General features: G+C 35.8%; 1 long non-coding RNA gene across 1 annotated transcript; it reads left to right on the forward strand.

Annotated features, from left to right (window-relative positions):
- Nucleotides 1-29904: 29904 nt before the first annotated feature.
- On the forward strand, nucleotides 29905-32979 carry LOC141555589 (uncharacterized). The gene is made up of 2 exons (XR_012486261.1): nucleotides 29905-30047; nucleotides 31867-32979. It is a non-coding gene; the product is annotated as an uncharacterized LOC141555589 (long non-coding RNA).
- Nucleotides 32980-72089: the final 39110 nt, after the last annotated feature.

Consider the following 72089-nt stretch of genomic DNA (forward strand, 5'->3'; position numbering starts at 1 on the left):
AATGTTTTTTGTACCTCATATTCTTCATCTACAAAATGGTGGTGATAGTAGTAGCTACCTCACAGGATTGACAGGAAGGCTAAATGAGATAATACTTGTAGAGTGCTTAGCACTGTGCCTGGCACATAGTAGGTGCTTAATAAATGCTAATTTTCTTCCCTTTATTCCTTCCTATTTGACATGTACTCCATAAAACCCTCAAACTTTTTTTTTAACAAGTAAACTGTATAGCCATGCAACTCTCTCTTCCATTTTGTTCTTGCTAAGGTGATTCTTTAAAAAGATTTTACATTTATCCTTATTTAATTTCCACTTAGATTTGGCCCAGTATTCGAGCCTGTCAAACTCCTTTTGAATCTCAGTGCTCTCACCCACGGTATTATCTATCCCTCCCAGGTTGGTGTCATCTGCCAATTTGATAAGCAAAACCATCTGTTCTGCCCCAGACTTGCTGATGATCTTGAACAGGTCCCTTTTTTTCTGTCTCTGTCAAGGACCTCTGTAAAACAATTCTTTCCTATTCTAGATAATGAATTTGATGTTGGTAATTTATTTCACTCATGTCTCAAACTTCTCTAGCTCATTTTACAGATGAGACAAATAAGGTAAAATGACATAGCCAGGATCACATAAATGTCTGAAATCAGATTTGAACTCAGGAAGGAGGTTTTTTTTTTTTTTTTTTTTTTTTTTTTTTTTTCCTGTTTCCAAGTCTAGTACTATATTCATTGCCAATTCAAAGGTTTCTCTTAACCTCCAGTCCTGCATCCTAGAACGTTCTACAAGGATCCAAATCTTCATCCTGGATCTTTCCATCATTCCGAACCGATATTAAGTTGAGAGATTATCTAATGTGACCTTGTCATTTTACAGATGAGAAAACTGAGCTCCAGAGAGAAGATGTGACTTGCTTGAGGGTCAGAGTTAATTGGTAGCCAATTCCAACATTTCTGATTCCCACTGATAAACACTTCCTCTACACCTGGCTGTGTATGTAAAATTGTAGGGATACTATCCAAAAGGAGTGCACTTCATGACAAAGCAGCAGAGCCTGGCAGCTTTCAAAATCTCTCCTACAATGACACCTCTAGCAGGTTCTTTTTAAATATTCATAGCTGCACTATCCCTTTATCATCAGACTTTATTTATGCTTGATTTTTTTTGTCAGACAGATTTTCCATCTATCTTGGTTCCAGTTTGTTTTTATGAAAAAAAAAATCAAATTCAAAAATGCCCATTTCTCAAATTTCCACGTGTGGCTCTGTTTTTTTAAAGCTTCAGTGTCAGAGCAGCTGCCAGGAACTGCCTGCTCGCCCAATGTGGTGCAGCTGTGAACGACCTCCTTTGGGCCAGGGCATATCGTTTCCTGAATGGTTTTGGAAGGATTGGGGGATGTATTATGTTCTTTGTGTTAGTGAGAAAGCATCCAGATACTGCTGGGCTGGGATAGCTAGGGGGAGCAAACAGAATCACTTGGACACAATGGGTTCTAAGGACCTCCCATCTCTAAGTGTATCATTCAATGAGCTAGACTTGTTCCATTTGTACGTCCAGGCAACCCTGAGGCACAAGTGTGAGGAATTCAGGGATGGGGGAAAAAATGTTCTCCTTATTTTGACTTGTCAAGGCTTTTATGTAATAGCTTCAATCTAGAAACAATAGAGTAAAAATAAAGACTCCTTGATGCAGTTCCAGAAGACTTGGATTCTAGTTCCATTTCTACTTCCTACTAGCTGTGTGACTTCAAAAAAGTCATTTCAAATTTTTGGACCTCATTTTCCTTTCTTGTGGGATGAGGATGCTTTTACCTACCATGGCTACCTCTCAGGACTGGGGTGAAATATATATAAATATAAAATATAATATGCATGGGAGTATTATACAAATGTTAAAAATGACACAATATAATTTCTTGGTTGACATTTAACTTTTCCTCTGTATATTAGGCCTTCTATCTTGTCATAGCCTATAATCCCAAAGCATATTGGGAATATATCATTTTTATCGACTTGGTCCTCAAATCTGGGACTTTTACCTTGTTACAAGCAATAGGAGACTTTTTTTTCAAAGGAATAGATGATTCAATAAATTGTAATCTTTACCTCAGGAATTATTAGAAAAGTGAACCCCAATGGTTTCCCCATTATCTCCAGGATCACCCACAAAATACTTTGTTTGGACCTTGAAGATCCTCACCATCTCCCTCCCCTGAAGCTTTCCAGGCTTATACTTCACTTCCCTGCATATCCTATATGATTCAGTGATACTGAACTTCTTGCAGCTCCTCAAACATGACATTGTGTTGCCTGTGTGCTCTTTCATTGGTTCTTTTCTATACCTAAAATGTTCTTTGTTCTCATTTCCATTCTGAGGTTGATTTAAGACTCAGATCAAAGCCTGCAGAAGGCCTTTCCTAGTCTCCTTTATTACTACTATCTCCCACTGAAATAATTTCCCACATATTGTTTCTCATGTTAGAAAGTCAGTCCTTGGAGGGAAGGGGACACATTTTTGCCTCCCTCACTTTTTCTTTTTTGTATCCCTGTTTTGTATCCCAGTCAAGTATTTGCCCAGGGCAAACATGTAATCAAGGTTTGTTGACTGACTATTCTCAGGAAATGGATTTGTCCTCAGAAACTCTTTCCATTAGGTGATGGCCTGAGTTGGTTTTGAGGAGGTGGCTTTCTTTATTGACTTCCATATATTTGAAGAGACTATCTTACACATTTAAATATAAGATGACCTCTAAGGTTCCTTCTAGCGGTAAAGACCTTGCAATATGAAATTAAAAGATATTTTTAAAACAAATCAGTTGAGTACCTTCTTATTGGGATTTTTAAATCAACAAAAAAACTTCAGTTTCTTGAGTTTTAACTGTAGGAGCCCTGTGAAGTCAATTTATGTAACCCCCAGAGACCTTGCAAGTTTCTCCTGGATCTAAGTAAAAATGACAGCAACAAGGGGATTTGGGCAGTTTTACGATTACAATTATTTTGAGCTGGTAGGAACCTTAGAGGATGGTTAATCCAATCCCCTCAATTTTTGGATGAAGAAACTAAAACTCAGGGAGATAATGTGCAGTTAGTAGATAGAGCACTCAACTTGGAATCAGGAAGACTCATTTTACTGAATTCAAATCCAGCTTTAGATATTTACTAGCTGCATGACCCTGACAAGTCACCTTATCCTATTTGACTCAGTTTCCCCATCTGTGAAATGAGTTGAAGAATAAATGGCAAACCACTCTAGTATCTCTGCCAAGAAAATGCTAAATGGGGTCACACAGAGTTGGACTCAACTGAAAAATGACTTAATAACAATAACAACGACAAGGTCACAACATAGCAAATAAACTGGATCTTCTGATTTGAGATCCAAACAATTTCTATTTTGCCCTGCTATCTCTTCACCCAGATCCAAAAGCAATCCACTTTAATGAGGTGCTTTGGGGTTCCAAGTGAAAAACATCTCTTCCTTCTCCAGTTCTCCTATCCTGGCCCTCCCCTTTTCCTTATTAGATTTTACCTTCTACTGTACCTGTTTGTGTACACATATCTTCGACTAAATTATAAACTCCTTGAGGACAAGGACTGCAATTTTTTGCCATCTTTCTATATTCAATGGAATTTAATTGAACCAACTATCTGGAAATTCTTTCAAGATCACTTCCTGCTTCAACCACCTTCCTTATCATCTACTTGGTCCTCATTATTATTCATTTGGACTGTTTTAGCAATTTCTTTTTCCATTCTACTTTCTCCTCACATCAGTTATCAAGTGACTGGCAAAATAATCCATCAAATTCCTAGTTCTGAGTATGCCATTTCTCTGTTCAGAAATCTTCATTAGCTCCCTATTACCTACTAAACCCACAAATTTAAGGTCTAAGAACTTTCTTCTGTATTTGTGCCCAATGAAAGCTGAGACAGCAAACTGGCACATAAGATAAATTGCTGGTCTTGGACTCAGGAAGATCTGAATTATTATTTTTTTTTCCTGAGGTAACTGGGCTTAAGTGACTTGCCCAGGGTCACACAACTAGGAAGCGTTAAGTATCTGAGACCAGATTTGAACTCAGGTCCTCCAGACTTCACAGCTGGTGTTCTATCCACTGCACCCCCTAGCTGTCCCCTGAATTAAAATTCTTCTTCATATAGTTACTAACTATGTACTCCTGGGTTATTTTGCCTCTCTCAGCCTCAGTTTCCTTATCTGTAAAATGGGAATAATAATATTTGTTTCACACAAGTTGTAAAGGTCAAATGATATTATGTCAAATGTTTTGCAAATCTAAATGTGCCATATCCACTCATCATGTCAGCTGCTGTTATTACTGTTACAATGGAAGATAAAAGTGACAGGTGGCTTATCCTCTTAAAGTTATTTTTTATTTTGGACTTTTCCTCTTACTTCTAGCTAATCACTTATTAAGTCTAATCAAAACTATGTCTGTAATATTTATCACATCTATCCCCTTTTCTCTCTTCCCACTACCACCACCTTTATTATCACCAACTTGGTCTTTATCATTACTCTTTTGGACCATTTTAATATTCCCTATCAGGCTCCACTTTCTCTTCACTGCAAAGTAGCTTTTAAGCAACTGGCAAAGCAATCCATCAAATTCAGAGTTCTAGTTGTGTCACACCCCTGCTCCTAAGTCTTCAATAGTTCCCTATTACCCATTAAATTAATTTCACACTCCTTTGTCTAACATTCAAGACTCTCTAAGATTTGAGACTGCACTACATTTTTCAAATAGTCCTTCCCTATTCACTCTATGCTAACATTGCTTTTTACTCTAAATATACCATTCAAAGAATGTTTAAAATAAACAAATAACATTGAAAAAAACAGAACTAGAAGGAACCTTAGAGCTCATCTTTTATTTGAATGTTCTTATAAGGGTCAAATTCAGGAGGAATAATAAGGAGGAAGTCTAGTCTCCTAAAGAAGCAGATTATTTACAAAAAACAAAATGCTGGTTTCAAGTCCCCTTTTTAGGAGTCTTAGGCCATCCAAATCATTTTATTTAAGCCCTTCTAATTTCTAAGGCAGTGCCAAAGTTATTGCTAATTAAATGTTTAGCGATTGTGATAGAAGCATATTAGTTTTAGTTCAAATTTATGATGCAGAAGAGTTATGTTTTCTATGGGCTGTATATATACTTTAGAGTACCCTGGAGCCCCTTGGATGATCAATGCACATGATATATTTATATCCACTTTATAGAAGTTTCATAAGGGAAGCAGTCTGGCATATTGGACTGTGAGTCAGGAGACATGAACTCTCTTTTTTACTTACTTCCTATTTTGATTAAATCACAGGTGACTGGACCAAACTACAAGATGTAGCATGACATAATTTTAAAAAGGTCAAAACACCTGGGTTCTAATCCTTGTTCTGTTTTAGCCATTTATATGAATAAGAGCAATGTGATTTAGCCTATTCAGTTTAGGATTAGGATTTTGATTCCTCACCTTCAAAATGAGAGTGTGTAATTAGATTAGATAATTTCTAGGGCCCCTTCTAATTGAATCTATGCTTAAGGAAAGAAAACACAGGGCATAAGTCCAGCAAGTTAATAAAAATTTATTAAGTTCCTACTATGTGCTAGGTAAAATGCTAAGTGTTAGGGATAACAAAAAGAAAAAATCTTAAGGCATTCATGTGGAGAAGATATCATGGAAACAACTATGTACTAGTAAGCTATATAAAGGATAAATTAGAAGCAGTCAGTGGAAAGAAGGAACAGAATTAAGGGGATCAAGAAAAACATCCTGTTAAAGATGGGATTTATTTGGTATTTGAAGGAAGCTAATGAAGGTAGGAGGCCAAGTTGGGGGATGGAGGTCAGCCAGAGAAAATAGAATCAGAAGATGAAATGTATTAGCAAAGAGGCCAGTGTCATTAGATCAAAAAGTACATGGCAGGAATACAGCCCTAGTAATGGTATTGGTAGATCAAAGAATATGCTCAGGTGGGACTGGTTCAGTTACCCCACCAACAATTCATTAATGTATCTATTTTCCCTTATTTCCTCCAGTGTTTGCTGCTTCTGATAAATGTGAGGTGATACCAAAGAATTGTTTTAATTTTCCTTTCTCTAATCATTAGCTTTTATTTCCTTCCTCTCCTATTTTCCTATTGAGCAAGATAGATTTTTATACCCAACTGAGTGTGTATTTATAAACAAAACAATTGGGTAATTGAATGTTTTTTTTTTTTTTTTCTAGTGGGTTTCTAAACTAGGAGAAGTCACTTCATTTTACTGAGTTCAAATTCCTGTTGCTTTGTGGAACCTGGTCAAAAAAGTAACAGGGGCTATAGGGTTTGGAGATTGTGTTTTCTTCATTTAGCAAATGAAGAGATTAGAGTGGGTGCCTTTCCATACTGAATTCTAGGATCCCCAGAAATCCAAGGTCCTATCCAAATCAGAACTCAATGCTCATTTTATAGGGTGTTTATAATCTCCACATACTTTTATCTTCCAATAAGACTAGTTTATTTCCTTTTATTCATACATAATATGTCATCCCCTATCTCTGAACCTTTGTATGCACTATTTCTCATTCCTGGAATGAACTCTCTTCTCATCTCTGACTCTTAGACTGTATCTTCCTTCAAACCTCTACTTAGGTATCACTGCCTACATGAGACTTATAATGATTCTTTCTTCCATATTCCTTTTTGTATATGTGATAGTGATGAAGGTTGGGTGTGTACTTAGTAGGCACAGGTTTGTAGTCTACTCTCTATAAACTTAGAGAAAACTAGATTGACTAGGTTGTCACATAATTAATTAATCAGCAAGGGAATATAATATCTAATTTAGCTCCCAGGAAGCACTGTACTTAAGCTACTAGCCAAATGATTTTAATCAGAATGTATGAGGTATCTTCATGGACTTCCACAAAATTTGTGCTAATTGCATTGCCCTACCGAGGATGCTCTGTTTACTCTTACTATACCTCCTCTTCCCAAAGCCTTAGTTTGCATATATCTTTACTGACCTGACCAGGTGCCATTCATTTTCTCCCTTTGTTCCTTGTCCTTTCTTATCAACACAATGATTTGGGCTTGTCTGCAACATGAGGTCCTTGTGGTCTACATCTACTAGATTTGTCCCAGTTTTTCCTTCACTAGCTTGGACTATCTGCTTGGTGGCAATAGCAAATCTACCAGTGGCTCTCTAGTACAATGAAAGATTTCCATTTTTTCATACCATAAAATTCCATGGGGCTTTGGGACCCAGCATCAAGCCCTCATAAAACCCAAACAACCTAAAATATAATACATTTTTAAAACATAATACAACAAAACATAAAATAACAACCAAAAAACACAACAAAAGAAATAATAGAAAAGATAGTAGAGGGAGAATGCCAGATTGTGCAAATACAAAATCTTGTTTCATTCATTGACCTCTATGCAGCTCTATGTGCACAGTCTCCTTTTCAATATCTTTCTGGCTTAACTTTATCTGTAAAAATCATTGATGTCCCTTTGGGCAGAGATGAAATGTACTGCAGACATTCACTATGTTTTGTATTTATTTACCTGGGTACTCTAAACAAATTCATCTATATTTTCCTCACCTCCATCCCAAAAGAATGGAATCTCTTTCAGGAAAAGTCTCATTTTTGTTTGTGTAATTTGCCTAATATAATTCCTGGAACATAGTAAGCACTTAATAAAAGTTTGTTGAATAGTTCCAGTGAATCACAAGGGAGTGGGGAATGGGATATATATTCCATTCAACAAGAAACAAGAATTGGATTATTAGGAGACATGAATTCTAATCTAAGAGGTATGGGGCCTCCAAGCACAAGGTTTCAGGGGATCAGAGCTAGCCTGTTGCCTTCTTGAGAGGACTCTGGCTCACATAATTTGGAGTATAACAAACTGCTATCATTGATATTTTGCGCTCCCTTACCCCCCTCCTCACCTATGGTGTTCCCCTGCTCTTTGAACTCTTCCTGAGAGCTAATGTGATGTGGAAAGTTTGAGGGACTTGGGTTTGAATGCTTCTTTCTATGTGACCTTGAAAAAGTCAACTCATTTTATCTGATCTCAGTTTCTTCATTTCTATGAAGGGATTGTATGTGATGGGCTATATGATTCCCTCCTAATCTAGAAACCTATAATCCCATAGCTGAATATTTTGCTCTTGGAATCAGTTCAATGATATTCTATATATCATATAACTAGATATATCATATATCATATATCATATATAGATATATCATAATGATATATTTCTAGATTGGGTTCTGTAAATGTGATGCAAGGCTTTTGTTTTGGAGCAAGCCCCTTTTCTTTCAGGTATTTTTTGTTTTTTGTTTTGTTTTGATTATTTGCCTCCAACTATTAAAGGTCACTCAACCTGAGATTAAGGTACCTCTCCCTCCATCTCCCTCCTATGTACTTATTAGTTTGGGAATCTAATCTGCTCCATGCAGAGATGGTGAACTCCTACATCCTTTCTCCAACATTATCACTGTACCACTTTTATCCCATTTACAGTTGAGATTTAGAGATCAGGCATTCACTTTGTTATTAACTACTTATTTAGCCTCAGGGTAGTCATTGAAACCTTCAGAGTTTAATTCCTTACCAATAAAATGAAGGAATTAGCTAGTGTTTGACAAACCCAAAGACCCCAGCTTTTGGGATAAGAACTCAATGTTTGACAAAAATTGCTGGGAAAATTGGAAATTAGTATGACAGAAAGTAGGCATTGACCAATGCATAACACCATATACCAAGATAAGATCAAAATGGGTCCATGATCTAGGCATAAAGAATGAGATTATAAATAAATTTGAGGAACATAGGATAGTTTACCTCTCAGACCTGTGGAAGAGGAAGGAATTTATGACCAAAGAAGAACTAGAGATCATTATTGATCACAAAATGGAAAATTTTGATTATATAAAATTGAAGTTTTTGTACAAACAAAACTAATACAGATAAGATTAGAAGAGAAGCAATAAACTGGGAAAACATTTTTACAGTCAAAAGTTCTGATAAAGGCCTAATTTCCAAAATATATAGAGAATTGACTCTAATTTATAAGAAATCAAGCCATTCTCCAATTGATAAATGGTCAAAAGATATGAACAGACAATTCTAAGACGAAGAAATTGAAACTATTTCTAGCCATATGAAAAGATGCTCCAAGTCATTATTAATCAGAGAAATGAAAATTAAGACAACTGTGAGATACCACTACACACCTGTCAGATTGGCTAGAATGACAGGGAAAGATAATGCAGAATGTTGGAGGGGATGTGGGGAAATAGGGACACTGATTCATTGTTGGTGGAATTGTGAATGCATCCAGCCATTCTGGAGAGTGATTTGGAACTATGCTCAAAAAGTTATCAAACTGTGCATACCCTTTGATCCAACAGTGTTACTATCTCAAACAGATCTTAAAGAAGGGAAAGGGACCTGTGTGTGCAAGAATGTTTGTGGCAGCCCTCTTTGTAGTGGCTAGAAACTGGAAACTGAGTGGATGCCCATCAATTGGAGAATGGCTGAATAAATTGTGGTATGTGAATATTATGGAATATTATTGTTCTATAAGAAATGACCAACAGGATGATTTCAGAAAGGCCTGGAGAGACTTACATGAATTGATGCTGAGTGAAATGAGCAGGACCAGGAGATCATTATACGCTTCAACAACAATACTATATGATGATCAATTCTGATGGATGTGGCCATTTTCAACAATGAGATGAACCAAATCAGTTCCAATAGAGCAGTAATGAACTGAACCAGTTACACCCAGTGAAAGAACTCTGGGAGATGACTATGAACCACTACATAGCACTTCCAATCCCTCTATTTTTGTCTGCCTGCATTTTTTATTTCCTTCACAGGCTAATTGTACACTATTTCAAAGTTTGATTCTTTTTGTACAGCAAAATAACTACTTGGACATGTATACATATATTATATCTAATTTATACTTTAATATATGTAACATGTATTGGTCAACCTGCTGTGGGGGAGGGGGGTGGAGGGAAGGAGGGGAAAATTTGGAACAAAAGGCTTGGCAATTGTCAGTGCTATAAAATTACCTGTGCATATATCTTGTAAATAAAAAGCTATTAAAAATGAAGAGATTAGATTAAATAATCTCTAAACTCTTCTAGCTCAAATATTCTATGAAATTCTATCAACTTTATATTCCAAGAGCACAGCTAGACACATAGGAAGTCTTTGTTATCTATTATCTTTCTGCCTACCTATCTAGCTAGCTAGCTAGCTAGTTATGATCTATCATTTGTCTGATTCGTCTATCTTCTCTGTCAATATCTTATCTATCCATCTATCTATCTAATCTTGTCTTAGTTTTCTGTCTCTCTATGTCTATCAGTAGTCTATTTTGTCTATCCATCTCATGTATTTATATGTCAATATTTTGTCTATCTATTTATTATCTATCTCTTCTCTGTTTCTCTTTATCTACCAATAGCTTGTTATTTTCTCTGTCAATACCTTACCCATCCATCTATCTATCTAATCTTCTCTATCTTGTCTGTCCATCTTACCTATCTGTCAATACTCAGTCTTTGTAAGCTTGTCTGCCTTTCCTATCTATAACTTTTTTTGTCCTGTCTGTCTATGACGGTCAATATCTTGTCTATCTAATCTTGTCTATTTTTATGACTATGCTTAGCTTGTTTATATTGTCTGTCTTATCAATCTGTCTACTCTGTCTATGTAATCTTGTCTAGCTATTCTGTATCTTATCTCTCTTGTCCGTCTATATCTTATCTTTCTTAACTATGGAAATTTCTCTGTTTATAACTTCTTTCAGTCTACCTATATCTTATTTATCTTTTTTATCATTCTATATGTAGTCTTATCTATCTCTTCTCTGAAACTTCTTTATCTCTGGATTTTTGGTTACTATTTTATTTCAAAAAAAAAAGGTGGCTCAAGAAACAAATTCGATTTATCAAATTTTGTCTAGATTGATAAATTCACACAAAAGATATTTTTAATGGACAGATTTATAAAGACTCAAAAAGAGACTTTCCTTAGTCCAGGTAACTTAACAGAATCAAAATTCTCTTTGTCTTTGGAAAGCTAATAATTGTGAAATCCTTGTACCACCTAAAATTCTGGATTTAAGTCCTGGATCTGCTGCTTCCTAATCATAATCTTGAAAAAGTCACTTCACATTTGACCATAACTTCTCTCTATAAAAAATGAAGGAGTGAGATGGACAAAGTATTCTCCAGAGTCAGTTGCCAATCATAAAATCCTATGACTGGGAGACCTCCCAAACAGAGAATCTAAGAGTAACTAAACTGGTTTTAAAACATGATTGTTGTTGTTGTTCTTGGAACCCTGTAACTCTTCCTTCTGCTTGTTCTTTAGGCTGCCTGCTGTGCAGTAAATAGTCCTGCTGACTTTCTCCCCATCTCCTTTAGGGAGGGGCTGTCAGGCTCTCCGCTCTTTGGCTGTTATTTATGTTCTGCGATATTTGTGGTTATTAGTTTGGGAATCTAATCTGCTCCATGCAGTAGAAGTGGGGGAGAGATAGTGAACTCCCACAATCTGCTTCATGGAGTATAAAACAGCAACCTCTGAAGGGTTGAGTCAGACAAGACTTTAGGAGATAATATCCATTCATTAATTTCATTTATTCATTCATTTTGAAAGTGTTGTTAACTATCTACTGTGTACCATACATATCCTATGCTAGGTTTTCCTTCTGTGAGGTGGGGGAATGGGGATGAAATAATAAATGAGAATTTTAATATCTCTCAAATAGCATTGTATAAACATATATGAATATGTAATCATGTTGTAGTATATGAATATGAACTCATTATTTTAAGTAGCTGAATTCAGGTGAAAGCTATGCAAGGCACTAGGAGAATAATTTCTAATAAAAGAAATAGTCTCTGCCCCCAGAGAACTTATAGTTCTTTATAAGTGGTATGGAAATAAGACACAATGGAGATAATGATAATATACAACATTATATACATACTATGTGTACTACAGAGCTGTAGCCAAATTGTTATATGATAATATTCAAGAGAAAGATCATTCACTTCAAAAGGAACCAACAAAAATGCTTCATTGAGAGGGTGGTTTTGGGTTGAATATCTTTATCTCTCTCTCTCTCTCTCTCTCTCTGTGTGTGTGTGTGTGTGTGTGTGTGTGTGTGTGTGTGTGTGTATGTTTTAAAGACAGAGTACAATCCAAATGGGGTGGTGGGAAATGGCATTCTAGTTGTAAGATAAAACATTAGCAAAGAAACATAGTAGAAAGCACAATTCTACCAAATGCAGATATTTTATTTTAAAAAATTCCACTTACAACTATCTTTATTTACTTAATATTCTTGAGGGAGTTATTTTGCAGCATGGAACATGATTAGAATGATGTGTCATGGCTTCCTCTGGCTGAGAAAGGCTTTTACATTCCAAAAAGTAATAGAATCACTAAGTTCCTTACAAAAAGAATAAGATGAGTTCATTTATAAATCCATCTACTCTATGGCTGGAGAGGAGCCTTGGGAAAACAATCCTGTCCATCTTTCCTTTTCTGACATGCTCCAGAAGGATGAGTTTCTATTCATTTTTATGTGTTGCTGTGAGGGAATGACCCATCTCTTCTCTTGGTAGAAATTATGCCCGTTATTTTTTCTATAAACAAAATAATTCCAACATTATGAAACTGGAGAAATGAGTTCTAAGGGATGGCACCTTGGGGACAACTGAGGAATGATTTTTAAAGAGAACCTGGGAAAGTGGTTAGGGCAAGGAAATGTTTGATCATTTATTAAGTTCAGAAACTATCCATCATCTTTGTTTTGCAAATGAGCTGCAAAATATAACTGAAATGGAATAGTAACATTGTGGATAGTCCCAAGACACACAGATTTTTCAGAGTTTCAGGCACATTAAGTATGTAGAAAAATGGGTAATCACTCTCTAGGATACAGGACCACCAAGGAAGATCTTAGATTTAGAACGGAAAGATGTAGAAATAATCTCTTCCAAATACCCTCAAATATATATTTCTCTTAAAATTAATTTTTATATCTTTTTATATTATTTAATTTCTGAACATAGCTTTTCCCTTTCCCCAGTATAGAATCATCCTTTGTAAATAAATAAATATACGAAACAGCAGCAACAACAACTCTAATACAATAGAACTTACAAACATATCAAGTGGGTATGATATTACATAAAGTTCCAAGCCTTGAGTTTCCCACCTTTTCAAAGAAGGGAGGAAAATATATTTTCTGATTTTGGGGGAGACCAAGCTCAGTCATTATTCACCTTTCCTCCCCTCTTTTTTTTCTTTCTTCCTATTCACATTGTAAGAGTCATTGCATATATAGTTTTCCTACTTTGACTTATTTTGTTCTTTATCACCTCATGTAACTTTTTAAATATTTCTTTATGTCCAACATATTTATAAGTTTTATAGCACAGGAATATTCCAGAATTCAGATATTTGCATAAAGAGCAATATGATTTAGTAACTTGTCCTAAGAAGTATACTTTTGTCATTTAACTTTGACTTTAGATAGGTATTGGTATATTGCAATGAGTACAAGTCTTAGACTCAGAAGATATGGCTCTTAATCTAGTTATTTGGCATGGGAAATTTAATTAACATCTTTTTAAAAAAATATATGCAGATAATTTTCAATATTCACCCTTGCAAAACCTTGTGTTACAAATTTTTCTCTCTATCTTCTCCCTACCTTCTCCCCTAGAAGTAAGCAATCCAATATATATTAAACATGTGCAATTCTTTTACACTCATTTCCACAATTATCATGTTGCACAAGAAAAATCAGATCAAAAAGGAAAAAAAAAATAAGAAAGAAAAAAAAAAGGCAAGCAAACAACAAAAAAGGTTAAAATACTATATTGTGATCCATACTCAATCCCAATAGTTCTCTCTCTGGGTGCAGGTGGTTCTCTCCATCACAAATCTATTGTAATTGGCATGGTTAACTTCGCTGTTGAAAAGAGCATGTTGGAGAGGGAGTACAGCCAAGATGGCAGAGAGTAGACACATCTCTTTCTGAGCTCCTCCATGTGGTCCCTCAGATCAACACCAGATTAAGCCTCTGAACTGGTTTTGGAGTGACAGAACCCACAAATATTTGGAGTACAACAAATTTCCAGAAGAAGAGACTTTGGGAGAACTTCTAAAAAGATCTGTTTCAATAGGGCAGGAGGAAAGGCTGCCAAGTACAAATCACAGTGCAGGGAGTCAAGGAGCTGAGGTGAGGAGCCAGGACTTTGCTGCCTGCCAGGGAATCTACTGTGAAGCTCTTAGGTCCTCTGTCCTAGGTACAAGCCAGTGGTTTAGCAGATTTGCTCTGAGACATCCAAGGCAAACACAAAGGGAAAATCGTGAGCCTCTGAACTCCAGAATATCATGGGACCTGGCCATGCTTACACAGCATCAGATGTCAGTCAGCAATATTGGCCCCAGGGAAAACTAAAATGGCTGCCACCCCTTTGCTCTAAAAGCAGATATCAACCTTTAAAAAATGAGCAGCAAAAAGAACTTTGACCTAGATTGCTTTTATGGAGAAAGAGAAGAATAAACCTTAAACTCTGAGGATCCTAAAGGCAAATCAGCTCCAAATGATAGGGTGATATGAGTTTGTCCCCATTTCACAAGGCTCCTTTGGAATAATTCAAAAAGAAATTGCAAGAAAAATGAGGAAAGGAAATAGGATCTTTGCAAAAGGGTATGGAAAAGGAAAAACAGAAATTATCTGAAGAAAACTCCTTAAAAATAGATATGATGAAATGGGAAAGATACCTAACTCCCCACAAAATAGATTTGATGAAATGGAAAAGGCAAATAACTTCTTACAAAATAGAAATGAAAAAGAAACTAATTCACTGAAAAACAGAATTTGTGATATGGAGAAAAAAATGGGATGAACAAAACACACCATTTAAAAATTCAATTGGCCAAATGCAAAAAGAGGTAAAAAAACTAACTGAAGAAAATGATTCACTAACAATTAGAACTGAATAAATGGAAGTGAATGACTCAAAGAGACTTCAACAATTAGTCAAAGAAAACAAACAAAAAGAAATGTAAAATACCTCATTGGAAAAAAAAACAATTGACCTGGAAAATAGATCTAGGAGAGACAATCTAAGAATTATTGGACTTCTTGAAAACCATGATAAAAAAAAAGAGCCTAGACATCATCTTTCAGGAAATCATCAAGGAAAATTGCCCAGATGTCCTAGAACCAGAGGACAAAATAGCCATTGAAAGAATTCACTGAACACTTACTAAAAGAGAACACAAAATGAAAACTCCAAGAAACATTGTAGCTAAATTTCCGAATTATCAAATTAAAGAAAAAAATATTTCAAGCAACCCAAAGGAAACAATTCAAATATTGAGGAGCCACAGTCAGGATTACCCAGGACTTAGCAGCTTCCACTTTAAAAGATCAAATGACATGGAATCTGATATCCCAAAAGGCAAAGGAACTTTGATTGCAGCCAAGAATCAACTATCCAGCAAAAGTGAATGTCATCTTCCAGGGAAAAAGATGGACATTCAATAAAACAGGTGAATTTCATTTGATCTTCAAATACAGAATTAAAGAGAAGAATAAAAAGGTAAAAAGGGAAGAAAAATAACTTTCTTTTAAAAGTTAAAAAGCTTATATCTCTATATGGAAAAATGATATGTTTAACTCTTGAAATCTGTAGCTCTGTTATGGGTATACTTAGAGGGTACAGGTATATATAATGTCCAGACTAGCTCTCTGGAGGATTTCTAGATCAGCCTGAGTCCTTGGTCTTAGTGGCAGAGTGAAGGAGGCAGGAGGGCCACCACAAGGCTGGTCAAATATGGAATGTCTCATTTCCAGTCCTTCTCAGCCCTTGTATACACTTTAGTACAATTACATCATTACAGCATACTGAATATGTGTGAACAAGAGAACTATTATATCATCATATATGTGAACTTAGAGAACCATCATCTCATCAATTCCATTGAATTAACACCTGGCTTCAAGTATACTTCTCCAGAGTTCTGACCCTTTATAAGTATAATTTGATTTTATTGTGATTATTTTAAAAAGAAACTAGAGGAGGAAAGGTGATTCCACTTAAAGAAGAGGAAAATGAAGTTGAAATGGAGTAAATTATATCTCATGAGGAGGAAAAAAGGCCTCTTGCAATTGAGAGAAAGAGGGGAGGGGGATGAGAATTGTGCTAATCTTACTCTCATCAGATTTGACTTAGAGAAAATATCAGATATATTTAGCTTCACAAAGAAGGTTGTCTTACCCTATAGGGAAGTAGAAGGGGAAAGGGGAAAGGTAGTAAGAAGGCTATTAGAAGAGAGAACAGAAGTAGAAGGGGGAAGAGGCTGCAAAAGGGGAGAGCTGTTTGAGAGTGGTGATCAGTGACAAAATACTGGGGAGGAGGGAAAGGGGGAAAGAAAAGACAAAGTATAACTGGGGGTAAACAAGATGGCAAGAAATACAGAGTTAGCAATTTTATCTCTGAAAGTGAATGGGATGAACTCTTCCATAAAACAGAAGTGGATAGAAATAAAATCAAAAGTAAGAAAACTATTGAATTAGTAACTAATGAATAATAAATTTATTGAATTAATAAATTAAAATAAGAGTTGGTTTCATTAAAAACCCAACAAAATAAATAAATCTTTAGTTAATTTGATTAGAAAAAGGAAAGAAGAAAATCAAATCATTAGTTTCAAAAAGGAAAAGGGAGAGCTTTCTACTAATGAAGAAGAGATATTTTGCCCAAATTTATGTCAATAAACTTGATAATCTAAGTAAAATGGAGAAATACCTACAAAAATATATTAACAGAAGAGAAAATAAAATTATTTAAGTAGTTTCATTTTAGCAAAAGAAATAAAATAAGCTATTAATCAACTCCCTAAGAAATTATCTTCAGGGCCAAATGGATTTACATGTGAATTCCACCAAACATTTAAAGAACAATTAATTCCAATACTATCCAAACTAATTGAAAAAATAGAGAAAGAAGGAGTCCTACCAAATTCCTTTTATGACACAGATATGATACTGATACCTAAACAGATAAGGTGAAAACAGAGAAAGAAAATTATAGACCAATTTCCCTAATGAATCTTGACGCAAAAAATTTAAATAAAATATTAGCAAGGAGATTATGGAAAGTCACAGTATATCATGACCAAGTGAGAATTATACCAGAATTCAGGCTTGGTTCAATTTTAGGAAAACTATTAGCATAATTGACTATATCAATAACCAAACTAACAAAAATCATATGATTATTTCAATAGATGCAGAAAATGCATTTGATAAAATTCAACACTCACTACTATTAAAAACACTAGAAAGTAAAGGAATAAATGGAGTTTTCCTTAAAATAATCAGTAGCATCTATTTAAAACCATCAGCAAGCGTTATATGTAATGTGGAAAAATTAGAACCATCACCAATAAAATCAGGAGTGAAACAAGATTGTCCACTATCACCATTATAATTCAATATTATACTAGAAATGTTAGCTTTGGCAATAAAGAGAGAAAAGAATTGGAGTAGGTAATGAGGAAACCAAATTATTTCTCTTTGCAGATAATATGATGGTATACTTGGGGAACCCAAAAGAATCAATTAAAAAACTACTAGAAACAACTCAAACTTTAGTAAAGTTTCAGGATACAAAATAAGTCATCAGCATTTTTATGTTTTACCAACAAAGTCCAACAGCAAGAGATACAAAGGGAAATTCAATTTAAAATAACTTCAGATAATATAAAGTTTTTGGGAGTCTCTCGGTCAAGGCTAAGTCAGGAACTATATGAACACAACTACAAAACACTTTCCACACAAATAAAGTCAGATCTAATCATTTAGAAAATATCAAGTGCTTATGGGTAGGCTGAACAAATATAATAAAAATGACAATACTACCTAAATTAATCTACTTATTTAGTGCCATACCAATCAAACTCCCAAAAAATTATTCTACTGATCTGGAAAACTAATAACAAAGTTCATTTAGAAGAACAAAAGGTCAAGAATTTCAAGGAAATTAATGAAAAAAAAAATATAAATGAAGGTGGCCTAGCTGTGCCAGACCTAAAATTATATTACAAAACAGTGGTCATCAAAACCATTTGGTACTGAACTTCCGGCCAACATGGTGGCTTGGAGGCAGACAGCTGCTTGAGCTCCTCATTTTCTCTCAGAACTTACTTCATGACAAGCCTCAGACTTAATGCTTGACCCAGAAAGAAATCCACAAATAATCACCAAGAGAAGACATCCTTGAAAGTCGCCAGAAAAGGTCTGTGTTTGCTTGGGGGAGGGTCAATCAGACTGGGCGCAGACTGAGGCAGGCAAGCCAGAGTGAGACAGGCAGCTCACACAGCTCAGACTGGAGGGGGAGGGGTACGATCTCTGCCGTTTCTGCAAAAAGACTTTTTCCCCAGTGTGGATACTCCATCTTGGCAGCAAGCCAGGAGCAGTGGAGAGGGTGTAAACACCTGAGGTGAAGATTAAAACCCCAGAAAGCCAGCATCTCTCAGAACCCGGCCACCCCCAACCCCCACCTGGACTGACTCAGCTCGTTCTCAGAGCCTCAGAGCGCAGACTCAGTACATTCATTGCTGTTCTGTTAGTGGCTCTCTGCTGCCCTACCCCCAGTCTGTAGAGGAAGCCCATTAATACCATCCAGCCCCATCCCCCCAAAAACAAACCTATTGTTTCTCTTGTCAAGTTGTTTTCTTTGATTCCTACTCTGACAAAATGAACAAAAAATTCAAAAGGGCTCTAACCATTGACAGCTTTTGTATGGAGAGAGAGCAGACTTCAAACAATGAGGAGACTAAAACCAGACTGTCCCCAGATGAATCCCCTAAGAGGGATATGAGCTGCTCCTCAATACAAAAGAATCTCATAGAGGAAATCAAAAAGGCTCTCACAAGAGAGCTGGAAGAGAAATGGGAAAAGGAAAGGGAAGCTTGGCAAGAGAGCCTGGAGAAGTCATCCCATGCATTCAAAGACAGAGTGGATAAAGAAATCAAATCATTGAGAAACAAGATTAGTGAGCTGGAAAAAGTAAACAACTTCAAGGAAAATAGGATTAGTAAGCTGGAAAAAGAAAACAGCTCTCTAAAAAATAAAATGGATAAAATGGAAAAAAATTCCATAGAAGATAAAAACTCAATTGGACAATTACAAAGAGATATTAAAAAAGTGAGTGAAGAAAATACATCATTGAAAATTAGACTGGAACAAGTAGAAATGAATGACTCAAGGAGAAACCAAGAGGTAGTCAAGCAAAACCAGAGAAATGAAACAATTGAAAAGAATGTCAAGTACCTTATCAGAAAGACAACAGACCTGGAAAACAGATCCAGGAGAGACAATTTGAGAATAATCGGACTCCCTGAAAAATGCAAGGAAAAAAAGACCTTGGACACTATTTTTGAGGAAATTATCAAAGAGAACTGCCCAGACATTCTGGAAACAGAGGGTAAAATAGACGTTGAAAAAATTCATCGATCACCTACTGAAAGGGACCCTAAAATCAAAATGCCAAGAAATATAGTGGCCAAGTTCAAGAACCATCAGACAAAGGAAAAGATATTGGAAGCTGATAGAAAAAAGCAATTCAGATATGGAGGATCCACATTAAGGATAACCCAGGATCTAGCAGCGTCCACATGAAAAGAACAAAGGGCCTGGAACATGATATTCCGAAAGGCTAAGGAACTTGGTATGCAGCCAAGAATAACTTACCCAGCAAGAATGAGCATCGTTTTCCAGGGAAGAAGATGGACATTTAACGAAATAAATGAATTCCATCTATTTTTAATGAAAAAAACAGACCTACATAAAAGGTTTGATCTTCAAATACAGAACTCAAGAGATTTCTAAAAAGGTAAAAAGAAATCTTGAGAACTATACTTCTGCCAAAAAAATATGTAAAGAACATATGTACAATTTGTCTTAGAAACTAGAGGTGGAAAGGAAATTATATCATAAAAAAGTGTAAAGTGGTGGTACTACATCTCATGAAGAGGCAAAGGTAACCTATTATATCTGAGAGAAAGAAAGGAGGGAGATGAACATAGTGTGTATCAATAGACATATTCGATTTATGGTGAAACTTCTTCCACTTCATTGAAAAGTGAAAGGGAAAGAGTAAGCTAAGGGGAAGGGAATACAGCAATTTCAAGGAAAAGGGGTAAAATAAGGGGAGGAACTATAAAGTGGGGGAGGGATCCTAAAAAGGGAGGGCTGTGAAAAGCAGTGGTGTTCACAAGTTGAATACTGGGTAGGGGGGTAAGAGGGAACAAAAGGGGAAAAGCATAAGCAGGGGTTAATAGGATGGCAAGCAATATAGAATTAGTCCTTCTAACCATAAATGTGAATGGGGCAAACTGCCTCATAAAGAGGAAGCAGTTAGCAGACTGGATTAAAAGTCAGAATCCTACTATATGTTGTTTACAGGAAACACACCTGAAACAGGGTGAGACATTCAAACTAAAAGTAAAAGGGTGGAGCAGAATCTATTATGCTTCAGGCAAAACCAAAAAAGCAGGAGTAGCCATCCTCATCTCAGATCAAGCAAAAACAAAAATTGATCTAATTAAAAGAGATAAGGAAGGGCATTATATCCTGCTAAAGGGCAGCATCAATAATGAAGCAGTATCAATATTAAACATATATGCACCAAGTGGTGCAGCATCTAAATTCTTAAAAGAGAAATTAAGAGAGCTGCAAGAGGAAATAGAAAGCAAAACTATAATAGTGGGAGATCTCAACCTGGGACTCTCAGAATTAGATAAATCAAACCACAAAATAAATAAGAAAGAAGTGAAAGAGGTAAATAGAATACTAGAAAAGTTTGATATGACAGATCTTTGGCGAAAGCTAAATGGAGACAGAAAGGAGTATACTTTCTTCTCAGCAGTTCATGGAACCTATACAAAAATTGATCATATACTAGGGCATAAAAACCTCAAAATCAAATGCAGTAAGGCAGAAATAGTAAATGCATCCTTTTCAGACCATAATGCAATCAAAATTACATTTAATAAAAAGCCAGGGGAAAAATAGACCAAAAAATAATTGGAAACTAAACAATCTTATACTAAAGAATGATTGGGTAAAACAGCAAATCATAGACATAATTAATAACTTCACCCAAGAAAATGACAATAATGAGACATCATACCAAAATGTGTGGGATACAACCAAAGCAATAATAAGGGGAAGTTTTATATCTCTACAGGCCTACTTGCATAAAATAGAGAAAGAGAGGGCCAATGAATTGGGCTTACAACTCAAATTGCTAGAAAAGGAACAAATTAAAACCCCCCAGACAAACACAAAACTTGAAATTCAAAAAATAAAAGGTGAGATTAATAAAATTGAAAGTAAAAAAAAAACTATTGAATTAATTAATAAAATTAAGAGTTGGTTCTATGAAAAAACCAACAAAATAGACAAATCCTTAGTAAACCTGATTAAAAAAAAGGAAAGAGAAAAAGCAAATTGTTAGTCTTGAAAATGAAAAGGGTGAACTCACCACTAATGAAGAGGAAATTAGAACAATAGTTAGGAGCTACTTTGCTCAACTTTATGCCGATAAATTCGATAACTTAAATGAAATGGAAGAATACCTTCAAAAATATAGCTTGCCCAGATTAACAGAGGAAGAAGTAAGTAGTCTAAATAGTCCCATCTCAGAAAAAGAAATAGATCAAGTTATTAATCAACTTCCTAAGAAAAAGTCCCCAGGACCAGATGGATTTACATGTGAATTCTACCAAACATTTAAAGAACAACTAAGTCCAATGCTATGTAAACTGTTTGAAAAAATAGGGATTGAAGGAGTCCTACCAAATTCCTTCTATGACACAGACATGGTACTGATTGATACCTAAACCAGGTAGATCGAAAACTGAGAAAGAAAACTATAGACCAATTTCCTTAATGAATATTGATGCTAAAATCTTAAATAAGATATTAGCAAATAGACTTCAGAAAATCATCCCCAGGATAATACACTATGACCAAGTGGGATTTATACCAGGAATGTAGGGCTGGTGTAATATTAGGAAAACTATTAGTATAATTGACCATATTAATAATCAAATTAATAAAAACCATATGATCATCTCAATAGATGTAGAAAAAGCATTTGATAAAATCCAACATCCATTCCTACTAAAAACGCTTGAGAGTATAGGAATAAATGGACTATTCCTTAAAATAATAAGGAGCATATATTCAAAACCTTCAGTAAACATCATATGTAATGGCGATAAACTAGAACCTTTCCATGTAAGATCAGGAGTGAAACAAGGTTGTCCACTATCACCATTACTTTTCAATATAGTACTAGAAACTCTAGCCTCAGCAATAAGAAATAAGAAATAAGAAAATAAGAAATAAGAAATAAGAAATGACCAGCAGGAGAAATGCAGAGAGGCTTGGAGAGACTTACATCAACTGATGCTAAGTGAAACGAGCAGAACCAGAAGATCATTATACACTTCAACAATGATACTGTATGAGGATGTATTCTGATGGAAGTGGATATCTTCAACATAGAGAAGAGCTAATCCAATTCCAATTGATTAATGATGGACAGAATCAGCTACATCCAGAAAAGGAACACTGGGAAATGAGTGTAAACTGTTATTTTTACCTTCTGAATCCAATTCTTCCTGTGCAACAAGAAATTTGGTTCTACACACATACATTGTATCTAGAATATATTGTAATATATTGAACATGTATAAGACTGCCTACCATCTGGGGGAGGGGGTTGGGGGAGGAAGGGAAAAAATCTGAACAGAAGTAAGTGCAAGGGATAATGTTATAAAAAATTACCCATTCATATGTACTGTCAAAAAAAAAGTTATAATTATAAAATAAAATAAAAATTAAATTAAAAAAAAATTTGTTACTGGCTAAGAAATAGAGTAGTAGATTAATGGAATAGGTTAGGTTCACAGGACAAAATAGCTAATGAGTATAGTAATCATGTATTTGATAAACTCAAATTTTTCCCCAATAGCCTGGGAGGTACTATCTAGAGAATGACTTCTTTACATTTTATTGATAAAAGACCTTCCTATATACACCTCCACCATCTAATCACTCAGTCATTCTTGTCTCCTACCACTACCCCCCCCCCCATTTCAATAACCAACTTTTAGTTTTCTTGTCTAACATACTACAGGAAGTTGAAATCTTTGTAATTCCCCCTGCCTGGGATCTAGAAATCTAGATTGTTAAGGACAGACTAGTCAACTTCATCCACTATTAACTACGTTGGTCCCAGATTCCATATTCTTTTTCCCTGACCCCACCACCTCATACACTCCTGCTGTCTACTTCTTGCTCTGGACATTTTGATCAAAACAGTTATACTACTGCTTCTAGAGGGTCAGTCAACTAACTACCCCATACCCAAATCACCATTCCTGTCATTCTTGGTAATACTAAAACTCTCTCTTCTTTAGCTACCACTTCCCTCTATATATTTTATTCTATTAAAATGAGAGTGGAGGGAGGGCTATCCCTCTTTTTAAAGCCCACAAAATTTAACACAGAATAAAATTTAATAAATGTTTATTTTTTAATTCATTCATCAGCATTAGTACTATCCAAAATGGAATGAGCTAATTTTACAGAAGTTTTTGCAGCAAAGGCCAGATGGCTGTTTACTTGCTTAATATGATATAGGAAAGATTTCTGTTACAGGCAGAGGGTTCACTAAATGGTCTCTGAGGCCCCTTACAACTCTGAGACTGTAATTTTGTGATTATTATCTTTGGACAAGTTATGGTGGCACTAGCTAGAGATATTTGAGCAAAATAAGAAAAACGGAAATTCAAGCTGCTTTCACAACTGCAATCTGACTGGATGTCTGCAAATTGATTAGAGAAGAAAGATTTATGGCAAGGAAGGGAATCACTCAACTGAGCCAGGAAGATGGGATCCTATTGGAACTGATATGATGGAGTGACAGAGTAAATGGATCATAACCATTACTTCAGAGCTAAAAGAGACTTAGGAGCTCTTGTTAAAGGAGCAATTTGGACCTTTTGTGTATTTTGGGTGGAAGATTAAGTCAGATGAGAGTGAAGAAGGGGGTTGGTGACACTTTTTTTCTTTTGAACGAAGTACATCCTTTGAGAGACACGCTTTAGTTACTAGTCTCATCCTTCCAAGTGGTATCAAATTTGTCTCTTTCTGTTAGTCTCTCTGGTGTAGCTTTCTTGCTACTTGTACTTTAGTCTTCTATATGAAAACATTGCAGTTATGGATTTTACTATTAGTTTCTTTCTTGGATTTTGTCTCTTGTGAAATTTGGGAAGTCATTACTGGTTTTCCTCCTAAATCCAGGTATAGGTCAGAATTGTGATCTGTCTCATTTGATCCTTTTCTCTGGACTTCATTTTTTTTTTTTTTTTTTTTTTTTTTTGTTATTCTTCCATTTTGTTTAGGGACACTTCATTCATCCTGATAATATGGGAACTTGAAAAATGACCCTAAATTTCCTTTCTTTTGTCTCAACAACTTCTTTTTCCCATTTTTAATTTTGTCCTTGCCTCTCTTTCTCTTCTTTTAGTTTGAGCCTTTCTCCCAACCTTTCCCAAGTTCCTCTTCTCTCTTTACTTCTCTTATAGTCAATGAGCCATAGTTAAATAGACATAAAACTAGAAGAAATATAGAAGGAATGAGGTGTAAGGGGGTTGTGATTTGCCAGAATTAGAAGTGATATTTGAACTCTCCTCTTAAGTATCAGACATGATGCTTTTTCTTCTGTGTTTTCACATATTTCTCTGTAAGCTCTTACTTTGCAATTCATTCTTCCTTTACCTGTTATAGGATCATAGCAGCATAGATCAAGATCTGGGTATGACCTCAGAGGCAAAGTAGTCCAATACATTTAGAAGTGAAGATAAAACCCAAGGAAGATAAAGGGGACATGAGCACACAGTGGAATTTGAACCCAGGTCCTCTGACTACACAAGCAATGTTCTCTCCTACTAAATCATCCTGTCCTCAGGGTCAAATTTTCCTCCCTGGCCTTCTGATATAGATTTTCTGCATCTTCTTCTTAAATCATTTTTCACCTTCTTTTAATCTTTTCCCCCTTTGTTTTCAAATTTCTTCTTTTCATTCATTTCCCTTTTCTTTCTCCTATTCAATTTATTTTTCAAACTCTTTTTTCATTTCTTCCTTCTCTCCCCTCTTCCTTAAGTTGCTTTCATCCTTTCCTTCTCCTTCCCTTTAACTGTTGTCCTCAATCTTATCAAATTATTCTCCTCCCTTCAACTTCTTTTTGAATTAGTCCACAAATTTAAATCTCTATCTTTCCTCATAATTTTATAATCATCAAAATATTCTTTGCATTTGCTTTTCTTTTTCTTTTTCCTCAAGAAAAAGATGATTGTGTATGGGATTGCCTATCATCTAGGGGAGGGAGTAGAGGGAGAGAGGGGAAAATTTGAAAAAGAAGTGAGTACAAGGGATAATGTAAAAAAAAAAAAAAACAATTACCCATGCATATGTACTGTCAAAAAATTATAATTATAAAATTAATTAAAAAAAGAAAAAGATGATTGGTGGGAGTTTGAGGATTCCTGTAACACATCTTGCACCTGTATCTTAACCTTTGTCTGGCTTACTCTTATTTCCAGGATAGTTGAACTTGGGCTACTTTTCCCTTCAAATAAGGCAAGCTATTTCCCCTCTCTGAGCATGTTTCATTTTCTTTTTTTTTAAGTTTTTTTATTAAATCTTTTTTATTTTTCAAAACATATGCATAGATAATTCTGCAATATTAGCCCTTGCAAAACCTTGTGTTCCAGTTTCCCCCTTTTGCCACCCATTTCCCCTAGATGGCAAGTAGTCTAATATATGTTAAACATTGTAGAAATATATGCTAAATCTAACATATGCATATATATTTATACAATTATCTTGCTGTACAAGAAAAACCAAATCAAACCAGAGAAGAAAATGCTGAAGAAAATAAAATGCAAGCAAAACAGCAAACAAAAAAAACATGAGAAATACCATGTTTGAACTAACTTAGTTCCCACAGTCCTCTCTTTGGGTATAGATGGCTCTTTTGATCACAAGACCATTGGAATTGGTCTGATCATCTCATTGTTGAAAAGAATCACATATATCATAATTGATTATCGTATAATATTGTGTTGCTATGTATCATGATCTTTTGGTTCTGCTCATTTCACTTCATGCAGGCCTCTCTGAAATCATCCTGCTGATCGTTTCTAATAAAATAATAATATTCAATAGCATTCACATATCATAATTTATTTAGTCATTCTCCAAATGATGGGCATTCACTCAGTTTCCTGTTTCTTGTCACTACAAAAAGGGCTGCCATGAATATTTTTGCACATGTGGGTCCCTTTTCACTCCTTTAAAATCTCTTTGGGATATAAGCCCAGTAGAAACATAGCTGGGTCAAAGGGTATGCACAGTTTGATAGCCCTTTGGCCATAGTTCCAAATTGCTCTCCAGAATGGTTATGGAACAGTTCACAACTCCACCAACAATGTATTAATTAGTGTCCCAGTTTTCCCACATCCCCTCCAATATTTGTCATTATCTTTTCCTGTTATCTTAGCCAATCTGAGAGGTGCATAGTGCTATCTCAGAGTAGTCTTAATTTGCATTTCTCTGATAAATAATGGTTTAGAGCACCTTTTCATATGACTGGACATGGTTTCAATTTCTTCATCTGAAAATTGTCTATTCATATCCTTTGACCATTTATCAGTTGAAGAATGGTTTGAATTCTTATAAATTCAATTCTCTATATATTTTATAAAATGACGCCTTCATCAGAACTTTTGAATATAAAAATATTTTTTCTAGTTTATTGCTTCCCTTCTAATCTTATCTACATTAGTTTTGTTCGTACAAAAACTTTTTAACTTAATATAATCAGAATTATCTATTTTGTGATCAATAATGATCTCCAATTATTCTTTGGTCACAGATTTCTTCCTCCTCCAATCAGTTTAATTTTCTAAGATCCCTTTAAATCCTAAATCAATTTTTCAAGTTTTCTTCTAAAATAATAAGAATCTAACAGAGTATTATTCAAAAATTTACACTGAGTTGTTACAACTTAGATGGAAGGTTTGTGATGTTTGGGAAGAATGCTAGTAACTGTTGTGTTTGGGCTACAGTTATTTGTACTTTTGTGCCACAGAGATATATTGTTATCTAGAGAAAAGAGCATGCTATAGATGTAGAAATGTAGGATGGAAGATAGGACACTTGCATTGAATTCCCAGTTCTGTCATTAGCCTTCTATGTGACTTTGGGTAAGTTATATTCCCTCTCTGGATACATTTATTTATTTAATAATAAGAAATTTCTGTTGAGACTGGGAGGACTGCCGTGCTGTACTGTGTCTATCTTCATCATGATAAGACATAAACTTTCAACCTACATATGTGGTGGCTAGACCAGGTCTAGTTGTGGGAAAACTTAGCCTGAAAAAAGATGGGTTTAGGATCATTTTTATTACACTCTTCAAATCAGTACAACACCAGCATGTTCCACTGGGAAAATTTTTAAAGGTTAGGTTTAGTTCATGAGTAAGGTGTCCTCAACAGGGGAAGGGAGAGAGTTGGGGTGAGAAATAGAAAAATACTAAACATACATGATAAATCAAATGTGGGAAAGATATTTTATTTCCTACAAAAAAGGTAAATTTAAAAAATACAAGAATAAAACTAATAGATTTAAAACCAAATTGAATAATTTGTAATTGTTATACTTTCCTGACTGAAACCTGGTGAGGACATAAAGAAATTTGCTGAAATGCTGACAAGGCACTGTTATATTTCAACTTGGTTATATATGGCTCCCTCAAAATCCATGTCATCTGACAGCCAGACTAAAACTTGAATTCTTTTTCTTGTAGGTGGCCATCTTTACTGATGCAGAAATTCTCTCTATCACTAGTTATCACCAACTAAATGACCCACAATCTCTATACATTTTGAATTTATGCAGTCACCTCTAAGCCCAGACACATTCATCTCTAGATCAATATTTGACTATCAGGTCATCCATCTCTACTCCAGAAAGAAATATTAAACTGCAAAGGTAGCTAGGGCTCTGAGATTCAGTCTCAGGCATGCATAGTCAGGATATGAACCTTAGCTGTCATGTACTCATGATTGCCTTCTGACCAAGAGAAAAAGTCAAGCTACTTTTCTTCCATCCCTCACAGGAAGTTCCAATTACATGATGCCACATGGAGGGATGAAGGAAAAAGACATCAGGGAAGAGTCATTGTCTTTTCAGTGGTTTACTGAATCTGGTCTAGGAGAAAACGTTATTGTATTGTTTGAACTTAAAATGGGCCACTTTGGTTAACCTTGTCAATTTATATTTTTGTAAATATGCATCCATTTAGGTTAGATTGTCAAACTTGCTGCCATGCAGTTGGGCAAACTATTTTGTCATTGGTGGTAAGTTCACCCTTTTCATTTTTGATGCTAGTGATTTTTTTCCCTTTCTTTTTTCTGATCAAATTAACCAAAAGTTTATCTATTTTGTTGTTTTTTTTTTTTTCACAAAACTAACTCTTAGTTTATTAGTTCAATAGTTTTCTTAATTTCTATTTGATTAATCTCTCCTTTGAGTTTTAAAATTTCTAATTTGGTATTTAATTGGGGGTTTTTAATTTGTTCTTTATCTAGTTTTTCTAAAATTGCATCCCTAATTCATTAATCTTCTCTTTCTGTATTTTATTTTATTTTGCTGAGGCAATTAGGGTTAAGTGACTTGTCCAGGGTCACATAGCTAGGAAGTATTAAGTATCTGAGGTCAGATTTTAACTCAGGTCCTCAACTTCAGGGCTGGTGCTCTATCCACTGCGCCACCTAGCTGCCCCTTTTCTCTATTTTATTCATGTAGTAAATTAGAGATATAAAATTTCCCCTAAGAATTGCTTTGTCTACATTCCATAGATTTTGGTATGTTGTCTCATTATTGTCATTCTCTTGAAGGAAATGATGGATTGTTTCTGTGACTTGTTGTTTGACTCACTGATTCTTTAGAATTAGATTATTTAATTTCCAATTGTCTTTTAGTTTTTTCTTTCTCTGGCCCTTTTATTGAATATTTTTTTATTACAGTGTGGTCTGAAAAGGAAGCATTTACTGTTTCTGTCTTTCTGCACTTGATTCTGAGGCTTTTATGTTCTAAAACATGATCAGTTTTTGTGTAGGCATGCCATGTACCATCAAGAAAAAGCTGTATTACTTTATATCCCTATTCATTTTTTCCTAGTTTCTCCTAGTTTTCCTAGGTTTTCTAGGATCCTATTAACCTCCCTAGTTTCTTTCTTGTTTATTTTGTGGTTAGATTTGTTTGATTCTGAGAAGGGAATGTTGAAGTCTCTCACTAGGATAGTTTTTTTTTGTTTATTTCTTTGCAACTGGCTTAAAATCTTCTCTAGGAATTTGTCTGCTATGCCTCCTCGTGCATGCACATTTAGTATCCTTACTACTTATGATACCCTTTATCAAAATGTACTTTTCTTCCTTATCTCTTTTAATAAGATCTGTAATGGACCTGGACCTGAGCCCCCTGTGCGGAAGGGAGCCGTCCTAATGTCAGTCATCTCCAGGATGTGGTTCCGGGTTGACTAATAGAGCTACGTGTCACTAGACAAGTAGGGCTGTGAGTTGCCTGGCCATATAAGGAGAAAAACGGCTAGGCATTGCTAAAGGAGCTGGCCCCGCCCATGAAGGGAGGAATCGGGGAGGGTCCAAGAAGATTCTGTATAAAAGTAGGGAACAGCAACAGCTCGGGGAGACATTTTGGCGGGCAGACAATAAAGACCAGTTCTGCTACATGTTGGCTCTCTGTTTGCTTATTCCCCGCTCCTGTCTCTGAAGCAGGGCCGGAGACGTCCGAAGGCTGGAGGAAGCTAGCAGCGCGCAGTAAGGTACTTTCGGTTTCCAGTGAGACTGCAACAAGTGGTGTGGCAAAACCCCAACAAAGATCTATTTTTACTTTTGCTTCATATGAAATCATAATTGCTACCTATGTTTTTTTGTTTTTTTGTTTTTTTACTTCAGCTGAAGCATAATACGTTTTGTTCTAGCCTTTTACCTTTATTCTGTATGTGTCTCTCTGTGTCATATGTGTTTCTTGTGAACAACATAATGTAGAATTATTTATTTTAATCCACTTTACTATTCACTTCCATTTTATGGAAGAGTTCATCCCATTCATATTCTGGGCCATTTCTATATGTTGTTAGAGACTCTTGACCAAAGATCTAATTTATACTGACCAGGAACTCAGTCATATCCAAAGACTGATGTAAAAAATTTTCTCATGGTTGTCCATCTTAAGCAACCCAAATGTCTTATTTGAAAATTGGCCCCATACTGACCAATAAGCTACTGTTTTCATGTTCCTTTTTATTTACAAATTTTCCTTCAATTAGAAATTAGATTGCCTAATGTCAAATTGTTTCTTTTTAATTAATTGGCCTTATTTGATTAGTTGTTTTTAATGTATAAAGGTCTATTTCTCCCTGTATTTGGGTTCTATTTCTAAGCTGAGGAAAAAGCCTGATGCTGCTCTGTAAAGTTCTTGAATTGTGAGGGTCCAGTCATCTGCTCAATTATAATCCTTCTCTGGGAGATCTTTAAAATATTTTCCTCTGTGCGCAGGTTTCTTGGGAGCTCTGAATCTCCTCCAGCTCTTGTCCTTCCCCAAATCAGACTGGTCTCCTTTCAGCCTGCCTGGTGTCACAACTCTATATGAGAGTAGATTCTCTCAGACCCAATGCAGCCCTTCTTTTATCCTCCCAGACAATAGGCATGTGAGAACTCAATGGGGCGTGGGGAAATACTTCCACCAATGAACTTGCTCCTCTTAGAATTCCTAAGATGTAAACTACCTTTAAAGGCCCTAACCAAAGGTCTGAGCCAGAGAATAGTCAAGTCAACCTGAGTTTTCACCTTGTAATTGTCCAGACAACCTGAGTTCTCACCTTGTCACTGTCCAGACAACCTGAGTTCTCACCTTGTCACTGTCCAGACAACCTAACCGCTCTGTTAGGCAATTGGTATATATTGATTAACAAATCAATGTTTAGAAGATTCATTTCATCTATTGTCCACTACATTCCTTCCTTTACTTTTTCTCTTTTCCTTCCTTCTTTCCTTCCTTCCTTCTTTCCTGCCTCCTTCCTTCCTTCCTTCCTTCCTTCCTTCCTTCCTTCCTTCCTTCCTTCCTTCCTTCCTTCCTTCCTTCCTTCCTTCTTTCCTTAATTGCTTCTTTGCTTCCTTCTTTCCTTTCTCTCCTCCTTTCCTTCCTTCCATTCTTCCCTTTCAGAAGAGTAGTAAAAGCTTTCTGTGATCAGTTTCCTCTCTGAGACCTATGACAGCAAAAGTCACATTTATATATTACATTAAGGTTCACAGTGGTTTTTTTTTTTTTTTTTTTTTTAACACTCATTTGATCTTAACAACTCAATGATAGATGTTATTATTATTCTGGCTGAAGAAACCGATGCTTAAAAAGGTTAAGTGGTTTGTTCAAGATTACCCGTCTATTAAATATCTGAAGTATCATTAGAATCCAGGTCTTTGTGACTCCAAATCAAGAGCTCTAGCTACTAATCTATGTTCTCTCTTATCAAATTGTAATAGTCGAACATTTCAAGCAGGGTCTTTCTGAGTTCAAATCTAGCCTCAGATAGTTCCTTGCTGTGTGACTCTGGTCAAGTCACTTTTCTCTATTTGTTTCAGTTCTTCATTTGTAAGATGAACTAGAGAAGAAAATGGCAAGCCACTCCAGTATCCTGGCCAAGAAAATCTCAATTAGGATCATGAAGATTTGGACACAACTGAAAAACAACTGAACACCAACCATGGAACTTAGTGCAATATAATGCTCAGATCCAATCCTCCAATCCTTTTCTGGATAGAAGAGAAAAGGATTGATTAGAACAAAAGAATAGTAGGGAAAGAAAGGCTGTTAACCTATAGGACAAAAAATGTTAAAATTAGAAAAAAAATTATGGCTAAAATTATGGTTAGAAAAAATTTATAGTTTAGAATTAAAAAAAAAAATTATGGCTAAAAGGAACCTTGGAACAGAGAACATAAGATAGAATGAATGTTATTAAGACTAAAGGAAATTTGAACCTAAAATATAGAATGTTGGAGACATTAAAAACCATCTAGCCCAGGAGTCCTCTCATTTTTTTTTAATTTTTTTTTTTTTTCGCTCATGGAGCAATTTGTTGATACATCAGGATTCTTTCTCTGAATAATATTTTAAAATGCATTGACTGGGATATATAGTATTACAAAGGAAAACAAATACATTAAATTATCAAAATAAAAATATTGTTTAAAAAGTTTACAGATCCCTGTTTTAAGAATCTCTGATTATTCTAACTCAACCTGCTCCCTTCAGAGAAAAGGAAAACATATTCCACAGAGATGAACTAACTTAAGGCCATAGTGTTAGACACCAGTACTCAAATGAAAGTCTTTCACCTTATTTCATGGCCAGAAAAACTGGGAGATCACAACCAAGGGCTTGGTAAAATCAGCTGTTCTTATTAATTAAAAACAAACAAACAAACAAACAAAGCAGGAGGCTTACAGCTTGGTAAAGACCTCTGCTAAATTTGTTGTTAGAAGCCTAGTCACCATAGCTAGTCCCCTGGAATTTCAATCCTGCTCTCTCACAGCTCTTTTTAGAAAGTAAGGAGTTCTGTATTTCTCTGTACAGTTAAGCACAGTAGTTTGTCTTATATCTGCACTGTCCCTTGTTTATCTCACTTCTTGAACATCTATTGGAATTATGACTGCTTGGAAAGGATAATATAGAATTCTGTTTGTATTTATAAACCATTCGAGTGTTTTAATGGGGCTCAAATGCAAGCAATTTCAATCACATTCAACTGAAGAATAGATTGTTGGTGATAGAAGGGGAAGGATCAGAGGCTTGACCTTCCCAGCATATTCCCCACCCTTACTTCCCAGTCTCAATGGCACCAATATCATCATGGAGCATTTGTAGAAGTATATAGGATCATGGAACACTGAAGGGATCCTAGGATATTGTACATATAATGTAAGCTTATAGAAGGATGTTAAAAAAAAATGTCAGAGCTGGAGGGACACTTGCAACATGAACTGTGACATGTTAAAGCTAGAATGGAATTTAGGATATAAATCACAAAATGTTAGACCTGGAAGGGAACTTAGAACATAGAAGGTTCATTATTGAAGGGGATTTAGAGGTAATTAACATTGATTACCTAGAAGCTAGGTGATGTCGGTTTGAATCTCACTTCCTAGGCAAGCATAGTGCCTGCTACCGAGCAATTACTTAAATGCTTGTTGACTGACATTTGAAGAACTCCCTCTATAATATCTCAAAAATATTCACCCAGCTTCTAGTGACAGCTATATAATGTTGTGGTTAAAACAAAGGCATTGAAAGTGTAAGAATGCAGGAAGACCTGCATTCAAATCCTGACTCAGACACTGGCTGTGTGATCTTGCACAACTCACTTAACATTTCTGTATCTCAGTTTCCCCATTTGTTATATGGGCATAATTATAACATCTTCTTCCCAGCTTTTTCTGACAATCAAATGAATTAAAATATGCAAAGTATTTAGTAAACCTCAGTGGCAAATAAATGCTAATAATCATGGGAATGTGAGATATGTAATGATGAGAATCCAGTGTTTTCTAAAATAGTTAGCCTATTTTGAAATAGCTCTATTTGTTAGACAACCCTTCTGCCTCATCCCCACATCAAGATTAAATGTCACTCTCTGACTTTTACTCATCACTTTTAGTTCTATTTTCTGGGGCCATGTAGACCATATCTAACCCTTATTTTACATGGAAGTCCTCTAAATACTTGTATAGCCTTTATACTAAGTCTCTATGGAGATTTGTTTGGTCAAAATGAAAATAAACGATTCTCTTTTCCTTCTCTGATACCCACCCTTGGAATATGAATACTTCTGGCTGGATCTAGAAAGTCATTTCTCTCCCTATTGGGTATAACTTCCTTTTTTATTACTTCCCTCAAAATCTCTCCATAGAGTTCCTTCTCTTCACATGCACTGAAAATAAAGGAACTGAAAGGAGGAGGCAATGTGAGTCAAAAAATGCAGCCTTATAGCAGATGTCAATGAATATTGACTTGCTTTCACTTAAGGCAAAAGTCCTGGACTCAATTTAAATCACTTTGGAATGTTTATTAAACAAAATAAATCAATATCATTTTCTGTCATATCATTCCTCATCTCCAAGTCAGTAGCCAAATTTATGTACAACCAGACTAGTCACTCTTTCTGTCTTTTGCAATTCTCTCTTCACAAATAATAAAACAAACACACAAAAAATTAAGATCAATCATATTTCATCTAAAGTAAGTTGGCAATAAAACAGTAATTAAATCAGTGATTATGAACAAACTTATAGAGGAAAAAAAAACTTTGCATGAGACATATGCCTTATCAGAGAAGAGAGACAAGGGAGAAGAGACATTTTCCATCTTCATGGATTCTCAGTTGAAGGAATGTCACCACCAATTAAATACTTCTTTTGTTAAATTCTATTGTTAAATGTTCTACCTGTCTTTGGCAAATTGATGGTAATTACAGTAGATCCCAGTTATGGCAAGCACCAGCTATTGTTTGCCACTCCTCTACCATGTCCTTTCTACTAGCATTTGGATCCTTTCCTCCTCACTCTTGTTTATACAACTCTAATGGAACCCTCTTCCCCATGGCTCTCTTTCCTCAACTTTTTCTCAGAAGACTCCTATGGCAGCAGCAGAAGTTGTGGTAGCCAGGGTGACCTGGTCCTTCTAATTCTTCTCTGAGATCTCCCTTGAGTTTCAGAGGAAACTAATCCCCAAATCATAGAATCTGCTCACTTTCTCCTGGAGCTGCTCAATGATTTTCACTAATAACTTTCTATAGGTGATTGGAAACTGATGAATTTTTTAAAAACAGATCCTTTTTAGACTACAGGTCATATAAGCCAAAGAATTCCATTCCATTCAGTTGGACTTTTCTTCCAATACTGCATATTCTTGGCCAAAGAGATAACAGGGGCTATCCTTGATAAGAGTAGTAATATTTCTCTGGTATCCTCTCTTTTTAAGTTGAAACATCAATTTGATTCAATTAAATGTCATATCCATTTATTACTTTTTTACCAAGTAAAATACCCAATTTTCTTAACTCAATCAATTCTTATGACAAGGTTTTTTCCTCAACAGAAATCTTCTTCCTAAGATATGATGCCCCATATTAATCATAATATTCCAGATATAATCTGTCCATGACAGAATCCTGGGGAACATCTATCTTCTTCATTTGGAAGAGTTTAATTCAGTTAGAGCAGTCTACAATTTCATTAGATTTTTGATAACCATGAAACTGTTGATTTCTATGAACTTATAATATACTAAAATTTCTAAGTCTTTCAAAAATAAAGATACTTATGTAGGTACATTGCCCCCCCCCCCATGTTGAAATAGTGCAGATTAAAAAAAACAATTAGAACTTACTTTGGTGCTTAAGTGCCATGTCAAACAAGAATATATTGAAGGAAATGGAAATTAAGATATAACTCAAAGAGGACATGACAACTTTTTTCATGTTGATGAAGTGCTATTAAGTGGATTGGATTTGTTCTGCTTGGCCCACAGAACAGTGTTAGGAGCATTATGTGTCTGTTACTGAGAAATAGATCCAGTTCTTGTGTCAAGAATCAAAGTAAAAAGCATCTTTGAGTAAATGGAAGTTTTCAAGCATGAGCTGGATTACCAAGTTATTGAAATTTTTGCAGACAGGATCGTTTGGTGTGGATTAAACTGGTTAGCCTCTGAAGTCTATCCTAACTCTGTGATTTTATGAAATGTGTTATTAGCTTATTTTAAAAGTTTTTTCCCAGCTCTGATTTTCTGTAAAGTATCTTCCAGCTGCCTGGGGACAGGCAAGACTTCTGAAATCATTGTCTATGGCTCCACAGTCACCAGTTCTTTATGAAGTTTTGAAAAAGGACTCTATTTTCCCATAATAGCTAATGTGGTATTTGGTTCTTAATTACTTAATTTCTGCACAGTCATAGAAGTATATCTCTTTGAAATGGAGAACAATATAGAAGATTTCTCTGGTAAGTTTCAGTAACTCCCTACTGAGTAACTTCCCAGATGGATACCTGCTCTGCAATTTAAAATCTCAGAGAACTGACCACGAATATTAAGAGTATAACTAATGAAAAAAAGAAATAGTGATTCCTTTGGGGCTAGAAACTATCCCATCCACAACTAGTGTGTGTGCTGTGTTGGGGAGGTTGGAGGTATAGGGGCACGGATATTATTGCTAGTGACGTTGAAACAACTAAGGCAGGAGGATAGAGCCATGAAGATTTTGAATATCTGGAAAAATTCCCCTGAGAGGTCTTAGCCTAGTCCCAGGAGAGCCCACAAATTAGGGATTATGCTTTCAGGAACTGGCCATCTCATATGTGCTCTTTTTCTTCCTTCCAGACAAAAATGAAGAAAATACAAATATCCTTTATAGGAGTGTTACTATTACTATTTCAAAGACACTCTGCTAAATCCTTTGAAAAATGGTGGACACTGAAGATCTAGCAGAATTCCAACCTTGCTTACCTAGTAGCTTAGATTGATAGGAAAGTACATTGTTCATATGATGGGTCTAAGGATAAAGAGAAAAAACATTAGAAGTTTAAAGTATACAATGTTTGATCTAAAAAGGATTTTGGAGTCAGCAGAGTCCTTAGACACCATCTTATCCAGAAGTGACAAACATACTGGCTGCAAGCCCCAAGTAGCTTATAACAAACGTGGCCTGAGAAAATTCATATATAAGTAGGAAATATTTAACAAAGTGAATAAAAACAAATTGCATATAGATAATGTTAATTATGTGTTCTTCTAAGTCAATATTTGACCTCAAGCATCTTTATGTATGACTTCATTGCTCCCATTTCAAATTGAGTTTGACAACATTGATATAATCCATCACCATTATATTACAAATTAAGGAACTGAGACTCAGAGACCCTTAGCCAATGGCAAAAAAGTAGTTAGTGATAGAGTCAAATTAGAATCTGAGAATCTCTGGCATTGAGGGCAGTGGTTATTTATAAAGTGACCTATAGAATAGACTTTCAAGCACCTGGAGTATCTCTCTCAGCTGTAAGATTACCAGAAAGCTGGCAGGTCAACAAGTGACATATGTACCTGGCACCATGTCTGCAGTGAGTGGAGATTTAGATGCCTCTGTAGAAACAAACATCACAGATGAAGGAGAGTCTAGAGGCCACAAAGCCCAGACAGGGCTCTATAAGAATCCTTCCTACAGCATTGCTAAGAGATGGCTGTTGAGTCTCTTTACATATGTATTTCCAGCTTTGGGATCTTATGAGCTCCTATATCTAATTTTTATTTTTGGCTGCTCTGATTATAAGGAAGACCTTCCTTATTTCAAGCAATAACCTGCCTTCCTCAGATTTTTACTCGTTATTTTACATCTTGCACTCTTGAGCTATGTGGAACGCTGGTGATTCAGTTTCCACATGGGAGCCCTTGAGATATTTGAAGACTAATCATATCGCTTATTTATTACATGACCATTGGCAAATCACAACCCATTTCCCTAACTCTAATATTCAGTTATACTAAGTCTCTAGAGTCTTTAACAGTTTCCAATATGATATTTTCCAAATGTTTCACCATTTCCAGAAATTTCATTTCAATGGACTTTGGTTGGTACTTTTCTTAAAACATGTCACTCAGAACTTACCATGATGCTCTCAGTGTGGTTTGATTGATGTTCTATCCTAATCATACCACACATGAGGCAAGTCTGATCTGCTATTGGGTAACCTGGGAGATGTTATCTTTGAGTCTTTATTTCTTCAGTCAGAAGAAGAGAACAAGGCAGAGACAGAGACAGATACACAGAGAGATAGAAAGAGAGAAACAGAGACAGGCAGACACACAGAGAAAAAGACAGAGGCAGAGAGAGACAGAGAAAGAGAGAAAGAAAAAGAAAGACAAACAGAAAGAAACCAAGGGACAGAAAGAGAGGCAGAGACAAAGAGAGACACACACAGAAAGACAGAGACAGGGAGGGTTGGAAGGAGGAATAAAGAGAGAGAGAGACAGAGGAGAGACAGAGGCAGAGAAAGAGAGGGAAGAGAGACAAAAAGAGAGAGAGAGAGAGACTCACCCAGACAAAGATAGCACCAGACAGATGGAGGGAGGAAGGAAGAGAGAGAGACACAGAGAGAGAAAGACAGACAGACAGAGACAGAGAAAGAAAGATGTAGAGATAGAGAGACAGAGAGAGAAAGAGAGGCAGAGAGAGACAGAGACAGAAAAATTGAACTTAAGTCCCTTCTCATCTTAATGTGTAAGTTCTTATACTTCATTTTGGGGACATTATACTTCTAGGATTTCAGCCTAGGATCTCACAAGTCTTTCCCCACCTTGGGTAGATAGACTGAGCAAAACACCCAATCTCTAGTAGTACCCTAGAACTTCAAACTCCTTTTTAAATTAACATATGTTCAGCATTATCAGCCTTATCCTGTATTCATACAATTGTTTCTTTGAATCCGAGTAATTACCTTGGCTGGAAGGGTTAAATTGACATTTTGGTTGCTAGGGTAGCAATGATGGCACAATGAATGGACCAGGAGTCAGGAAGACCCAAGTCCAAATCTGGTCACAGGCACTTACTAGCTCTGTGACCTTGGGCAAGTCCTTTAACCCTGTTCAGCTCAGTTTTTTTTCATCTGCAAAATGAGCTGGAGAAGGAAATGACATACCACTCCAGTATTTTTGCCAAGAAAACCCCAAATAGAGTCACAAAGAGTCAGATATGCCTGAAAAATTGAACAACAAAAATTTTGAAGGAGGGGACTTTCATCTTGCTCTTAGCCAGTTCATTCATCACTGGTTCTCAATCCCTCAAACCTGGCGGAAGATGGGAAGAGAAGCCATGGCCCTGCAGAGTGCTCTGCTCTGTCTCCAGGTGGAGCTGGGATACATGTCCCTTCTCGACCTGCCAGGAATCATTTCTGAGAACCAAGCTGCTGGTGTCATGTCTCTCCATTCTTGAGAATTACTGCCCCATTGCTCACCGAGGTGTAAGGCCCGTTTAACCAAAGGGGTCAGGTTGGTTACAGTATTATCCATCATCACCGCTCTGTCATTGAAATGATCTATCGTCCAACACTAAGTGCCATCACTCCTGGAATATATTTTATCAGGCCCTGCACAGTGCTATATCATAGAGGGATGGCATTTACGGTCACATACATCATTGCTGGGAGAACGATAACTAGGTCCCCCTCTCACAGGGCTGGGGAGTGAGGGCAAGTGCCAGGGTGTTATGAGGTTTCAGTGATAATTATGAGCCTCATATGTAAAATGCTTTAGTGATTCCCCAGACTTTTCAGACACATGGTCTCCTTTTCAACAATAATAATTCACATTACATTTCTATTGTCAGTCAATGTGCCAGGAACTATGCGTAGCACTGGAGAGTCAAAGAAAGGAAGAAAATAACTCCTGCTCTCAAGGGGCTCCCAGTCTAATAACAGAAGCAACATGCAAATAGCTATGTAAGAACAAGACATATACAGGGAACATTGGCGACAGTCACAGTAGAAAGGCACTATAACAAGAATACCAAGAAAAGCTTCTAGCAAAAAGATGGATGTTAGCTGAAACTTGAAGAAAACGAGAGAAACTAGGAGATGTGAGGAAGGAGAACATTCCAAGAATGGCAGCCAGCCAGGGAAAATCATCAGGAGAATGAGTCTTATATTTAAGGAAAAGTTTCTAGCCCAATGCTCCCGAATCACAGAGTACCTAGAAGGGAGTAAAAGGTAAGAAATTTGTAAAGGGACAAGTTAATGAAGGGTTTTACAAACAAAAGAGAGAATCTTATATTGATTTTGGATGAAATAGGGAGCTGCTGGTGTATATTTAATAGGGGGTTGAAAATATGAGGGTCAAATGGACAATTGAATGGAAATCAGACTGGAGTGGGGAGAGAACTGGGGACCATGAGGCTGTTAGAATATTGCAGACATGAGGTGATGAGGATGTGCTCCAGGTGATGGCAGTATCAGAGGAAAGAATGAAGCAGTTATAAAAGATTTTAGATAGCTAGGACATCAGGAAAGTAATGTATTTTCAGTCATTTCTCTTGTATGACACTTTGTGACTCTATTTGGGGTTTTCTTGGCAAAAATGCTGGAGGGGTTTATCATTTCCTTCTCCAGTTCATTTTACACATGAGGAAACTGAGGCAAATAGGGTTAAGTGACTTGCCCAGGATCACATAGCTAGTAAATGTCTGTGACCAGATTTGAACTCAGGAAGGTGAGTGTTTCTGATTCCAGGTCCAGCACTAACTGTCCTCATTAACTTATATATATTGTCAGAGTTGGGACTGAAACCGAGTTCCTCTAATGCCACCCAAAATAGTACTTTCATTGCACTATAATACCCCCTTTGCATGAGGTTATAGTCTTGGTACATTAGAGAGAAGCATACGGTAAGGTAGAAAATGTACTGGCTCTATATGAAAAGGTGTTGTATTCAAATTTTGCTTCTGCTGCTTATTACCTAAACATCATCTTGGACATTTCATTTAGTCTCTCTTTCCATGGACCTCATTATACTTAACTAAGGGATTGGACTAGATAGATGAACCCTTCCAACTCTGAATTTATGATCCTTCAGTTGAATTAAGACCGTTCTTCTAAATGGGAGTTCAATAATGTTACGTGATCCTCTATCATTTACTACAAGTATGACCTTGAACAAGACATACTCTTTCCAGACCTCAGTTTCCTCATTTGTGAGATGAGATCATTATATTAAACAACCACTGTGTCTCATCTAGCTTTAAAACTATGACTCTATGACCTCTGTCTTGCCTGTATTCTAATCAAATATATAGGTACAGCATTAAAAAAAAAAGTGTCAGGAGTTGACCTTCTCCTTTGTTTTTCCCCCTATGTTGGCTCTTATGCCCTATAGCTCCTTGAGTTATCAAGTTATCGGGAGAAACTAGTAGACTTCCATGTCTATTAACTTTAGGTTGTATAAGATGAGACAAATTCATTGATGGATCCTCTACTAGTTCTAATAATAAGAGAAGATGAATATACATCCATGTCTTTCCCCTTTTTTTAATGTAAAGTGCTTGAAGAGAGGGTCATTATCATATATATTTTTATATCCCAGCACTTACACAAGATCTTATTTATGGTTTCTTCTGGACTATATCTGTGATTTCATTATTATAGGGAGCTAATGATGAAGAAATTCCTTCTTCTAATATAACCCATTCTATAACTCATGGTCCTTAGAGAGTTATGTGGGTCTTGAAAGATTAATGATTTATTCAGAGTCACACATAGTTCAAAAATAGGACATGAATTTTCCTAACTTTGAGACTTCTCTACCCACTACTTAAAATTGTCTACCCCTTGTTCCTATGGAATCTGTGTCTGGTACATTATAGATATTGAATAATATCAGTTTAATTGAGTTACACTGAATTGAATCAACTTGTAACCCTTTCCTGCTCTCCAATTCCAGGTCCAAGTACTCTTCCCTCAGTTTGGCAGGCTACTTCCTACCAACAATCTCTCTTTTTTTTGAAGAAATTATTTTATTTGAAAAACAGAGTAAAAAAAAAAAAAGAAAAACAGAAAAGAATACAAAACAAAATAAGCAAAACAAAAGAGAACATTATGTGTCCAGCAAAACATCATGTATTATTCAAAATATACAACAAATTATTAAAACAAGAAAGTATATGTATATATATGTATATATATACATGCACACATACATATATATATATTAATAGAAGAAATTATATTCATAAATGTGCATTTTTCTTTACTTGATTGTAAATTGTTCTTTGGTTTTCTGCTGTGCACCTTATTTTCTTTATTCTTTTTTTCCCCTTTTTCACCTCCCCCACCACCCCAAGCAAGCTACAGTTAAGAAAAGATATCTTTATGTATACATGTGTAGATATATACATACATACACACAATCACCCCCCCCAGGTCCACACACATATCTTTCTTATTTCTGATGACTCTTTTATTAAAATCTGCTCCATAACTTGCCTTGCTATTACTTAACCTCCCCCAAACTAAGGATACCTCCCTTGCCTTCTTCCCTCATCCTTTGTTTTGCCATATGCCCATCCCACCCTCCTTATTTTTTAATAGATTTTGGAGGGTGCTGTATCCTTCTTAATTTATATGTAGTGTTACCTATTGAACTCATTCCCAATGTGAGTAGGTTTTCAGATCTATGTGCCCTCCTCCACCCTCTAAAGCTTCTGTATTTATTCTTCCTCTACATCTTATTTGTATGATCACTATTTTTATCTTAATTCTGCTAGTCATTCTTTTACATATAGTGTACATTTCCCATGTAGAAAAAAAAAAACATAAACAATTTGTCCATATTGAGTTCCTTAAAATTGATCTTTGATATTGACTCTTTTATGTTAAATATTCTTGAAAGTTAAAGTTTGGTTGATAGAAAGTCCTGAAAATTTGCAAGTTTGTTGAATTTTTTCTCATACAAAATTATAGATAATTTTGCTGGATATGATATTTTTAGCCGCAGGCCTAGTTCTTTTGATTGTCAGAGATATGATTCCAGGACCTGCGGTCTTTTATTATAGCTGCTGTCTTGTACAATTCTAATTGTAGCTCCAGCATATTTGAATTTTTTTTCTTGTTTCTTACAAAAGTTTTTCTTTGATCTGAAGGTTTCAAAATTTGGCAATGATATTCCTGTGTGTTTTTCATAAAGGATCTTTTTGAGGTGGTGATTGGTGAATTTTTTTCTAACTCTACTTTCCCCTCATGTTCTATCATTCCAGGAGAATTTTCTTGGACTATTTCCTGCATTATTGTGTCATGGTTCTGTTTTTGGTCACAACTTTCTGGCAGTCCAATTATTCTTATATTTTTTCTTCTTGATCTGTTCTCCAGATCTGTCGTTTTTCTTATGTTTCACATTCTGTTCTATTTTCTCATTCTTTATAATCCGTTTTATGATTTCTTGGTCTTTTATAGCTTCACTGGCTTTTCCTTGTCCAATTCTAATTTTCAAAGATTTATTTTCATCGTTGAGACACTACCTATTTTTTCTAGTTGGTTAACTTTTTTTTTTCATAATCCTGTTTTTCTTGGGTGGTTTTTATTTATTTTTTATTTTTTCTCAATGTCTCTCATTTGGTTTTAAAATTCTTTTTTGAATTCTATAAATTTTCTCTGGGCAGGGAGCCATTTCAAGTTATTTTTTGAGATAGAAGCTTTTTTTTTTTTTCTAAAGTGTTCCCCTCTGAAGATGAACCCTGGTCTTCCCTGTTCCCATAATGTTTCAATGGTAGGGTTTTCTTTGCTGGTTCATTTTTCTTTTTAATAAGAGGTATTAGTATTAGCAGCTCTTATCATGGGATGTGGGATGGTGCCTCAAGCTTCCCTTCAGCTCTCCCCTCTGACTAGGAATCCCAAATCAAGAGCTCCAGCCTCCAGCAAGAGCCCAGAGCCAGCAGCATCCCTGCCCCTGCTGCTTCTGCACTCATGGGGTGTTGGTTCTTTTCCACCCAGAGCTATCAGCACAGTTGGGTCTGGCCTTCCCAATCAACTGAGGTTCACTTAGCCCTCCAGCATCACACCCAGTCAAGACAAACGCTCCTAGAGATGAAAGTCTTTGTGGTTCCTGCTGAGGGACTACATACGTGCCTAGTATAAATCAATAATGAAATATGATAATGAAGGAAGCTATTGTAGTCTTTATGCTGCATCAAGAAAGGTACAGAGTCTAGAAGTGGAAAGTTGATCCAACCCTACTCTGGTGTGGTCAAGTCACATCTGCAGTATCATGCTCAATTCTGAAGAATAAATTTTAGAAAGGTAATTGGAAAAAAAAGAACTATATTCAAATAAAGGTCTTTAAGAAGGTGAAAAGAAGAAAGATTATGTCATTCAAGAAGAATAGTTGGAGGACTTGGTGATGTTTTATTTTAAAAAGATAAGTTTAAGTTTTTTGGAGCCAAGAGTTTCCTACAAGTGCTGTTATGTGGGGAAGTGATCAGACTTGAGGGATAATGGAGAAACCTTGCACAAATTCTTTAATACCTCTAAGTCTTAGCATCTCCATCTTGTAAATAAGAAGGTTTGACTAAATGGCCTTTAAGATCCCTGTCAGATATTATTTTAGATCTTATCCTACGAACTAAATTGAGCAACTAAAAAGCACAAGGGTCAAGGGTAGCTAAAGAACAAATTACTGAATACAGAGCAAAAATGTGCTTCTTTCTTGTTCTCTTCAGATATTTCTTTCTTATCCAATTCAATATAAATCAGATACTTATTAAATACCTACCATATTCAAGGCAATAGGGAAAATATGAATAAGAGATAATCACTGATTCCAAGTAGGCTGTATTATTGTACTAGAGATACAAGAAAGAAAAATAACTACAAGTTAAAACACAATATAAGTGGATAGGTGGTGCAGTAGATAAAGCATTGGCCTTGGAATCAGGAAGACTCACCTTCCTGAGTTTAAGTTCAGCCTTAGACACTTACTAGCTGTGTGACTCTGAGAAGGCCACTTAAGTCTGTTTATCCCAGTTTTCTCATCCATAAAATGAGTTGGAGAAGGAAATGTCAAACTACTCTAGTATCTTTGCCATGAAAACCCCAAATAGGGTCATAGTGGATGTGACTGAAATAACTGAACAATAGCACACATGAAAAGGAGAAATCAGGAAAGGGAGAAGCAAGTAATACTTTTAACTTAGGAAATCAAAGAAAACTGACAATGAGATGGGAGTTGAGCCTTAAAGAAACAGAGAGATTTCAAAAGACAATCATGTTGAACATGTGTGATTGGGAGGAGGATATTCCAGGCACAGATGATAATAAGAACATTTAAATATAGGGAGGTAGGAAAGGACTGGGTAAATTTAGAAAATACTAAGTAGTCCAGTTCAGCTAGAGAATAAAACACAAGAAAGGAAGGATGAAATATGGATTAAAAGGTAAGTTGGAACCAGGTTGTGAACACCATTTGAATTTAAGGCTTGTATAATCAACCATTCCCCAAACACTTATTAGTAATTATTAGGTGCAAAATGGTACTATGCTAGTTGTTTTAATGACTAAGATTTTAAAAATAGACATAATCCCTGCCTTTGTGTAGCTTACATTCTACAGAGGAATGGGAGATGGGCAGAGACACAGCGTCCCACTGAAATGTTAGGTCTTTGAGGCTAAGGACAATTTCATTTGTAACTTTAATTTCTCATCCTTAGCAACTTGCATATAATATTGGCTGTCATATTCAAGTACAACATAGGGTGGGGAATGATAAGGGTAAATAAGAGAACCAGAAAATGTCCTAGAAAAAAGTATAAAGGAAAGATAATTATAACAGATAGAGAATATAAATAAATATATTTATTATATATTATTATATAATATATATTATTTATCAAATAAATAAATATAAATAATAGATAATTATAAAGGAAAGATGAGGGGATACAGAAAGGGTAAGGATTTGAATTTTACTCATTATATAGATAGTGGGGAATCATTGAAGGGCTTTTAATAGGGGAGTGATGTGATCAGAACTAGGTTGCATGGAAGTTTTTGTAGTATATTTTTAGTGTGGGTTAGAAAAGTACAGATTCAAAGTAGGATGATTGAGAGGAAGTGACCAGATGGGAGGTGACTGACTTGGAAGCCAATGTCATCCACAGCCTTGAAAAAAGCAACAGAGCTGACACCAGGGGGGCAAGAGAAGGCAACATGTCAATTCAGTTAGCAGTTATTAAACCCCCACTAAAGCTCCATGTTTGACACTGGGGATACACAAGGAAAAAATGAAATGACATCATTCATGTCCACAAGAAGAGACTACTACAGAGCAGAGCTACTTAACCTGGAATTCATTGACTTCTGGAAGGGGGTCATAGATAAATTCAATGAGAAAAATTCATTTTTATTTTCATTAACACTTTACTGAAAATTAGCATATCCTTCAATTATTTAAAAATGCTTTTTAGAGAAAAGGTTCACAGGCTTCCTCAGACAACTAAAGAGGTCCATGACACAAAAATGACAAAGAAATCACAGGGCAATGTTTTTCATGACTTCACATGTATTATAGGTAATGTTTTGCTTATCATCTCAGAGAATAAGGGAAAGGCTAGAGGAAAGGAGAGAGTTTGAAAGTAAAAATAAAAATCTAAATAAAGAACTGACTTCTGGTGCAGTAGAAGTTGCACAAATAACTAGTGTGGGTTTTTAAATTTATTTTATTATTATTTTTTTCCCCTGAGGAAATTAAAGTTAAGTGACTTGCCCAGGGTCATACAACTAGAAAGTGCTAAGTGTCTGAGGTCACATTTGAACTCAGGTCTTCCTGACTTCAGGGCTAGTGCTTTATCCACTGCACCACCTAGCTGCCCTGTGTGTGTGTGTGTGTGTGTGTGTGTGTGTGTGTGTGTGTGTGTGTGTGTGTGTTTAATATCCAAATCTATAGGAGAAGTCAAACAACTAAATGGTTATATGACTAGAAGCTCGATTATTGCTCCAGGAAGCATGGACCTCTAAGAATTCTTAGGAGAAACAATGCTGGATTGATGATATTTTAAGATGAGTCCCATCATCTGTCAATGGAGAAGGAATGAATAAATGGAAATAAATGAAGGGGCAAGGGCACAGGGACCTTTGACACCATGAGTCAATGTAATCAGTCATCTGGGACTCAGCTAGGGCCTTTCCTTGTATGCTCTTCCTTGTGATCTCCTGCAACATCTCTAGGAGGGGCACTGAGGAAGTAGTCTACATATGTGATCCTGAAGGCAAGTATCATTTGTCTGGGTGCCCCTTGATAAAGTAGTTGATGTATGAGTTCCCATAAAATCAGAGACAAGTTGAAGACATCCAGGCAGGGATGGCTGATACTGGACTGCCACTTCTTTCTAAGCCTCTTCTCTTTCCCTAACAGTGCCCCTGATCCAGGGTCATTTTATTGTCACAGTAATCCAAATAAAAAGCAATGAATGTCTAAATCAAGTGGGGGCTATAGGAAAGAAAGGAAAGGGGCAGAAGATGCGAGAGATGAATGCCAAATACCCATTTATCCAGTGCCTGGCACATAGTAGGAGCTTAATAAATGTCTGTTTATTGATGAATAAACAAAACTTTTTATCCCATTTAGTATCTAGTGGGGAGAAAATGTTCACTTCGATCATGGAATGATATGATGGGCAGCCCAATTTGGATGATATCATGCTCAAGCGTTGGGTTTCTTTCTGAGCTTTAACCATGGGCATCCTGTGCTTTTTCACAGAGATACAGGATATCAAAATTCATAGTGTCACAACAAAGAAATTAAATAGGGACTGAATCTGTGATTTCATCATTAGAGGGAGTTCTCAGGTGAAGAAATTCCTTTAACTAAACAATGCAGGGGAGCACCTCTAAAACATACAGTTTTTAGAGCTAGGTTCAGTGACTTTCTGAGAGTCACACAGCCGATGGCTGTCAGAGGAAGAACTTGAACACAGGTATTCTTGACTTTTGGGATAGTTAGGTGACATAGTGAATAGAGTTAGGAGGACCTGAGTTCAAATCACTAGATATTTAGGAGCTGTGTGACCCTGGGAAAATCACTTAATCCTGTTTGCCTCAGTTTCCTTATTTGTAAAAATAAACTAGAGAAGAAAATGACGGACTACTTCAGTATCTTTGCCCAGAAAGTCCCAAGTACGAACACAACGGGTTTGACATGACTAAAATGAATCAACAACAGCATTCTTGGCTTCAGGATTAGCTATTACATCTTCACATCTTCACATATACATGTCCCATCATCACATCTTCAATATTCAAACCAAAACTAAGCAGGAATTCCCTCTATTATTCTGATTGTTGCCACCACCATCTGCAATTACAGTTATTCATAGTATTAGTAATAGTACTAGTGGTAGTAATAATGGTAGTAGCATTTTATTTTGATATCTTCAAGAAGTGGTTACCCAGGGGCAGCTAGGTGGCGCAGTGGATAGAGCATCAGCCCTGAATTCAGGAGGACCAGAGTTCAAATCTGGTCTCAGACACTTAACACTTCCTAGCTGTGGGACCCTGGGCAAGTCACTTAACCCAATTGCTTTTACAAGCAATTAAACTTTTAGTCAATTGTAATTATTACCATTTTCCCCCCTTCTATTTTGAATTGGTCCATTTTTATCCTCAAGGACCAAGAAGAATAAATAATCCCTTTTTCTTGTGATAGCTCTTCAGATATTTGAAGGCAGCCATCATGTCCCCATCCAAGTCCTCGTTATTTTCCCTTATACTACAGCTCCCAACCAGTTACTTTACGACTATCCCACATTCAAAAATTTTTTTTACTACCTACTCCCACCTCCACTAGGTCATAGAAATATATGCCAATAGATATAGAGTGTGAATGACTTCATATAATCAAACTTTATTGTTGGGAAACATGTTCTAATTCTGTAGCATACTAATGGGGTTCAAAGGCATCTAACAGTACTTTCCACTTATTGAGTGACATATGTTTGCAAAGTACTTTATATTTCCCATCCCAATGTAATTCATGTCAATAAGACTTTATTCTGTTCCTACTCCATTTAGAGTTTTGTATTTTTTTGTTTCTCATGACAAACCTGTGTAAAAGGTACAGCAAATTCTTTTCATTATCCCCTTGATATTGAAGAAAAACAAAGATTCAGAGAGGTTAAATGTCTTGTCCAAATCTACAGAGCTGTGTTAGTCTGTCTTCAAACCTCCCCCAATGGTTTTTGTAGCATATAATTATATTTATTTTGTATTAATTACCACAATCATTAGATCTTGGTACATTCTGCATCAGATTTGATCTATGAAAGTAAATAGAGGGAAACTTTGTATGTCTGTCTCTCTTTTCTCCCTCAATTCTATCCTAGGGTCTCAATGTATGACTTGTTGTTGTTGTGTTTTTTTTCCCTTTCTCTCCAGCCCAGCTTTCTGAAGAAGGATGTCCTCCCCTGGCATTTGCTAAAATAAGTACTTTGCTTTTCATCTCTCTGTGCCCCACGAACTATTGCATCTTAAGGACTGAAATAATAAGGCAGCTCAAATTACAGGTTTATTTTCTAGTCTTTCTCTCTCTCTCTCTCTCTCTCTCTCTCTCTCTCTCTCTCTCTCTCTCTCTCTCTCTCTCTCTCTCTCTCTCTCTCTCTCTCCCCTCCCTCCCCGCTCCCCTTTTGGAAAGATTTCTGCTCATGTGTTGTCATTAGCTCCATTATAGAAAGGAAAGTGTGAATGAAAGGAGAAGGTGAAAGCTAACAACTTGTCACCACCACACTTCCCTTTGCCAGAAGCAGCAGTGGGGGTGTGGGAGGGAGCTTGGGAAATGATGGGGGCTGAGGGAGAGGGATGCCCACCCTGGAAGAAACCATCAGGGGCTGAAAGCAAATACTATCCTGGGAAATTGAGAGGATGGGCTGGCTGGCTGAAAATGGAGCATCCCAGGGGTATGGAGAAAGGAGGGGGGAGGAAAAAACCCATCATAACTAGATACAGAAAGGAAGATGAATGCCACTATTGATTTACTCTTTAATCTCATTTTCCCTATGTTCTTTTTCTCTTCTCTGCTTTCTCCTTCCCCTTCCTTCCTCCTATTTTCCCTTCCTCTATGCTTATATTTATTTCTCTATATTTCTTCTCTATTCCCCAACTTTTCCTGTTTCTTTCTGTCTCTTATCTCCTCTCTTTGTCTCTCCTTTCCCTTTCCCTCCATCTCCCCTCTTTGCTCCTAATTCTATGGTCCTAATTTCCATTTCCTCTATCTCCCTCTATCTAACTCCTTCTCTACCTTTGTCCCCCTGTTTACACCTTCTCTTTCTGTCCAATTCTATGTCTCCATCTAACCATTTCTTTCTTCCTCTCTTCCCTCTTAGCTTATTTTTTCTCTTCCATTACCTCCCCTTTCTTCTCTTTCTGCCATTTCCCCCTCTATTCATTTCTCTCCTCTCTCTGCCTCTCCCTATGCCTATTGATCTTACTCTTTCATTTTATTTTTCTGTCCTATATCTTTCCTTCATTTGAATTGCCCACCAAACACCTTATTTCTGTTTTTGATGAGAAAAGAAGTTCTTCTCCCAGATATATATATATATATGTATATATATATACATATACATATACATATATATATATACATATACATATATATATATATATATATATATATATATATATATATATATATATATATATATATATATATATATATATATATTCTATAAAAGATCTCCCATCCTTTCCCCTAGAGCTGATCTTTTTGCTGCACATTTCTATGGAAGTCAATGGAAGTAAAAAGGGGTAAGGAAGTTGGAAAGAAGAAATTAACAGAGGCATTAGTCTAGGATGAGGGAAAAAAAGAGCAAGGAGACAGAGAAACAGAAATAGGCAGACATCCAGAGAGAAAATGAGACAGAGAAAGACAGAAGCAAATGAATGATCAGAATGACTACTTGTCCCTTTCAAACTTAGAGCAAATAGGAATAATTTATCTATCAAGGACAGAATAGCTTTATAGAAAGCTTCTCCCCAGAGCAGCTGGATCTGTCCCTTGGAACATATGAACTTCCTCTAGTTAATTCTTATGATTTGAAAATAGGAAAAGAAGTCCTGTGAATTTGGGTCTCTATAGTTCAGAAATATAGCCCCTCTGATATAGAGATGACAACATCAGAGCACCATGTCTAGTATGACTTCCTCTGGCATCAAAATGCAATAATGAATAAATGTGAATAAATTAATTAAGCGTTCAGTCTGTGAAGCTAGCCCAAATCTCATATATTAAAAAGAAAAAGCTCATGAAATCTGGATATTTTTGAATCCTGGCTCAGGACCTTATTGGCTGCATGACTTTGGGCAATATACTCAACTTCTCTGGGAGTCAGTCATCTTATTATGTCATAGTAAGTCTTCTCACTGAAGGCCAAGACAAAAGATTTAGATTTGAATCCTGGTCTTGCTACTTACTGAATATGTCCCCCAAATCCATCTAGGTCCCAGTCTTCTTTTATGTAAAATGAAAAGTTTGAATTAATTGACTTACAAGGTTTGGTCTTTTACAATATAGCATCTTTCAAATGAGGATAAAGTATTTTTTTTCATTTTTACTGTGGGACTAAAATTTTTATTATTATTATTACCTGCCTGAGTTTGGCTCTGGTACTCTAGTACCAGAGGATGACTGAGACTCAAAGGAACTGGACTCTGGACCCAGTTTTGACACTTCCATTTGCATCTTTCTGGAAACAGTTTCTTCCTGTGTAAAATGAAGGGTGGTAATGGCCTTTGTGATCTTTAAGGTGACATTCAATGAGACACAAAAACCTTGATGATACTGGAAATGCCATTTGATCAAAAGAGAGGGGAGAGAGAAACAGAAAATCAGGAAAGAAACTTGCCTTGCCTGCAGAAAAGTGAACAGGAAGGGGTGTACTCTACCCAGAAAGGCAAGGAGGAGGGAGCTGTAGTCAAAAGAAATCATGTTTTTCACTCTAAATGGATCTGAAAAAATGTTGAAGGGGCAACCCACAATGTAAAGGAGCAGCTGGAAAATTATATAGCTCATATTTAATTATGTAAAATCCCATAATCCCTCAGGGTGCACAAAGGACATGGAGTTGTAATTTCTTCTCTCTGGCAATTTTGGAGTCAGTTTATTAAATGACAAAAAGAATAATGCAGCACAAGAAGAAGAGAATTATGTGGTCAAATAGCCAAAGATGATTTTTATAGCTTTTGTATTTTTATCTCATACCTCCCTTTTCTTCTCTCTGTCCTTTATGTCCCCTTCATCCATCCCCTCCCACCTGCATTTATGGATATATGAGTGAAAATTCTGAGCTCAATAATAGGTCAGGATTCTATAATAATAGAACCTTAGAACATAGAATACCAGTACTATAAGATACTTAGAATATAGACTACTGGGAGTAGAAAGGACCTTTGGGATTCTTCTAAACAGATAAGAACAAAATCAGATTTATACTGGTCATCTCCCCAATAGAAAGTATTATTTAGGAAGGATTGCCAGATATATTTATTTTGATTTTTGTGATCTTTCAGGAAGAGAAGGGCACAGGCTGATTTTCCATAAAGGATGGGATTGGTGGGCTGGTACTTCTTTGGAGCTTATTTGCAAACAAGCAGCAATCCAAAATAATTTAAGAAGTTATAAGTTATGAAATTGGCTTCTCTTTTTGGAAAACAGAATTTCTGAGCCATTTCCAAATTCTCTTTTTCTTTTTCTTTCTTGGGTCAAACTCTCAGGATGGTTGTAATGATGATGATGATGATGATGATGATATTTTCATATTTACAACTCACTTTCCTCATTCACTTAAGCCCTGTGAGAAAGCTCCTAAAAGTATTTGACATCTAATTTGACAAATGAGAACTCCGAAGCTCAAAGGAGTTAAATGAGATATGCAAATAGGTCAAGTAGCTAGGATGTGGCAGACCTAAAGGACTTGGATCTTATTCTCATATTCTTAATTTGATACCATGATCTAGGAGTCCATTCCCTCTACCCAATCATAGTTTCCTGGTTTAGCTGACTCCTCAATTCAGCCTATCCCATCTCAGCCTGGTTTGGGTTTATTTAGATGATAAACTTTAACCCTCTGATTAACTGGAAAAACATTGCAATGTACTTTAGGAGTAGGAGATAGGGAAGGAGAATTATGTCTTTGGAGAATTAATGTAGAGAGACTCAAAATGGATATCTAAGGCTTTTTTTTAAAGATGATTGTAAGAGAAACAACAGCATTAGGGGGAGAGTGGAGACTGAGAATAGTTGATCACTTGATAACTAGTATTTATATACTGCTATAAGGTCTGAAAATAATTTTATGATATCTCAGTTGTTTTTCACAACTCTAGTTGGTGCTATTATTATTCCCATTTTATAGATAAGCAAATTGAGGCTACAGATTGTTATTTGCCTAGAGTCACACAACTAAGGTAGGATTTGTCTATCTCCTACTTATCTTGAGGTAGCCAGCTAGCTTAGTGGATAGAATACCAGGTCTGAGGTCAGGAAATTCATTTAAATTTGACCTTAAGACACTTACTGACTATGGGACTTTAGGTAAGTCACATACCTTCTGTCTGCCTCAACCATAAAACAGGCATAGTAATAGTGCAAGCCTTCAGGGTTGTTGTGAGCAATAAATGAGATATTTGTCAAGGGATTAGCACGGTGCCTGAAATATAGCAATCATTATTATTTTTATTGAATATTATTATTTATCTCGACATTCATGTTGTATGTATACCTGTCTTAATTCTCTAGTTTTTCTGACTCCAAGTTTATGCCAACATAAATCCTAGCTATGATATCTACTATTTCAGTGACCATGGGACATAGCACTTAGTTTCTCTGATCTCCTCTATCTTTAGCTTACAATATCCATCTCCCTGGACTGATGTAAAGATAATATCTTGCAAACATTCCATAAATGAGAGTTATTGCTAGTTGCAAAGGAAAATAACATCTTTTTATTCTTCTATAGCGAGTACTTAGACCTCAGCATCTAGAAGATGGATATATGAGAAAAGGTAGAAAGGTGACCACAGGTCTGGATGTTCCGACTTCTGAAGCAATGCTATATGAATGTTTTTTTCAGGTAGCCTGTAGAGGAGAAGACTAAGAGGGTAATTATAAAAATTCTTTCAGTTTATAAAGAGATATAAAAATATAAGTTCTCTGAAAGCAGTAACTGTTTTTAATTTTTTGCCCTTGTATCCCCATCACTTAATAAGACAGTAGTTTATTAATAAGCATTTATTAAACACCTACTTACCCTGAAAAATTGTTGTAAATATCAAATGGGATAATTATAGTTAAGTATTTAGCACAGTTCCATGGCACATAGTAGGGGGTATATATATGAAATTTATACTTTATTTATATGTTACAAAATTATGAATTATAAAAAATGTAATATACTGTTATATACATGCACATGCACATACACATGCATGCGCGCACACACAGTTATTTAAAATGTGCTAGGAAGTATGCTAAACTCTGAATCAGAGAAAGACAAAATATAATAATAATAATAATAATAATAATCTCTGCCTTCAAAGAGCTTACTCTATAAACATAGCAGGCACTCAATACATCATTTTTGAAATATATTCAGTTGTACAGAGAATTATTGCCAATTATTTTCTTCTCTGTTTTCTTTTTGAAATTTATTTATTTTTAACATTATTTTTTCAATTTTACATTCCCAGTTCTCTTCTTCCCTTCAACCCTTTGCCCACACATTGAGAAGGCAAGCAATATTATACCTATCATACGTATGCAATCATATAGAATATGTTTGCATTTTATCACATCACAAGGAAAGGAAAGGAAAAATATATACTTTAATTTGATAGTTTAGAGTTCATCAGTTTTTTCTCTTGAGATAGATAAGATTTTTCATTATGAATCCTGCAGAATTGTCTTTGATTATTGTATTGATCAAAGTAACTAAGTCTTTTACAGTAGAATATCACTATAATATTGCTGTTAGTATGTATATTATTCTGGTTCTACTCACTTCATTTTGCATCAGTTCATGTATGTCTTCCTTAGTTTTTTGAAACTATCAGATTATTTTTTGCAGCACAACAATATTCCATCATAACTTTTGCTTTGTTCCCTCTTTTCAATGAAGCTAAAAGAAAAAGAAATAGTTTGAATTGGTAGTAGAGACTATTTATGTTCTTAGAAGATGTTGAAATCTGAAAGCAAAGCCATTGAGATTATAAGCATTCTAATTTTGTAATCATCTGCTATCCTCAATGGAGGTGATCTCATCCACTGACACTCACTATGGTTAGCAATTTCCCACCATCTGCTACTCTCCTGGTTCCTATAATATTTAACTTCCAATTGCCTAAAAATAATTCATATCCCTTTCCAATCCCCAACTTCCATTCTTTGATCCTCATTCTTCTTAAAATTTCTCCTATTTATCATTCCAACTATGCTTATCTCTTCCATTGGGCCCTGGGGAAATTCACATTGCATAATTAACATTCATTTCAGTTTGGACCTGTATTTCTTAGACTCCTTCTATCCTTCAGTACTCACAAAAAACTAGCAGGTTCATCCAGATGACACTGTATCCCTGAGTATCCTCTCCAGCCCTAACTATGCCTTCTCTCATTTATCCAACACATTGGTCCTAGACTTGCCCGACTGCTACTTCCATCCATTACTCAGTAACCTCTCTTCCTTAGAAGTTCACTCTATCAACATTTATCGTCAAATTCAGAAGATGGTGACTGTTGTGTAATAACTCCCAGGTTATTCTTTCTCATTTCTCCAGCCGGCTTCTCTTTATTCTTTAACTACTGTTCTCATATTAGAGAACTTCAATATAATGATCTCTCCAATACTCCAATTCTTCATCCCCATGACCTCTATTTATCTACTTCATTTACAGAAATTGTCATACCATTGATCTCACTACCATCCAGGAGGGTTTCACTTCCATAACTACTTCCATGCATTCAGTGGCTTATATGATAGTATGATATCAGAAAGAACAGTGGACTTCAGATCAGAAGACCTGGATTCAGGTTGTGGTTCTCACCTAGCATAATATGCAACAATGCACAAATAATTTCTTACTCTCTCAGTCTCAATTTCCTTTTACCTGTAAAATGGGGATAGCAAGTTTCCCCTTAAAAACTTCACAGGTTTGTTGTAAACTGTTATTACCACAATTAACTCCCCGCTGGAGATAGGGTGAAAGACTAAATGACCTTTTGTGCTTCTTTCCAATTCTCTGATTCTCTGATTATCTTCCTGAAGCACAAAGCAGAGAAATCCTTGCACTGGCAGCTGAAATCTTATTGCTGAAGGATGAACTTTTCAATCATTTTAATTCCATATTGATTGTTTAAAAGTTGTTCCTTTCATATGGTTTCATAGTTGAGCAGAAATTGACTGTGTAAGAGGTGACACTCCACGCTGAGCAGTATTAATGAGATGTAGTCTTTGGAGATGTGCTCTGCCAAAGAGGTTCATGAAGGCCAAGCTTGGAGTGTATTTTTCTGAAATCATCTAAGAACTGATAAGTAATTGCAAACTTCCTTGGATGTGTGTGTTTCTCCTATTATAGCCCATTGGAATGCTGTGAGATCTGGATTATAATGCAACAGATAAATATTTTTACAGCAAATGACAAAATCTCCTCAGGGGCTTTACTATATAAAAGGGACTGGAGGAAAGTCTAAAAAGGAAAATTGGCCAGCTTGCACACAGTAGATGCATACGTAATGTTTATTGAATTGACATGGGTAAAGAATGAGTAACAAGTTCAGTGAGCCCAGAGTACTCCTGAACAGTAGCTAGAAGGACTGAGATGGCAAATAATGTTTATTAGATATTCATCAAATGTTTATTAAATGCTTTCATGGTACCCATAATTGTGCTAAATTAAAAAGATAGAAAGACAAAAAAGAGACTTCCTTTCTTCTTGGAGTTTATATTCCCATATGTATAAATAATTTTAAATAAATATATACACATGCATACACAAGTTAAAATACATATGTACACATATTCATACACATACATATATACACATGCACACACATACACATATATACAGTAAGACATTTCAGCTATGGAGAGAGGAGTAAACAGCTTGGGGGAATCAGGAAAGACCCTGTGCAAGAAGGAACTTGATGACTTGATAGAAGCTAGAGATTCCAAGAGGGCAGGTGAGCACAGAGAGCATTTCAGATATGGTTGAACATAAGGAATACCTTTTGGATAGGGACTTATGATATCAAATTTGGCTGCTTCCCTGAGTCCTATTAGAAAACAATGTCCCCAGTACAACAAAGAAATATTAATACTTACAGCCTACATGTTTTGCTTCCCAGAAAAAGTTTTATCTCATTAGTCAAATGAAAACTTCTGAACTTGGTAAGTCTCTGTGATAGACTTCAAGTAAATTATGATCTTATTTATAGCTCCCTGTCTTCCAGAAACTTAGACGGCAATATGTTATTTGGCTCATAAAAAAAAAAAAATAAATAAATGGCACCTCGATCTGCTCTGTAACTAATTAGGGAGACTCCCAAACTGTAGCTAATTCAAGACACTGAAATATGCTGCTGAATATTATACACCAGCCAGAAGCTGTTTCCGAAGAGTTACACAGTGGCACAGTCTCCCGCAGCTGTGATACTCAGATTTCACATTAAGTCAAACAATTATTTTGACGGTTTGAGTGAGTCTCCAAAAGCCCCATTATAATAAAATCCTTCAATTACCTCAAGGAGGATGTTGGACTCAATGTGCAAGACAAGGAGATGTCAGATTGCTTTTCCTCAGCTGGAGTGGGGCATTAAACTACCCCTGAGTTTCACCAGATGTGATTCCAGAGTCCAGATTTCATTGTTCCAAGACATTGGTGGTGACAATTCTAAATTAAAAGATGGAAAAAGTCAAATCGTATCCTAGCTTGTTAGGACTGACTATACTTCATACCAGAGGAAGCCATCTAAATAGTCCTAAAAATTGGGTGATACTGAGGATCCTATAAGCAGAGGGGACCCTAAGAGAAGCCCTTGGAGTAAACATAACAGAAATTTAGACACTGAGAAAATGAAATGCTAGAACTCAAGGAAGGGATTTTATAACTCATTTCTTTTCTTTTTTTTTTTTAAATAGCCTTTTATTTTTAAAATAGATAGTTTTCAACATTCATCCTTGCAAAATCGTGCATGCTAAATTTTTTCCCTCCTTTCTCCCCACCCCCTTCTCTAGACAGCAAGTAGTCCAATATATTTTAAACACATGCAATTTTTCTATATATCTTTCCACAATTATGTTGCATGAGAAAAATCAGATCAGAAAGGGGGAAAAAATGACAAAAACAAAAAGCAAGCAGACAACAAAAAAAGGTTGTTTGTTTTTTTTTTTTTGTTTGTTTGTTTTTGTTTTTTTATGTTGTGATTCATATTCAGTCCCCACAGTCCTGTCTCACAGGGTCAATGGCTCTCTCCATAACAAATTATTGAAATTGGCCTGAATCACCTTGCTGTTTAAAAGAACCACGTCCATCAGAATTGATCATCACATAATCTTGCTGTTGTTCTACTCACTTCACTTAGGATCAGTTCATGTAAGTCTCTCCAGACCTTTCTTGAAATCATCCTTCTGATCACATAACTCATTTCTTCATAGAATTTAGAGCTGGAAGACTGGAGAAAATCTTAACTATCCCCCCTCTCATTTTACAAAAAAAAAAAAAAAAAAAAAAAAAAAAAAAAGCACACAGATGCCAATTCAATAAGAATGTGAGTAATTTCAGTGTATCAGGCAAGACAAACCTGAAATAGATCCTTCTTTTAGGCATCTTATCTTTTCCCAGGGATTAGGTGTTAAGTGAGCTGACAAAAGCCATCCAGGTAGTAGATTTCAGAGACAAAAGTTGAACATGGTTCCACTCATTATAAATAGAAAGCTTTTCCTATTACACGTAGGAAGTACCTTGCTGAAGTACCTCAGTTACAGAGGAAAAAAGTGAGCCTCACAGAGGAATATATTTGCCCAAAGTTACATAGGAAGTTCATGGATCAGCTGGACCTAAAACCCAATTAGACATTACAGTGCTGCTTTATAGTATTGAAAGACCCCTAAGATTCACTCCCCCTAAATCTATAAAATAGTGGCTTAATCTTAACCCTTTTATATTAAAAATTTGGGGTTAAAGTGACTTGCCTAAGGTCAAATCTGGATTTGAACTCAGGTCCTCTTGACTCCAGAAGCAGTACTGTATCCACTGCGCCATTTAGCTGCCCCTTAAATTTAAATTTAAGTCAATAACTCACAGGCAAAATGTAGAAGACTAAAGTAAAAGGAGAGTCAGTTATGAAAGCCCCAAGCAAACCCCTCCTTTGTCTCTTAAATTCATATACTCATAAATCCACTATACTACGGCACCTTATTTGTCAGGGAACCTGGAAACCTGATGATTCTTAAATGGACAAAAGACATTTGCAAGTATGTATAAACCTATACATATATATTTTATATATACATTTATGTATATACAGATACATGTAGAATACATAGGGCATATACAGATACATCTATAAATACATGTGTACCTATCTATATCTATATCTATCCACATAACCACCTATATACACACTGGTTTTGATATATTTGTGTATGTAAGTATATAATACACAAGTACACACATATACATATAAATCCATGTACATACAAACACACATATACACACATACATCTACATACGTGTGTATACATTTGCTTGGTATGCCATTGATGGTAAGGACCTCTTTATTATGTTGGTGTTAAATGCCTGGGTTAAAATGATACGGCCTGAGTCAATCCTTCACTGTCCAGTAGCAATCATTTCTATGAGACCCCTCCCAAGATCCTCCTCCTTGCCTGTGTATTGATGGGAAGGAAATGCATTTGCTGATACCTCCAGGTCGCTGCTTTGCAGGCACATTTTTCACCTGTCACTTTCTCCTTGACCTCTGCTAAGAATTATGGGGAAAGAAGTGAAATTCAAATCAGGCACAAGCTTAATCTATTCTTCCTGATTCCTCTCAGTCTCCTTCCAGAATAGGAAAAAAGAAAATGCGGCAAAGTTTCAGACCGACAGATTGAGCCAAGCTGATTTCATTGTGTCTTTTATTAAATGAAATGTTGGTCTCTAACCAGAGGAAATTATTTTATCTCTTTAATGCATCACCTCAAAGCTGTCCAGGGAATGTAAGCAGTAATAGAGCCTTTTGCTGGCTTTCTGGTCCTAACCTTCCTGACTTTCGAAAATGACAGAGACAAATTTGTCTGGGGGTAGGTCTAGGGAATGAAATGCTAATACTACCTGCAAGCTGATCATAAGCCTCTATCCAGACCAGACTGCACAGAACAATGAGTGCCAAACTTGGAAAAGATCATCTCAATTTTAGGAGACTTGATTCATCCAATGGCAAGTTTTCTTTCTTCTTTTTTATATGATACCCTCTACTCTGAAGATTTATCATTCAGACACTGAGTATTATGTCAGACTTTGATCAATTTCAAGAGCTGTTCTATGGATGAATGATTAGAATTATTTTGGATAGTGCCCATAGGAAGAACTAATTACAATATAAGTTACAAGGAGGACTTCTATATAAAAGGCATGTTTTCACCACTTGGAACTGTCGCAGTTCTGGGATGGTCTATCTTTTGAATTAGGCAACCCATTATAGCTAGAAGAGATTAAGTGCAAAAGAAATGACAGATAGATAGATATATGTATATCTCTATCTATATGTAGTATTCAGTAGAAAAGGTGGGTAGGATTAGACTTTATGACTACTACATAGCTGAGAATATGTCTTTATAATTCTAAGATTCTGTTTTGAAGAAAGAATTTTGGAAGTAAATGAAAAGGTACAGTAAATGAATTCTAAGGAAGTGTTCACCTTTGAATTTCTATAAATCCTTGACTCTGTAGCCAGGACACAGCTAATAGAAATCTCATTTAATATAAAGAGCTTCTTTCAGTTTTTTGATGGTATATTTTTACACTCCAGTTTGAAGAGAAATAAATGAATTTTTAAATGATCTCATATCAGAGATTATATTTGAATTTTCAGGGTTTATATGGCATCAGAACATATTCATGATATCACAGAATTATAGATTCTCACAGTTGGTGAATGCATCTCTGCAATCATTTATAGACATCTTGTTCTTAACTGGACAAAATTGCCTCACTACGACATTCTAATCACTATTCATCCAGCATTTGAAGACTACCTGTAATGGTGAATTCATAACCTTCTAAATAACTCATATCTTTTGGGGTTGGCATTAATCATTCAGATGTTTTTTCTTTATAAGAAGCTATCCATTAATACCAGATTTATTCTCTTTAGAGAAACAGAACAAATCCTATTCTTCTATATAACAGACTTCTAAATATTTAAAATAACTCACATATTTCTTGAGTTTCATCTTCTTAAGGGTCAACGTCATTGGATTCAACCAAAATCTGTCTTATTGAGACTTTTGGTCTCAGTTGTCCCTCTGTAGGGCCAGATAAGAAAAATTTATTTTTTTATTATAACTTTTTATTTACAAGAAATATACATGGGTAATTTTTCAGCATTGACAATTGTAAAACCTTTTGTTCTAATTTTCCCCTCCTCCCCTCACCCCCTCCTCCAGACGGCAGATTGACCAAAACATGTTATATATGTTAAAATATAAGTTAAATACACTATATGTATACATGTCCATACAGTTATTTTGCTGTACAAAAAGAATGGGACTTTGAAGTAATGTTCAATTGGGGCAGCTAGGTGGCACAGTGGATAGAGCACGAGCCCTGAATTCAGGAGTATCTGAGTCCAAATCTGGTCTCAGACACTTAACACTTCCTAGCTGTGTGACCCTGGGCAAGTCACTTAACCCTAGCCTCAGAAAAAATAAATAAATAAATAAATAAATAAATAAATAAATGAATAAATAAATGAATGAATAAATAAATAAAGTTCAATTAATCTGTGAAGGAAAACAGAAATGCAGGCAGACAAAAATAGAAGGATTGGGAATTCTATGTAGTGGTTCATAGTCATCTCCCAGAGTTCTTTTCCTGGGTGTAGCTGGTTCAGTTCATTATTGCTCTATTGGAATTGATCTGGTTCGTCTCATTGTTGAAGAGGGTCAGGTCCATCAGAATTGATCATCACATAGTATTGTTGTTGAAGTATATAACGATCTCCTGGTCCTGCTCATTTCACTCAGCATCAGTTCATGTAAGTCTCTCCAGGCCTTTTTGAAATCATCCTGTTGGTCATTTCTTACAGAACAATAATATTCCATAACCTTCATAAACCATAATTTATTCAGCCATTCTCCAATTGACGGGCATCTGTTCAGTTTCCATTTCTGGCCACCACAAAAAGGGCTGCCACAAACACTCTTGTACATACAGGTCCCTTTCCCTCCTTTAAGATCTCTTTGGGATATAAGCTCAGTAGTAACACTGCTGGGTCAAAGGATATGCACAGTTTGATAACTCTTTGAGCATAGTTCCAAATCACTCTCCATAATGGCTGGATGTATTCACAATTCCACCAACAATGTATCAGTGTCCCAGTTCCCACATCCCCTCCAACATTCATCATTATCTTTCCCTGTCATTCTAACCAATCCGAGAGGTGTGTAGTATTATCTCAGAGTTGTTTTAATTTGCATTTCTCTGATTAATAATGACTTGGAACATCTTTTCATTTGGCTAGAAATAGTTTCAATTTCTTTGTCTGAGAATTGTCTGTTCATATTCTTTTACCATTTATCAATTGGAGAATGGCTTGATTAGGATAAGAAATATTTTAACTCCTATATGTTTCATCCACTTGGGTCATTGATCCTTGATATTTAGAATGATATTCCTGAAGTCTGGAATGATCTTCAGTAAGAAAAAAAAAAAGAATGAGTTAGTAGTATTCAATAGACTTTTATTAAAAGACAGATGTTTTGTTGGATTCTTATAACCCATTCCTTTATTTAGGTCAAAAACAAGGAATTAGAAATAGTATTGATGTCACATAAAGGAAAAGCTTCTTTATGATTTCCATTTCCTCTATCTGGAATGTTTGAGATGTTACAACCCAAAAAAGTTGTAGGTATGTAGATTTGATATGAAATATTTCCAATATTAAATATATTAAATATCCAATATTAAATATAATGTTTAGTTGAGAATCACAACTTATTAACATTGAGAGTATTGGATATTTTTCATTATGTAGTATAGAAACCTGGAATAGTTCTTTTCCTCTCTTAGAGATTGTCAGTGATTTATCATTGAAGAGTACATTGCATACACTAGTTTAATTGGAATAAATGAAATATTTTATCTATACATTCATAATATTTCCTACTTTTCTATGATCAATATTTAGTATTGGCTACACTTACATTATAATACTTTGGTTATCTTTATTCAAAAAAACTCAATAAAAGAATCTGGGACAAAATCTCAACTATTAACAACTGACTCTCCCTTTTTGTCTCTCACACAACAGGATGCTAGAATTGTCAGGGACTTCAGAACATTCACTGCACAGTATCAGAGCTGGGAGAAAAGTTAAGACCTGGATGACAGAGCTGGAAGAATCTTCAGAATCATAGAACAGAGGAGATTACAATTAAAAGACATTTTAGACCAAGTCTTCATTTTACTTAGGGAGGAACTGAGGACAAAAAATGGATTAGTGACTAATGTAACTTAGCTAGTAAATAGTGCAATAATATTTCTACTAAGTTCTCTGTTTTTTTTGTTTGAAATTTTTATTAATGTTTTATTTCAATATAACTGTAATTTCCCCAGTATCCTATCTCCTACCTGCCATCCTCTATAACAAATAGTATTTTAAAAAAAATCAACATATTGATCAACACATTGAAATAAAGGGCTGAAAATATGTATAACATATAAGATTTCTAGACCTCCTACTTCTGCAAAGGGGTTGGATAGTAGTGTCTTCGCATATCTCTTCTTTTGAGTCAAGCTTATTCTTTATAATTTGGCAATATTCACTTTAGATTTATGTGTGCATTTCCATTTCCATTATTGTAGTCCAACCCAGGTTTTCTAACACCATGTTCAATGCTTTTTCTACTCTATAATGCTTTTTTTCTGTTAAGTGAATAATAGGAAGCATTTGAAACAGGGAGAAATTATTAGTATAGTGAAAAGGATGTTTTACTTTGGAGTCAAAAAAAGCCTATGGTGGAGCCAGGCTTTACTTCTACACCTCTACATGGCCTTAGGCAAGGCAAATATTTTCATCTCTTTGGGACTCATTTTCCTCTTCTGTAAAATGAAATTGGATTTGATGATCCCTAAAGTCCATTCTAGTTCTTGAAGAGTACTTTTATTTTAGGCCTGGGTCTCTGAGATTTGAGCTGCTAACAGAATAGTAATTTTGCTCTTCTATCTCTTACCTCAACATTCTAGAAACAGTATTAGAGTGATGTTGTTGTTCAGTCATGTCTGGCTGTTTATAACCCCATTTGGAGTTTTCTTAGCAAGGATACTTCAATAGTTTGCCATTTCCTCCTTCAGCTTATTTTACAGATTAAGAAACTGAGGCAAACACAGTCAAGTATTGAGTTGGAAATGTCTGAGATCAGATTTGAACTCAAGAAAGAGTTTCTGACTCCAGGACTGGCACTGTATCCATTGTATCACCTAACTGCCATGCATTTAGAGTAGATGGCACTATTAATATTGCATTACTGGTCCAAACTGTGCTTTTTCCTATAAGATGATTTCTAAAACAAAATAAATAGGTATCTGACCTATATGCCCTTAAAAAGACATTAATTAGAAGCATGTAAGGAGACTTAGACATATTAGAAATATTTCAGCCAATAGAAGGAGAATCTCAAGAGGAATTTCAGTTTAATCCACAGTAGACCACAACTATTACTTTTAAAATCATAGATTTGTAGCTATAAGGAACTCAGAGTTCATCTAGTCCAGCCCTTTAGCTTTGCAGGTAAGAAAATAAAAGTGGTTAAGTGATTTGCTGACTTCCCAGAGTTTACAAAGGTAGTAAATAAAAAGGCAACATTTATCTTTAATCATGTAATTCCCATACCCACCCTCTAGGATATAATCACAGATTATAAGATCAAGTTAACATGTTAAAAAGTTGTTGATCCCTAGTGATCCCTTCATAAATGTGAATGTCTTATTTTTTTTTCCTGAAAGAATTAAAAGTAGAAAAGCCAAAAAGAAATTGGCTATACTCCTGAAGCCCATTAAATAGCTAAGCTATAGAATTCAGCTAAGTTATAGAGTTCAAGGCAGTCTAGCTTCTGAGTCAGTACTGAAGGAAGAATTTGGCTTCTGAGAATTACTTTCAGAGGGAGGAAGCCAGAGAGAGAGAGAGAGAGAGAGAGAGAGAGAGAGAGAGAGAGAGAGAGAGAGAGAGAGAGAGAGAAATTTCTTTACCTCCCATCGACCATCTTACTTTGAAGCAGATTAGTAGGAGACACTGTATCAAGCAGATAGTAAAGACACATGTATCAGACAGATAGATACAGAGAGGCATTATTTTAATAACTTTAAGGAATAGGATCAGGAAAGCAAAGGAAATATTGAGCTTTGAACTGGAGAGAAGAAAACTGATAATATAGCATCATTCCACATAGAGGAACAGACTCTGGGAACCCAGCTGAGTGACCAGCAGATCAGAGGATTCTTGTGAGAGATTTCATGAGGAAAGAAATCAAGTTTCTATAGTACTCAAGGCTTGAATTACCTAAAATATATGCATCTTCTACATATTTATGTCCACTATTCCCCCATGAATGTTGTATATATTTGTGGGAGAGTATGTTTCAGGTTTATGGTGGAAGAATTTTATAGTTACTGTTATTATTTTGCCGTTTTAGTAAATGCTAATTGTGTCTATTGATAAGCCAGTTAATTGGAACACTGGTTGGGACTCCTGATCTATAGTTTTAAATGTATGAGATTATAAACTATATTCTTTAGTACCTGGGAATAATTGCCTATTGGGGACAAAACTCTTGATTTGGGGTACATGTTAGGGATATCCCAAGGGGAATGCTACATGATCATTGAAATCTAGATTTCTGTCCTGCTCCTCTGATTCAAAATCCTTTGTTCTTTATGATATCAGCATTGCTTCTTTCTAGATATTCTTTTTTCTCTTCAGTGTTCTACTTTCTGGGGACATGATTGTCACCTTTTTCAAAGCGTCACTATTGGGGTGATTGGGAGGGCACTACAAATTGTTCTACCTTTTTATTTCTAGTATAGGATCATGAAGAGCCCTAGAGGAAGAATAAAGTATCCACATTTGAATTCTCAAATTATTTATTATTAAATAAGCAGTTTATTATTTTACAATTATAATGTATTAATATTTGTGATTGACAATTTATCTTTTATTATTTTATTTATTATTCAATAAAGAGGGCTTAGCTCCTCCATTATGGAAGATACTAATTATGGTTTCTGGAGAAGTGGTGTCAAAAGGGTTCAGTGCACACTCAAACTTTGTCAGAAGTAATTTCCCTCCATGTAGCATGATACTGTTCCTTTAATGGACTTCTGGATTTCATATTAGATTTTGACTTATGCATCCTGTGATCCTGGACCATATTCTCATAGAACAGAGAATCTGAAAGTATCTTAGAGATTATGCTTATATCTCTTTGATTTTGCAGAAAAGGAAATTCAGGCTGAGAAGAATGAGGTTGTTTTCCCAAAGTTACATGAATAGTAAGTGTCAAGATTTGGAACTCAGATGCTCAAGCATAATCCTCGATTATGCCATTGTCCCTCTTGCTCACTCTCTGTTTCTATTGGCTTCAGGCTCATTTTCCTCACATTGACTCTCACATTGGTATTGTGAAAATGATTCCTGTTTGACTCATTGAAATTTGAAATAATAATAACAATAATAATTAACATTTGCAAAATGCTTATTACGAGTCAGGCACAGTGCTAAGTGTTTTTAAAATTATTATCTTAGCAGATCCTCACAACAATCCCAGGAAGTAGTTACTGTTAAAATTACCATTCTTTTTACAGAGAAGAAAAATTAGAATAGAGATTAAGTGACTTGTCCAGGATCACTCAATTAGTAAATATCTGAGGACAGATTTAAAGTCAGGAAGTTCAGTTTTCTAATCCATTGTGCCACCCAACTACAAAAAAATAAATTAAGAATAGTTTATTGCAGTTGTCCAGGAAAATGAATACATGAAATAATGAGATAGTAGTTGGAGTACTAAGAAGGGGATTCCTGCTGTGAATTGAAGTATCCAATGCTAATATCAACACATTGGACAGTTGACTGGAGATGAGGCTATAAGGGAGATTAAAAAAAAAGTCAGAGGACTCTAAGATTGGGACTGTAGATGACTGCAAGGATGGTGGTGATTTCAATAGAAATAGGGAAGTTTGGAGAAGAAATGGATTTTGTGGGAAATAGGAAGAGGGAGAGAATGAAATTAGTATAATTTTGGATATGTTGATTTCCAAATGTCCATAGAACATCCAGCAGAAATGCACTTATAATACAGGTTCCATCCATGCTTTATCTAAGGAGTAGTAAAACAGTGGGCTTGTTTGCTTTTTAATAATAAGTTTTCTCATCACAGACTCCTTATGAGAACAATGATAATTTAGTGCCAAATTCTTTTTTATTTTTATTTTTATTTTATTTTTTTTGTGTGTGTGTGTGTGTGTGTGTGTATGTCTGGGAAATCTCAGAATAATGTTTTTAAATACATAAAATATGATTGCAAAGGAATTCAATTATATTTAACTACAGTTATCAAAATATTGATGAGGTCCTGAGCCGTGTGTTTTCAGAGAGAAACTAAAGAATTGATTCCTGAGGCAAGCAGGGAGAAGGCACTGATTGATATCAGTTATAGATATATAGAGAGTTCCACTCTCTAGAGAGTCAGAAATCCACGCTATATCAAATCCCTAAGACTTACCCTTTGTAGGAGTCTTGGGCAGCCTCACTTTATCATGTCCTGGCAGAAGTCCTAGTCATGTCCCTATAAATTTACTTATGGTCCGTCCCACGACTGCTATTCTCCTTTGGGTCACAGCACACAGCACTCTGCCTCTTGTGTCTTTCTCCTTTCCTCTCTTTCCGCATGGTCTCTCTTAACCCCACCATGTCTTGTGGTGTCTTTCCTGACCCCACTTCTCCTTACAGCTAACTTTTGGGGTGCCCTCCCTTTCAGGATCCCAGCTAAGGGAATGCCCCAATCTCATGGGGAATTTCCTTTTCTTCTGGTAAGTGGCAAGTTCTACTAGGCAACTTATTTTTCTCATCATTAATTATTAAAATTCCTTTCTATACTCTCCCATTCTATTTCATATTTGCCATTCCTGGTTTCTATTGTATCCCTTCATTTTGTCTGTAACCTCTTCCCTAAATAAATCTACCTTCTGTCAAAGAGAATGGCCATTGTGAATTCTTCACATGACTGAACCCCAGCTTTTGATGCCCACCATCATCTGGTGTCTACATCAATATTAATTTAAAAAAATATGTTCTCAGACTTAAGGTTAAGGACCCTGCTCTGAAGTAATGCAAACGACTTGAAATATAGAAAAGCTTAATAATTAGAGCTGTCTAAAAATAGAATGGACTTCTTTAAGCAGTGGGCTCCTTTCCTCTGAAAGTTTTATGTAGTTTCAGGCTATATCATATGGTCTCTGTGGTCCCTTATATTCTGAGGTTCCATTTTACTCGGAGTCTATGTGTTCAACAATATGCTTAATTCAACCTGTAATGCTGGAGAAACTGAGCAAGATAGAGATTAGAGAGTATTTAATAATTTATTAAATGGAGAGATTTACTGGGACCAAATGGATCCATGGTTTGGTCCCAAGGCTGAATGAGACTATTGTCTCCAAGAATTCAGCCAACAAGGTGAGTTCTCAATGACATATATACACGTGGCTCAGACACAGGGGGTAGACTGAGGCAGGGGTGGAGTCAGGGTGCTGAGATCGGGAACAGGATTCTGACAGGGTGGGGGGAGCCTCCGGAGATGAGATGACATAATCAGGGGGATACACCCCTGACATGGGGAGAAGGATCTTTTTTTTTTTTTTTCCTTTTTTTCCTTTTTTTTTTTTTTATTATATATATATATATATATATATATATATATATATATATATATATTTTATAATATTATCCCTTGTATTCATTTTTCCAAATTACCCCCCCTCCCTCTATTCCCTCCCCCCGACGACAGGCAATACCATACATTTTACATGTGTTACAATATAGTCTAGGTACAATACATGTGTGTGAATATCATTTTCTTGTTGTAGTGCCAAATTCTTACATAAATCACCATCCACATAGGGAAGAGACACATGGATACTTATATGTCCAGCATGGTTAGACATGGCTAGGTTGGATGTGGCTAGTTCAGCATAGCTATTATTTTCAGGTTAGATACTCTCTCCATGAGTTCACTATGTCAGGAAAATTTCTCCTCAGAAACCCCAAAACCTTCTCATGCCATTGAGGGCTGCTGTCACCAGACCAGATAAGGGCCCAATGTATTTATGTCTATCTATTCTGATACTAGCCATTTCTAAACTATAACCTATAACAGCATCCTCTATCATCAGTACACTGACATTGCCTTCCATTTCATTTCTGATCTAGTCAGAAACTTAGAGCTTCTATAACTGGTGGTCATGGGGCTAACCACTTCTCTGAGGACAATGCTAACAGCAAGGGGCATAGATCCCAACTTTTGCTTTGAAGCAACAAGCATCACAAATTTTGCCAACTTTTTTAGGCCCAACCTGAATAAACAGACTTCTAGGAAAGCAGTTTCTTGGCATTTTGATTTTGGAAACATTAGAGTGAACAAAGTAGGACTATCTTCATTCCTTCTAGAGACATCAAATGGAGAAATTACAAAAATCAAAGATTCCTTCTCCAAATATACAGGGAACTAATAGCTCACCTGGGCCCATGAGCAGTGTTATGTTCTTGCAGCTGGCACTGGGGGGCTGAAGGTAGTGTAAAGTTAGTTAAGGGGGTTTCACTATGATGTATCTGTTACAGGCCAAGTGGGAGGAGAAACACACGTCAGAGTGGTCCATTAGTTCTGAGTTAGGGCTATTTGCCTTTTTAAATGGGAAGATGAGTGAGACCCTGGAGAGAAAGGAAGCTACCCAAATCCCCTTTCTAGACAGATGGCAGAATTGACAGTAACATCACCGCAACAGGAAATGGCTCTAGCATCAGATATGCATGCTATAATTGATTTAATCATTGGCTTCCATATTTTTGTCATTAATTTTTTTTGAACTGCAATTGTCTCCTAAGTTACTAAGCACTGTTAGTTCTAATTAACCAGTTTGCAGGCAATTTTTCAACCTATCAGGTTGTGAAATAAAATAATGAGGCAGACTGAAAAGGACTGGGAAGATGGCAAGTTCACTGGAGAGCTGGTATTTTATTACAGATTCCATTCAGGGTTGAGCTAAGAAGCCAAATTCACAATTTCATTCCTAATTGTACCTCCAAGTCAGAAGACTCCTGTCATGATATTAAGATGAAAGATGTGCCTCCATATCCTTTATAAATGAGCACGATTTAATTCATGATTACACCAAGTTAATTTGGTTGCTATAACGATCCCTTTCTCAGGGTAGGGAAATCAGATTAATGTGCTGATATTCCCATCTTATCCAATGATTCCATCTCTAAGGCTTTCTACAGTTTTTTTTTTTTTAACATTCCTTTTCATTTTGTTGTACTTGTTATACCAAGCTTTCATTTGGAACAATTAGGCGAACAGAGAGGAGGCTAAGGCAGATTATTCCAACTAAGTCACACCAGCAAGAACTGGTATTTAGAGGGTTTGAAAAGTATTTCTCAAAATATACTTCTGCAAGTATCATTATTTCCATTTTACAGATGATAGTCTCAAAAAGATAAAGTTAGAAGCTAAAGGGTCACATAACAAGTATTTGAGAGTCAAATTTGACTCCTCAATTCACTATATCATACTGTTTCTCTTAATACAACAAAGTAATAGCATTGGCTTGTAATTATACAATGCTTGAAGTTTATAATGTTCACACATGTCATTTCGTGAATCCCAATTTACAGATAAAACAATTGAGATTCAGAGTAGCAAATTAATTTTTCCAAGGTCAAATACCTTTCAAAGAAGTTTCAATTCAGTTCAATTTGACAAACATTTATTAAGCACTAGGTATGCCAGTTTTATGCTAAATGCTTACAATGCAAAGATCAAAGTGAAAGCATTCCATGCCCTCAAGGAATTTACCTTCTATTGGAATCAGTCCCAGGTCCTTTGAAATAAGCAGCATCATATGATAGATAGAGCATCAAACTTGGATTAAGGAAATGTGAACCCAAAGTCCGTATCACAAAGTGACTAGTTGTGTGCTGAATGGAAAATCAGTCACAAATCCTTTTTTTTTTTAAGGAGGAAGATTTTTTTTAATAATAGATTTTTATTTTCAAAATATATGTAAAGATAGTTTTCAACATTCACCCTTGCAAAACCTTGTGTTCCATAATTTTCCCTGCCTTCCCTTCCCCTTCTCCTTTCCCCTAAACAGCTAATAATCCAATATGTATTAAATATATACAATTCTTCTATACATATTTTCACAATTATAAGCTGCACAAGAAAAAAACAGATTAAAAGGGAAAAAATGAGAAAGGAAAAAAAATAAGCAAATAAAATTATAAAAGGTGAAAATACTATGCTTTGATCCACATTCAGTCTTCATAGTTCTCTCTCTGGATGTGAAAGGTACTATCCATCACAAGTCTATTGGAATTGGCCTGAATCACCTGATTATTGAAAAGAATCACATCCATCAGAATTGATCATCATATAATCTTGTTGTTGCTTGTTATTGTTCTCTTAGTTCTACTTACTTCAATTACCATCTGTTCATGTAAGTCTCTTCAGGCCTTTCTAACATCATCCTTCAGCTAGGAATTCTTAAAACCTCAGTTTTCTCCTCTATTAGACAAGGATATAAAAGTTATCCTATATGTTAACTGTGAGGGAAGTACTTTATAAATCTTAAAATGCTATATAATCATAATCTAACGGAACCCTAGTCTCAAAGTCAATTGGAATGGGCCTTTTTCTTCACTGGATAAGGTGAATACACTTCTTGCTTTGTGGGGAAAAAAGATTCATGAGC

This window comes from Sminthopsis crassicaudata, chromosome 1 (assembly GCF_048593235.1).
Source record: "Sminthopsis crassicaudata isolate SCR6 chromosome 1, ASM4859323v1, whole genome shotgun sequence".
Taxonomy (NCBI): domain Eukaryota; kingdom Metazoa; phylum Chordata; class Mammalia; order Dasyuromorphia; family Dasyuridae; genus Sminthopsis; species Sminthopsis crassicaudata.